This window comes from Saccopteryx bilineata, chromosome 5, assembly GCF_036850765.1.
Source record: "Saccopteryx bilineata isolate mSacBil1 chromosome 5, mSacBil1_pri_phased_curated, whole genome shotgun sequence".
Classification (NCBI taxonomy): Eukaryota; Metazoa; Chordata; class Mammalia; order Chiroptera; family Emballonuridae; genus Saccopteryx; species Saccopteryx bilineata.
The window spans coordinates 127,840,501-127,912,589 of record NC_089494.1 but is presented as its reverse complement, the minus strand read 5'-3'; the positions used below and the strand labels follow the sequence as shown (position 1 = coordinate 127,912,589).

At 40.3% G+C, this 72,089-nt stretch overlaps 1 protein-coding gene and 1 pseudogene across 2 annotated transcripts; both read left to right on the top strand.

Annotated features, from left to right (window-relative positions):
* The first annotated feature begins 3,498 nt into the window (after positions 1 to 3,498).
* On the top strand, positions 3,499 to 9,585 carry LOC136338106 (uncharacterized). Of its 2 annotated transcripts, XR_010731916.1 has the most exons (3): positions 3,499 to 5,075; positions 6,458 to 6,614; positions 7,294 to 9,585. XR_010731916.1 is itself a non-coding variant. In XM_066280124.1 (2 exons), exons 1-2 carry the CDS (start codon positions 4,368 to 4,370, stop codon positions 6,476 to 6,478), a joined length of 729 nt encoding a protein of 242 aa, XP_066136221.1. In that variant the 5' UTR covers positions 3,499 to 4,367; the 3' UTR covers positions 6,479 to 6,623. The 2 variants fall into 2 exon arrangements, 1 of the variants encoding a protein (XP_066136221.1); XM_066280124.1 differs by lacking the exon at positions 7,294 to 9,585 and having other exon boundaries at positions 6,458 to 6,623.
* A 2,804-nt stretch (positions 9,586 to 12,389) lies between these two features.
* LOC136306541 (endoribonuclease LACTB2-like) lies at positions 12,390 to 67,002 on the top strand (annotated as a pseudogene).
* Positions 67,003 to 72,089: the final 5,087 nt, after the last annotated feature.

The window sequence follows — 72,089 nt, the reverse complement described above, 5'->3', positions numbered from 1 at the left end:
ACAGCCCAGGGATTGAATTAATGGCGAGGAGTAGAGTGTCCTATAATTACACAGGAAATCACACACTATGCTATTTAGCTAGCAAAGCTGAGTGGTTTCTGTAGATGGTAAATTAACCCAGTGGGGATTGGGGGAAGAATAGTTCTGTACAGAAAATTTCTTTATTCATGAGAATAATTGGATATTGAAATGCCATCATATATTGTGTCTTGATTCAAAACTGTCAGCTGATATGTGAGCCCCACCCCCCACCACTGCCCCTCTCCTCAGGCCCCTGTGTGTCTTTGCTCAGCCAATTATGGAGTCACCTAGCTGCAGGGAGGCCCAGAGCCCTGGACCCTGGGCTGCTCTCAAATCACATATTGGGGCACAAACCTTCTGGCTTGAGAAGCCTGTCCTGATCTACATTGTCCATTCAGGTCATTAAAATGACCCCAAAATGAAAAAAAGAGAGAAATAATACTATTTAAAAATATACAGATAAAAGAGCCTGACTTGTGGTGGTGCAATGGGTAAAGTGTTGACCTGGAATGTTGAGGTCCCCGGTTCGAATCCCTGGGCTTGCCTGGTCAAGGCACATACAGGAAGCAACTACTACGAGATCATGCTTTCTGTTTCCTCTCTCTCTCTCTCTCTCTCCCTCTCTCTCTCTCTCTCTCTCTCTCTCTCTTCCCTCTCTCTAAAAATGAATAAATAAAAAAATCGATAAAAGAACTATCCATGTTTAAGGTAGAAATGGGAGCTTGAGATCCAATATACCGTCCTCAAGGAATTAAAAGAGCCCATTTTTCCTGTTCCTGTGTTATTTCCAGCCTTTTCCCCTCCACCTCTCTGCTCTGAGGGCATCATTCAGAGAGAAAGCACCAGACAAATGTGCTGGGAGTTCACAAGTTGTGAAGTAATTGCATTAGCACACGGAGAAAAGGGAAGGGACTCACAAAATCCTGATTGGCATTTCTCTGTTTAAAAGACATTCTTTCTCTATACCTGAGCATGCCCAGAGGAGCTGTCTCTGAGCAGCTGTGAAACTGAACCTTTTTACTTCAGGGTTAGTGCAGAGAGCTCATTAGCCCCGGCACTACCCTTAGCTAAACAGCCTTGTTTGCATATGGAAGCAATAGAATGTGAAGGTGTTAAAAAGGAGAAATTGCTGCTGCTACTCCTGACTGACATGTCTATCTGGGCTCTTGTGTTTACAAGAGAATAAAGAAGCTGCCCCAGAGCCCCTACTGGGCCTGATTACTATGCAGAGGCTCCTTAGATTATGTATAATTGATATCCTTTTTCCCTCCAGCGAACCAATGGCAGCTCTCAGGAGTAATGCTAATTCTCCTGCATTTTACCATCTGAGCAAACATTACGAATTGCTATCTCTCCACTTAATAATTTTTAGAAACCAAAAAAAAAAGGTGACATTTATGTTTTTCAGAAGCACAATGACTGAGCAGTGGGTGTGAGTTTACTGCTTAATAACTGAATCAAACAGTTGAGATAGTACTGGACTTGCTGTGTGTGTGTGTGTGTGTGTGTGTGTGTGTGTGTGTGTATACCATGTTTGATAGAAATACACTAAACAACACCCACTTTTTATTTCTGGCAAAATAGTGCCCCTAACAATCCCCATCATTTGGGGAGCCCGTTGTCGCTGGAGTAAGTGAGCCCTGTGCATTTGAGTTCCGGTTTGCATTTGAAATGCATCCAAGGGAGCTGCCACCACTTGCAATTTCTAAATATACCTATGCCTTGGTGTAATCTTCCACTGAGATGGTTCTTTGATGTTTTAAGTTTTGAAAGTTCATTTTTGAGAGAATGAGTCAAGTTATGTGACACAAGTGGGCAAAGGGGATGGAGTTCAGCTGGTTTGCATCTCTGATCTCAATGTGTAGGTTGCTCAGAAGGGGAAAATTAAAACACATGAGATGAGTGGTGTGGAAGTTTCTGTACTCCAGCTTCAGGAAAACCACTCAGTCTTCCAATGCAGCCAAACATCCCAACTTCTTGTTGAGGAGCCCTGAGGGGCCACTGCGCCACCTCACTCGCAGGTGTTGTAAAGTACCAAAAGCTACAGAATCAATATTTATATTTTAAGAGGCTTAAAGAACATTTTATTAATTTGGGTTAAAGTATGCAGAGAAATTTTGAGAATAATCTCTGTACTGTGTGATTGGCATAAAACCAGGATGGCCCTTGGCATTGTATTGTAAATGCGAAGGGAAGGAAAACATGGATTCCCTGACATTCCACCACACCTGTGAGGAAGGGGGTGAATGGCTAGCCAGGTGCAGAAAGAGAGAAGCCAAAATAAACCTTTTCTTATAGTGATGAGCCATTTGCGGGTATTTGTCCCCAAGGAAACTACCTCTCCCATATAAATGCATATAGTTAATGTGTATGACTCTAGACAGGGAAATGGCGGATGGACATTGGAAAATATAGGAATGTCTTTTAATATGTAAAGAGACATCTTTCTATTATTATGTTGACTTATAAATTTTGTTTTCGCCAAAATGATGTATGGCTTGCAAATTGAACATGGTCCTATCATGTTAAAGGGCATATGACTATAACCAATAGTGGTAAAGGGCACCTAATTGCAATTTTTGCTTCTATACTTCCTGCTTGCAAAACTATAAAAACTAAGTAAAACAAAGGGCTGGCACGCTCTCCCTCAGATTTCTGTCGGAGTTTCCGCCGCTTGGCCAAGCTAGACAATAAAGCTTTGGTGTGTAATCAATGAATTTTGTTCGTGTCTTCAATGTTTCGAGTCCCTCCGGATTAGGCTTAACATTGTAAACATAGATGTCGGTGCTTTACTTAAAGATTGGCATGGATAAGCTTAAACACGCCTACCGAAAGCTAATACGACAACTGGTGCAGCTGACACATTGCTTCCAGCATAGTATGGTCCCCAGAGAAGTGTCCTGACAGCAGAACCCCCTCAGCTTGTGCACCAGATCCAGACACAACTCCTGAAGCAGTTTCCAAGGTCATGAAGAAAGTTTAAAGTCAATCTGGGGGGACTCATTTATACTGGTAAGAAAAATTAGGGGATATTTCAAAATAAATATGAAGCAATAAAAAAAAAGCATTTTATTTTATTTTATTTTATTTTATTAAACAAGAATATCAGAAAAACAAACTGTTGGGCAGATAAAGTTGTTTTTTTCTCACTTTGTTAAAGATGGCGCTGCCCACATGGATGCCTTGTAACCATGAGTGGAAAAATTCTGCTTGACCTTTTGACTAAAATTAAAGGAAGCAGGAATTGACTGCTCCCTACCATAAACCACTGAGAAATTTGCTTAGAGCTAGTTCACAGGAGGCAGCTCAACCCCAACCGAAACTGCTTACGCGAATAGGTATGTGTTCCTGATATAGATAGGATAAGGGTTAATGACTAACTGCCAACTCAGCTTCTGTAAATGGTTGCTTGCTTGCCTACCAAAGTATAAAAGCCCTTGCAAAAAGACTGAGAGTGCTCTTGGCCACCTCCTTGCCTTGAGCCCGCTCGCGAGTGTAATAAACTTTTTCTTCTGTTTTACCCACACACTTGGGTCTAGAGTCTTCGTGGTGCGCCCTCGGTCAACATTTGGAGGTTCTACCAAGATCCCGCTTCCTCGCAGACCACGAGACGCACACCTGATGCTTGGTGAGTGAAACTGGCGGTGGCTGTCAGGCAGGGACGTGAGTTCCTCCTGGCTGCGACCGACAGACGTGTCAGGGGGTCGCAGGCCACGACTCCAGGGGATGCCCTGGAGTGTGAGGACGACCAAGGATGCTTGGAAGTCCATCTGCTGTCTCAGACAGAATCTGTAGATTTGTTGCCAGTTTCCAACCGAACTCGTTGGTCCGGACCGCTAGGTTTATTTTTAGTTTCATTTTTGCCGTTCACGGCGCAGCCGGCTTAGTCTATTCGTCTTTGTGATTGTCCTGGTTATTGTCTTATTTGTGTGTGTTATTGTCTTTTTGGGTTTGAAATGGGACAAGGAGCTTCCACCCCACTGTCCCTGACTCTGTCTCATTGGTCTGAGGTTAATGCCCGAGCCCATAATCTGTCTCTTCTTGTTAAGAAGCGCAAGTGGCAAACTTTCTGTACCTCTGAGTGACCCACCTTCGGAGTAGGTTGGCCGACCACTGGAACCTTCCACAAAGACACCATAAAGGCGGTTAAAGCAGTTGTCTTCAGTCCAGGACCCCATGGCCATCCGGATCAACAGCCTTATATTTGGGTTTGGGAAGACCTGGCCGACGACCCTCCTCCTTGGGTCCGACCTTTCCTTCCTCCCCCTGCACCCTCCCTCCCAACAACCCTCTCCACCACTCCAGGCACTCCCAGACCTGCTCCAACTCATCCAGACCTCTGCTCTATGCTTTCACTCAAACCTCCGGAGCCAATGGTGCCTGCTTCATCCCTGTATCCCCCCCTTCCCTCTTCTGTTCTCCCTGAATCTCAAACTGACCTTTTTGATTCGGGACTCCCGCCTCCCTATCCCAGGGATGTCCCTGCCAGCACTGCAGGTTCCCAGCTTGGGGCCCCACATCAGGACGAACGGGGACCATCAGTAGAGGGTCCAGCCCAAGGTACCCGGAGCCGGAGAGCACAAAACCCAGATGACGTGGCCGTCACCCTGCCCCTTCGACCTTTCGGACCCCCTGTCCCTGATGGCCAAGGGGGGAACATGCCGGCGCTTCAGTATTGGCCCTTCTCCTCCTCAGATGTATACAATTGGAAAAACAATAATCCGCCTTTTTCAGAGGACCCTGTCAAACTTACTGACCTTCTCAAGTCTCTTATGTTTTCCCATCAGCCCACTTGGGATGACTGCCAGCAGCTTTTAGGTATCCTCTTCACCTCAGAAGAAAGAGACCGAATTCTCCTCGAGGCCAGAAAATTGGTTCCTGGACCTGATGGTTGTCCTACTCAACTCCCCAACCTTATAGATGAGGCTTTTCCCCTGAAGCGGCCTAACTGGGACCCTAATACGCCTGAAGGTAGGCAGCAACTCTTACTCTATCGCCAGACTCTGATGATGGGTCTCCGAGCGGCGGCGAGACACCCCACTAATTTGGCTAAGGTAAGAGAAGTAATTCAAGGGCCAGAGGAATCCCCATCCAGATTCCTAGAGAGACTAATAGAAGCCTATAGAAGGTATACCCCTTTCGACCCTGAGTCTGAAGAACAGAAAGGGGCACTGGCTATGGCTTTTATAGGACAGTCGGCTACTGATATTCGGAGGAAACTCCAGAGGATGGATGGGTTACAGGACATGGCTCTGAGAGATTTAGTCAAGGAAGCTGATAAGGTATACTATAAAAGAGAGACAGCAGAGGAAAAGGAGCAAAGATTAGAAAAAGAACGTGAGGAGCAGGAAAGTAAGCGAGATAAACGGAGAAATAAAGAGTTAACGAAGATTTTGGCTACCGTAGTAGGGAAACAAGATAGAAGAAGAAAGCATAGTACGTCGGGCCCAAACCAAAAACCAAAATTAGGACCTAACCAGTGTGCCCACTGTAAAGAAGAAGGACACTGGGTCAGGGATTGCCCTAAGAAGAAGAAAAAGAAGACTGAGGAAATCCTTGCCCTAGGAGATTAGAGGCATTGGAGTTCGGACCCCCTCCCCGAACTCAGGGTAACATTCAATGTGGAGGGGACACCAATTGACTTTGAGGTAGATACTGGAGCGGTTTACTCCGCCCTGCAGAGCCCGCTGGGTCCCCTCTCAAACAAAAAATCCTTGGTCCAGGGGGCAAATGGATGCCAGCATAGGTCATGGACAACTGAAAGGACAATGGACCTGGGGAGGGGAAAAGTACAGCACTCCTTTCTGCTCATACCAGAATGCCCTGCCCCACTGCTGGGGAGGGATTTGCTTACCAAGTTGGGGGCGAGTATTGATTTCAAACCTCAGGGACCAGAAGTAAGATTCAGTAACCCTCTTGTCAGTCAGCCTGTTGTGACCATGCTGACCTTGTCTGCTGAAGATGAGTATAAACTGTATGAGACCCCTGCCCCTGGACCCCATTCAACAGAAGACAGGTGGCTTCAGAGCTTCCCAGAGGCCTGGGCAGAAATGGCAGGGCCAGGATTGGCAGTACAAAGGCCTCCGGTGGTAGTATACTTAAAACCCTCTGCCACCCCCATAAGGGTCAAACAATACTACATGAGTAAAGAGGCCCGGGAAAGCATTAGACCTCACATCCAGAGGCTGCTAGGACAAGGGATCCTGAGGCCTTGTCAATCAGGGTAGAACACCCCTCTGCTACCAGTGAAGAAACCAGGGACAGGGGACTATAGACCAGTCCAGGATTTGAGAGAGGTTAACAGTCGGGTAATGGACATACATCCAACGGTCCCGAACCCTTACAACCTCCTCAGTACCCTCAGTCCTGACAGGAAGTGGTATACAGTACTGAACCTGAAAGATGCCTTCTTCTGCTTGCGCCTGCATGAGGACAGCCAACCCCTGTTTGCTTTTGAATGGACTGACCCTGAGAACAGACTCAGAGGACAGCTCACCTGGACGCGGCTACCCCAGGGCTTCAAGAACTCTCCCACCATCTTTGACGAAGCGCTGCACCAGGACTTGAGTGCCTACCGAGCCTCCACCCCTGAGGTAACTCTGTTGCAGTATGTTGATGATCTGTTACTTGCAGCCGCCCTCTATGCAAATGAGATGCAAACTTAATTATCGAATTGAGTAGCAAGTGACATATTGGTGGGGGTGAACAGAAGTATGTCAAATTGGATGAGAAATATCCCCTAATTTTTGTGAGCAGTGTATTTTCAACATGTTGTTGAGCAACTATTAAGAGACTGAAGAAGTCCCATGGCTAATGGTGAGGTAAAAAGGATTTCTGCCCCATCAAACATTCTGTTGACTGAGGGAAAGAAATAATTAAGTAGAGAATTGGAATAAATTGCAATGTGAACCCAAATAAAGGAGGTATAGAGTGTTTGAGAGCTCATGAGGCATTAATTCTGACCCGCAATCAGAATTATAGTAAACCTGCTTATAGTAAACCTGCAAATCCACGTTTACTATAAGCAAGGAAATTTGGAACAGCCCTCATGTGTCCTGATGACTTCATCTCAAGGCCCAGTCTGTGGGAAGTGACCTGATACCCAGAGAAGAATAGGTCATTCCAAACACAGAGTGGGCTCAACCTGCAGCTGGAGGTGTAGTGGAGAATGTGGTGGGCAGGCTTGTCTGTAGTGATGAACAGCTTCTCATTTTACTTTTTTTTGTTTTCATTTATTTTCACTGCCCTTGCTTCCATTTGGGGGAATTACAGTCCCACAATTACACTGTTGTGTGAAGTGGAGCTGCCCATGTGAAGAGAATGAAGTGGGATGTAAAAGGAGTGATTCCAGCTTTCTTTTTCCCCACCACTGATGCTTGGTGCACATTCTCAAAGGGGGATTGAGTGTAATGTCTCAGGTCACAGAACCCTCAAGTCCTCTGGATAGTGTGGTAGAGGAAGAGCTACAGTGTGAGAAAAACAGAAACGATTCCTGTATTTTCATTCCCAATGGATTGGTCATAAAGCACTTCCAAATTCCCAATGCTTCATCGATCGCCATGATTGAAGTGTAAGCTGGTTCATTCATCTTAGTCATCACATTCGCCATGTGCCTTGAGGAAATTCCAGCTCTGTTGCTTTGAGTTGGAATGGTAAGAAGATAGCCATTCTCAAATGCTGCGACAGCTTCACTCCAATGCAGAGATGTATAACAGGTCTAAGATTGGCCACAGGGTGCAGCCAGGCTGGGAGCAGGACTCCCTGAAACTGCGAGGAGAGGCAAATCAGACCTGGCCTAAGCTTCCCCACTCAAACTCCTTTTTGGGATGAAAGAGAAGAGGAGAAGCTTCACCCTTACAAACTGCTTAGTTGCCCATCTTGCCCAATCCATCAATATCTGCAAGATTTCCTTCTGTCCTCCGATGCGGTAGCCAGAGCTACCAAAGCCATGAAATCTCAGCCAGGCTACAAAGTTAAAGCCTTTGAGAAAACGACTCAGGGATGTAGTTCAAGATTTGTTACTCTGTCTTCTATAGATGGTCAGTCAGCAGACATAGCTCTGTATTCCAAGAACACAACATCTATGCTTCTTTCCTGGTTTTCAATATTTCTCTCTTTTGACAAATTTTATTAAGGCTCAGGACAATGGCTATTCTACCATGTAGCTTTTATGTTTAAATTAGTTATTTTTAATTTTTTTTTTTTTTTGGCCTAGATTTTCTTCCAGATCTGTTCTCTCTGGGTATCTTCAAATCAAAACAGACTGTTCTTGCTGAATCACAAAGAGAATTAATCTTCTGCATGTGAGCTTCTGTTAGGTACCTGTCTTTGCTATGTTGCACTGAGCATATCAGAGCCCTAAACTTTCTATGACAATGACTCACAGGATGTGATGGTCTGGTTCCGACAAATCTGTGCAAACAGTGGAATTTCTCCATGGCATTTCCTCTCCAGAAAGAGAGTTCCGAAGAAGAAGAAAAAAGAAAAAGTTGCCTCTATTTTAATCAAACAGAGACAATAAGACCACTGGTCTTTTTGCTTCCTTCGAGAGAGAAAAAAAAAAGAACCTGTATGAGGACACTGCTGTGCCCTGTATGCCAAAGACCAGGCAGAAAGATGAAGATTTTAAGGCAGTGTGTGGATCAAGAAGACATTGCCATACAGAAAGTATGTGTACAGTACTAGATCTACTAAGTTGAAAACACAAAGTTCCCATTGTTTGTTTTCCCAGTGTGTTCGGGAGGGTATTTGGAGAGGAGCTCAAAGGCTGTAAGCGGCGAGGGACAAGGAAATTGATATCTCTTAGAGACATGCAGGATGGTTTCACAGAAAAAGTGAGAAATGAGGCTTTGAAATATGAGTAGGAGTGTAAAACAGGAAGAAGGGAGCCCAAGAAAACAGAGCAATTTATGAAAAGGTAAAGAGACATTAAAGAAAGTCAAGTCTAGAGGTCAAAGAGAGGTAAGACCATGATAGGAGTAAGAAGCATGGGCCATAATGTTGGAAGCCAGCTGTCTTAGAAATGCCTTCAAGAAAATTAGTAAATATTCTAACAGGAGAGGTTAATTGGAGATTTGTCCTTAAAAAGAACATCCTAAAATTTAGCACCAGTCATCCCTAAATGGGAGTTATCTCCACTTATCAAACAAAGTTTATTGTCTTGCAACTTCAACTCTATACAATACAGTATAGTCAAGATCTAAGAGGTCTTTTGAATAATCACAGGGTCATTACAGTGCCCGGAGCTGCTCCCCTTTATGTTCTCCTGCAGGCTCTTCTGGAGAGCGTGCCTCAGACCCTCACACAGATTTGGTCTCTGCTATGTTGAATTCTAATGAGTTAGACTGTCTTCGTAGATTTGAAGTTGTTCATTGACCTTCACAATAAATAACAGGTACATTGAAGAAAGGTAGAAAAAACAGAAGCAGAACAGCCCAGTGATCTGACACAATGAGCCTTACTTTTCTTGACTATGAACATTCAATATTTAAAATTTGAGAGCAATCAAGTGTGAAGTTTCAGTGACAAAATCTGGATAAATACTTAAAGGTACCAATAAACTTTTTTCATGGTGGTGCTGATGATAAGGTTGTACATGTGCCATTTTACCTGCAAATCAGTAACTATGAGTTTTAGGGATTTCACTCAGGTTTATGGACCTAGCATCCTACTGTTCTGTAAGTCAGAAAGCTTTTGTACCACAAACCACTAGAGTTTCAACTTTTGTGAAGACCAAGGCTATAGTCATAATCCTCTGATACTGAGATCATCCTTCACCATCTTTTCTAAAGTGATATAAAATGTAATATTTAACATCCTTATCAATCACTAGAACTAGTTCCCATCCTATTATCAAAATCTCCAATAACATACATATATTTGAGTGATTGGGTAACTTTTTTTGGATTCTTCCAAATCTTCATGCCTAGTTAAGAATTCCCACAAATATTGGGCTTTGATAATAGTATGATAAGTCTTCTTCTGATATAACACAGGTTTATAATAATAATCAGAAGCTAGAATTACCGGCCAGGGCCAAGAAATCCCAATTATATTAATCTCTTGTCTGCATGTGGACATTTTGCTTCACACACTCACATTCATGAACAAAAGGGTCATGTTCCTGTTAAGAATGTCATAAGGCCCTGGCCATTGGCTCAGTGGTAGAGCATAGGCCTGGTGTGTGAATGTACTGGGTTTAATTCCCTGTCAGGACACACAGAAGCTGCTTCTCCACCCTTCCCCCTTCTCTCTCTCTCTCTCTCTCTCTCTCTCTCTCTCTCACACACACACACACACACACACTCTTCTTCTCTTGTAGCCATGGCTCGATTGGCCTTGAGCAAGTTGGCTTCAAGTGCTGAGGATGGCTCCATTGTCTCCACCTCAGGCACTAAAAAAATGGCTCCAGATGCAATGGAGCAAGGGCCCCAGATGGGCAGAGCATCACCCCCTAATGGATTTGCTATGTGGATCCCAGTTGGGGGCATGAAGGAGTGAAGGAGTCTGTCTCTCTGCCTCCTCTTTTCTCACTAAAAAAAAAAAAAAAAAAAAAAAAAAGAATTGTCATGAATTTAAATTTCCCTCAATCCCCTCTCACTCCAAGCCAAAAGTTCTGTCAAGCAGCAGCCACAGTGATGCTGGCTTTAGAAATATATGAGAGGCAAAGACACATGTTCATTGTGTCACTGGGCCCAGGAGTATGTGCACCAACCTCTACGTCTTGTTGTTGTTATTTCTGGTATCTAAATTAAGCAAACTGGGGTGAGTTCTCTGTGCTGTAACTTTCAGAAGTGTAGGGAGCTAGCAGGTTTCTTTGAGGTATTTTAATTTGAAACTTTTATTATTTCTCCCAAAAGGGAGTCTTGAGTTACTTATGGAAGGAGATGTGGCTGACCAGCAGCACACTCACACTCTCATGCCCAGCCCCAGTGCCACGGCAGCTCTAGCACCATGCCCTACCTTCCAGCTCCCGGGTTATTTTATTATTGGCCCAGCCACCTCTTAAAGGAAAACTTTCCCCACAAATCCCAGGTGCCCAATGGTGGCGGAGGACTGAAGACCTGGTCAATGTAGCTGCTAGCTGTGGAAGGCAGGAGAGTATTGCCCCAACTCTGAAAGGCAGTAGGAAGGAGAGCTTGGCTGTTCTGGTGACAGATCGATGCTCCATCTGTGGTACGTGACAGTTGCGATAGGTTTAAATAGCCCTGTGTTGTGAGTTTGATGAAAGCAGTACACCGGGATCGTTGGGCCCAGCATGGCAGCCGCTACACACACTTCCTTCACACCCAGCTGCAGGGACAGCACAATGCACAGCCCAGGCCTCAGCGGGGAAGGGACAGTGGGGAAACCTGCAGCATCATCACAGCTGCTATGACTGCCCGAGCTACTGCCTTGGTGCATTTTTAAATCAATATCTACTTATTGAACCTAAATTACTGAACTTAAATAGCATCTCCATGTCACTGATAGAGACACAGAGAGGTTAAACAGACCATTCAGTGCCCTGAGCTGTCATCATCTTACCTCACCACTGATTTAAACCTGACCATTGGCTCTGGCACCTCAGACTTTTAGTGCCATGTGAAAACAGTTTCACTCTCATCTCCTCCCTGTGTCCCTATGCTCCATCGCTCCTAAGGTGGTAAGAAAGATTCATTGGCCCTGACTAGTTGACTCAGTGGTAGAGCATTGGCCTGGTATGTGGATATCCCAGGTTTGATTCCTGTTCAGGACACACATGAGAAGTGACCATCTGTTTCTCCTCCCCTCCCTCCCCCTTCTCATTTTTTTTCTCTCTCTCTCTTCCCCTCCTGCAGCCATAGCTGACTGGAGGAAGTTGGCCCCAGGTGCTGAGGATGGCTCGATGGCCTCCACCTCAGGTGCTAAAATAGCTTGGTTGCCAAGCAATAGAGCAGCCTCCCCAGATGGGCAAAGCATCACCCCATTGGGGGCTCGCTGGGTGGATCCCAGTCAGGGTGCCTGTAGGAATTTGTCTCTCTGCCTCCCCACTTCTCATTTAAGAAAAAAAAGAAAGGTTTATTAACACAAGAAACTCAGTGACCTGTAAATTCCCAGCCCCAGAAAGCCTGAGCAGAACATTTTTTTAGCCCCTAAGAGGGTGCAGTGGGTCCAGACACAAATGAAACAGTGGGAAAAGCCACTTTAATGACTCACTGCAGCTGCACTTTCTTCCCTGTCTTTCTTTCTTTTGCCCCTGGCATTGGCTGTTTGGATTAAAACATGGAAACTGTAATGAAATCTTATAAAAGAGAGGAGTAAAAAATTATAGCAGAAGCTGAATTCTGAAGAACATTGCGCTATGATGACAAACAAAAGCCATCACGCGGGGACAGGAGTATGGGGGTATGAACAGCGAGGGCTACACTGCATCTGCTGCAGAACAGATCTCAAAAACCACGTGGCACTTCGCATGCCAAACACCACCACACCTCATGGATCTTGCCAAGGTGTTTGCCTGTCTGTCACCAGGGCATCCGGGTCACCTCTGAAGCCACGAAAGAGATGTTTCTGAAAGCCACTGCTTGAGAGAGGAGGCTACAATGGTAAAGCATTCCCACATGTGAAGCAGAGCTTGTACCACACCAGGAAGCAGTTTTAAACAACAGTACATAAGACAGTCAGAACCAAAGATGACTTTGACAAGTATAGATGTTTTTAAAGAGTTCTCAGGAAAAGACCAAATTTTTAGAGTCCGTTACACTTTCAGCTATATTTTTACCTATCTGAAAGTGACAATATCTATCTTTCCATGAGTACCTACATGCATCCAGGCACAAGGTGATCATGGAAAATAGTCATGCTGGTGAGTGGGGCTTACTAGCCACGCTCCCTTCTTGCCAGTGTCTGTGTTTCCCAGTGTCTCTCAGCTGCTGAGAATGAAGTCTGGCTGAAAGCTTCAAGTGTTGCTCTACCCCATCCTCAAGCCAGTCCTGACCGAGTTTTACGGAACATCACCACCTGCCCCACCTCCTAGAGGATTTGGAAAATGCCACGTCAGTTCAGCTATTGGTGTTCAGAAACACCACTCTTATGACTATCAAGCCATGTCTCAATAATCTATTGCTGCATTAACAAACCACCCTATAACTTGGTGGTGCAAGGTAACCAACCATTAATTAATTAATTAATTAATTATGATTCTGGGGGTTTACAGGAAGGGTGGGTTGAAGCTGGAATGGCTGGTCTGCTCATGGAGTGTTGACTGGGCTCCTTCATGTTAGGGGCTGGCTTGTCTTGGATGGCCTCACTCCCATGCCTTGTAGCTGCCTGGGCTGTCAGATAGGGTACCTTGTTTCTCTTCCAGGTGGCCTCTCATCCTCCAGTAGGCTAGATAGGGCTCTTTTTCCATGATGGTAGAAGCATTCCAAGAGGGCCAGAGGAGAAGTTATAAAGGTTCTTGAGGCCTTTCTCAGAAGCCATGCAATACACCATTCACTGCGTCCTATTAGGCAAAGCAAGTCACAAAGTCCGTCCAGATCCACAAAGTGGGGAAACTGACTCAATGTCTGTGAACACTTAATCCATCACAGCATACTTAACAACATGAAGTAATACCCTCTGCTGTGTAGTTCTGTGTCTTTTAACTGTGATACTGAATCTATTTTCTGATGGACATTTGTCACTCTGCTGGGTCTAGAAGCCTATCCTGAGCTACAGCCTGTTGAATTCTGCTGTTCCTGGTCTCTCAAAGAATAGTTGTACTCCTAGACTCTCTCTAGAATTTGTTCCGAACAAATGGATGCTCTGATCATGACAAGAAGCTCTTGTGGCTGCTATCTGTATTCATAAGATCAGACACCATGATGTTAAATTCTGGCCCATGTCATTCACCTAATAAATGCTCCTAGGCTCATGCTCTGTGTCCCTAACACACTAGATACTTGAGAAGTTTCTGGTATTTTTGAGAGCTGCTATGCATATGGGTCAATAGCATTGCAATGTCATGATTGTGTGACAGAAATATATAAATGACAAGCTGATGGGTAGCAAGGGCTAAGGAAAACTTGACCAGAAAGGGGATATTTAAATTGCATTCTGAACGATGAGTAAATGCTTGCCAGTCAGTGGTAGAGAAAGGAAATTCCAGTGGAAGAAGTCATAATGTCATGGTGAGATGCCGAGTCACAGTTTAAATTCTAGTTGAGTCCTTCTCAGGTGGACATGAAGGCAAGCATGGGATGGGGCAAAAGAGGCAAGTGAAGTCAGACAGGGATGCAGTGAAGCTGAGAAGTTTGCTCTTTATCCTGCAAGCTGAGATTCAGCTGTGAGGTATTCCCAGATGTGCTGAGCCTCGGGATAACTGGCAGCTCAGCCCAGACCAATGACTCAGGAGAGTGTGGGAGCCCAGGAGTCTGAGTAGTTACCAACATCTTCAGCTACTCCGATAATCCAGCCTTCCTGTGACACCCTATCCTCATCTGACCAGGAAGATCACACAAGGATTTAAAATAAAGAAAGTGATGATTACGTTTAGATTTTGGAAAAGTGACTCCAGACTTGAATGGCAATTTGGAGAGATGAGAGACGCCAATGGGAAGAACATCACGATGACCTGAGGACTGGAACAAGGAATAAGGTTCTATAGGGAAGGAAAAGGTCAGACCAGAGAGATGTTTCTGTGTCAGGTCCACCTGAAGTGTGTGAGGAGAAAAGTGAGGTAAATGAAGAGGAAAAATGAAGGATGGCTCTAATGCTTCTAACTCTGACATGTGAGTAAGAAGGACACTATTCGCTGTGTTCTAGCACTTGAAGAACTAAATTAGGGAGAATGATAAGGCACTTCACCTCAGACGTGTAGAATTTGAAATATTTATAAGATACCAAGATGAGTCTGTCTCCATGACCATTGCAAAAGTGTATTTGAAGCCATAACCTGAAAAAATAAAATAAAGAGGCAGGAGCGAAAGCCAGGGATTGTGTCGAATAATAGTTCTCCAACTTTAAAGTGAACAATAGTCATCTAAGAAGCCTATTAAGAGATTGTTGGGCTATTCCCTAGAGACTCTGATTCACATGGTCTGGGATGTGACTAAGGGATAGATAGTTGTAACCAGAAGTACAGGTGGTTACTGGGACCACATTGTGAGATACTCAGTGCAGACAGAGCAAAAGGAGGCCAGAGACAATCCCTGAGGGCACCAGCAAATAAGAGGCAATGCTGGAGGAACAAGCAATTTTTACGGGGCCCACTTTGTGTCCCCCAAGTTCCTGACCAAGGACTTTAACCAAGTACCTCCGAATGTGACTAGATTTAAAGATAGGACCTTGGAGAGGTGATTATGTTAAAACTAGGTCATATAGGTGGGCCTTACCCCAATATGCCTGGTGCCCTTACAAGAATGGGGTATTGGAACACAGACATGGCCAGAGCTAAGAGGCCATGTGAAGACACAGGGAGTAGACAGCCATCCACCAGCCAAGGGGAGAGATCTTAGAAGAATCCAATACTGCTGACTTTGGTCCTTAAATTTTAGGCCAACAGATCTATTAGAAAATTAATTTCTATTGGATAAGCCATCCAGTCCATGGTACCTTGTTATGGAAAACCTAACAAATGAATACAGAGACTAATCTGGAGCATCAGAAAGATCAAAACTAAAAACAAAGAAAAAAGTCTACCACAAAAAAATGAGGAAAAGGGGTGATCAACAGTGTCTGATTCTAGAGAGAAAGCAAGATGATAAGACCAGACACAAAGCTAATGGGTGAGTGATTTTAGCAAGACCAGCAGCAACAGAGAAAGACTGAGGAATAAAGCAGATTGCAATAGGTCAAAGGCTGGCGGTGGTAGTCACAAAGTGGAATTTAGATTGATACCCTGAAAGGGGGGCTCATTTGAGAAGTATTTTTAGGATAGAGAAAAATTGAACATGTTGAAGCTTTTAAAAAAAGAACCAGCAAAGAAGACCAAATTAAAAGTTAAAACAAATCAATGCAGGGGACAACCAGAAACAAGTCAGAACATACAATTAAATGCAAGAGGAGAAGGAAGAGGAAAACAAGGAGATGAAGAGGAAGAAGGAGAGGGGAAGAAGGAGAGAGAAGGATCAGAGGAGGAAAAGATTAAACCTTTTTTCTACAACAGAAGAGAAGAAGAAAAAGCTAAATGATAGGATAAATTTGAACTGGAAAATTAGGGAAAAAGGGAGTTGACAATTGGTGTTTCTAAAAATAGGCATCTATTTTCCTAGAAAAGTAAAAGGTGTGGTTATCAGTGGAGAGTCAGGGTTTGGGTGTGAGAGTTTTACTTAGATTAAGTGAACATGTGTAATATGTTGAATGGGAACCTAATGTCTCTGATGATGCTTGATGAAATTAGGAAAATCTAATCTTATCCAATTTACAAAATAAATAGAAGGTACTGAAAGCCAACCCTTTCTGTCATTCTCTCTTCAGTTGACTGAATATATCTAAAATTAGTCAATTTAGGCTTTCCAATTAACTGCTTGGTCAACACAACATTGTCCCTTAAAATTTGGGGGATGACATGGGAGAAAGAAACTGTGATTCATGTAGCCATTTTATAGAGCTAAGCACTGGCTTCATGTGTTTTGTTGATAATACTTTATTTCTTACATAATAACATCTCTGGTGGTAACAAGAGATACAGAAATACATAAGAGATCATCTTAGGTTTTATATAGGTCATAATCTCATAGGCAAAATAAAAATTGCAGTTAGTGCAAGTCTTGTACCGGAAGTAAAAATAAGGTTGAAAGGGAGCAAGAAGGAGAATAACAATGACTCATCCTGTGAAATGATGTCAGAAGAAGGAGCCCCTATGTGGGAGGTCTCCAGGAGATAAGGCCAGACTCTAGGCACTAGGAACACAGGTGCAGAGATGTGGAGGGAGGGAGCAGCCTGATCTGTGCAGAGAACAGTGGGTAGTGTAGCAATGCTGACATTTAGAACATGAGTTGCTGAATGGGGAGAGAGAAAGTTGAAGTCAGACAAAAAGGCATAACATAATGCTGTAAGTTGTCTTGCCTGGGAGAGTGGAGTAGGGAAGGAAAAGAAAAAGTCCAACAGGGCTAAAAATCCTAGGGATTACCAATGTTCGATGTACAGGAGGAAAGCCTGTGGAAAAGCCTGGAAAGAAGGGATCTGTTGGGTGGGTGGGGAGATAATGGTGATGGGAGGGGACTTGATATGGAATGGTAAGAAAAAGAAAGTAAAGAAAAAATATAATAAAGCAATGTGAGCAATAGAAGGACAACTAAGAAAAGGCAGCCTCAGAAAAGGAAATGGAGAAAAGAATCTAAGAACATTGTCAGTAAACAGTGTCAAATGTCACAGAAAGGTCAATGAAAAGAGGACTGACACTCTGCTATTTGACTGGAAAAGAAGAGGCAATAGATACCTTGGCAAGGGCAATTTCAGTCATGTGGTGACACTTAAGGTATTAGTATCTATAGTGTTTCTTGTGACAAAGTGTTAATATCTTAGTCTTTTTCATTTCGTTTTTGTATCTATATTTGTAGTCAGTGTCATAACACAGTCAATATAAAGTGCCACCAGTAAACAACACTTTCTCATGGTCCAAGTAGTTCACATGCCGTAGACACAGTTATCTGAATCAGAGAATATAGAACATAATACTACTGACAGATGAGTCAATAAAGGATAAATGATTAAGAATATATTTAGAAAAAGATTTTTTAAAACGGCCTTGTAGAGTTAGATTGATTTTTTTAAATTGTGGTAAAAACATTTAACATGCAATCTGCCCTCTGAACAAATGCCTATGTATTGTTCAATGTAGGCACCAGGCTGTACAGCAGATTCTAGAACTTACTCATTTCACATAACTGGAAACAACTAGGTAGAGCTCTTACTAATCTAAAAAATGTTGACATTTCTATTTGAGTTCGCACTTGCCTGACTTTCCTCGGTCTCGATTTAACAAAAGGCTGATGAACTGTTCTAGGTCTTGTAGGACTATGCCCAAGGGTGAGACACACTTTTTCTCTTTCAGAGAGCTTCCACTTGCCTTTGATCATAGACAGGGTGGAGGCAAAAGTAGGTTTACAATTGTCAGTATGCAAAACACAGTTTATTCTTGTATTATTATTAATTACTGTATTATTTTCCATAATAACAACTGTAAACCTACTTTTGCCACATCCTGTACATCCAATAAGAGAGACCTAATCACTTCCAGTAAAGTGAGAGGAAGCCTATAGTTTTCTGAACCCTATCATGACTTTTACCTTTTGTCTGAACAGAAAGCAAAAATGAGATAATGATAGAAATCAACTTTTGTGACATTTGGTTATCTCCTTCCAATTAGTTGCTTCTAGTTCCTAAGTTTCCTTCAGTTCTTCTTAACATCAGGGACCCAAAAATCTTACAGTTACTGTTCTAATTATAAAGAAACTTTTCTATAAATTCACTTCTACTATTCTTTAATGTTTAAGGCATCACACATGGTCTAACTTTTTTTTTTTAATATACAGTGTTTTAAACAGAACAAAATAAACTTTTCATCTCAATAGCAAACTTTTACACTCTATTTGTTTTAATGCAGTCATCAAATAAATTAGTGTGGCCCTATATGAGGTGTTGCCAATGACTAGACTTCGAACAAGATTGAGTTTTTCTTCAGTTGCCCTATCAACCAAGACTTAAATGGCTTTCTTCCACTCCCAACAACCCCTCACCATGTGATAACAGCCATACTCTCAGCAAGTCATGACTTATAAAGTCAGCGGTTTTAATAGAGGCTCCTGAAAACTTTACAAAAAACCTCAGGAGCCAAGGATTTAATTCCTATTAATGGAATTTCAGACCCCGTGACAACCAAGTGCAATTTGCTCATTGCCCGATAATCAACCTAGATGTGCACACTGATATATCAGGACATGGGGTTTGACTGATCTGTCACGTGGTCTGACAGCCGCTACCATGATTAAAATTGGGACCACCCAAGCACACTTTGGATATGTTGGTGCCTTTCCCTCTCAGAGTGGCCATATTTTCTTTTCTGTGTAAAAGACACCCAGCCCCTCAGACAGACCTCATGTGTAGTTAGCCAATTTGTTTCTCAGCAATCAGAAAGCAAACTGTTGAGTCTGCCAGCCTCACCCACCTGTCATGTGTCTCAATCTCCAAACAGCTGGTGAAAACCAATACAGTCCTGAGTGCCAGCCCCTGCTGGGGAAGTGGACGTGGCTGGGGAATTAAACACACACATGCCCTCAAGCTCCTTCTGACTTTGCAAACACATTGTGATAAGTCACACACCCATCTAAACAGAACCACAAAGCCTTCAGATTTGATTACATGAAATGCCTCTGGTTTAAAAAAAAAAAAAGCAATTTTTCAGCAGTGTGTGGTATCTGACTCCAGATTTGGGGTGGAACCCCAAGGACCGTCTATAGAGTCTGTCTGTCCCACTTTCACATACTCTGAACTGAATTCTGTTTTTCTTTAGTCCAACCCTCAGAGCAGCAGGGAGCACAGATATTTCCCCTGACATATCCCAGCAGGGCTAAGATTTTCCCAGGCAAAAGAAAAGAGATGACTGCCCCTGCAACATTGGTTCCATTTAGGTAAAATCCAACTATTTAACATGCTGCTGTTCTCTATTATAAATAAACCCAACAATGTGAGCCTGTCAGGTCATCACTTTTCTGTAAAGTCTCAGGTGTCACAATCTGCATCTTGACACAATAAACTTAAGACTTTTGCTCTAGTTGGGACTACCTGTCAAAAATGCTGACCTGTTACAGGTGAACTGCCTGGCAGGACTGGTGCTTCAGCTTTAATGAGGAAAAGATTTTACAATCAATGACAGAGTTTTGAGATTTTAGGTACCTGGCAAGGAAATAAGGAACCTTATAAGGACAGACACATGAAAGACTTTATCATTTACTACCCTTAGGTATTCCATCATTCTCTCATACTTATCTAATGATGTTTTAAATATTCTCAATCTAACCTTTCTGCACCCACCTATCACTCCTCACCACTCCTTAGACTTATTTTGTGGCCTCTTTATCCTAACCCAAGCAAAACCTGCATCTAGGAAAAGACCAGTTATTTACACATAAATGGGCAGTTAAGTCAGTGTGTCCTCTACTTCCACTGGATTTTAAACCTGATTTCTGAATGGGAGCAAAAGAGGAAGACTTTGACCATGCCTCTTTCCACTGGGGTTACTCTCCTTTGCCTATGAAATGAAGTCCAAATTCCTTACATCAACAAATCAATAAGTATCTGAGTTCCTAACATGTTATTATATAGCTGTACTTCTCAGGAGGAAATAAAACAGCATCTATTGACAGAGGATATGGTGTACAACCCATAAATGTTTGCTGAAAGAACAAATAAGAGAATGCCAAGGGATGGGCAAAGTACATATTATCATCCTTGTTTGTATTGGTGGTCTCATGGTAGAGATAAAGTATTTATTTCAGAGTTACCATCGTCAAGTTCTGAAACAATTAGGAAATGGGCAATGAGCAGGAAAATGAAGGTCAAAATACCATATTTTTCACTCCATAAGATGCACTTTTTCCTCCAAAAAATGAAGGTGAAAATGCCCATGCATCTTATGGAGTGAAAAATATGAAATTTTTTTTGAAAAATATGGTATTTTACGAAATATTTTAACACACCATTTGTTTCACAATAATTTTTTTCTTATTTTTCTCCTTAAAACCCTAGGTGTGTCTTATGGAGCAAAAAATATGGTAATTAATACCTTCTTACTGAGAAAGGCTGGGTTGAAAAATGTAACCTTAGTGAATGCCAATAATAGGCTTCCTACTGTGTTTTAAGCAGAGAAGCAAGAAATAATGTGTAGGGCAGGCTGGTCACCAAATATGAGAAGATGCCAAGCTGTGACCACCCAGTTTCTTATCCCAGCACCATCAAGTACGGCAAGAAGCCAGTGTATTCAGGGGAAAATTCTCCCTCTGGAAACAAGAGACATTGAGAATAAATGCCACTCCCCTTTAACAATTCACCATGAAGGCTGTTCAACATAATATGTAATTACATGACAGAGAACTAATTTGAACAAGAACTTTAGGGAAGGTAGATATCATCTAACAGCTTGGAGTAAAGGAATGATCCTGGCCTGAGTTTCATAAGGAGAATGTGAGTGAAAGAAGAGGCATTCTTGGGACTTGGAGGGGTAATTTTAGAATGGTGCTTGGGGAAGAAAAATAGCACAGAACACACAAAAGTAGAAATGGGCACAAAATTATGCAACCTTCATTCCCTCTTCACTTTTATCCTCATGATGCTCTCATCATTCCCTACGTGAGCCCTCACATCTCCCATCTCTGCACCTCTGTTGCACTGGTATGGCCAGCTGGTAGAGCTCCCAACCCACCTCTGTAAGTTTTCTGACATCACATCAAATGCCAGTTCTTCAGAAAGTCTTTCCAGACTTGGTTCCTACCCTCTCTTCAAACACAGTTTGGTTCTCCACCCCTCTATGTCTCATGGCTTCTTCTTCTAGCATTTTCATATTCTACACTACATTTTAGTCACTATTAAACATGACTACCTCCACAACAAGATGATAAAGTCCCAAAATATTGATGCTAGAAACCTGCCTCTTTATCCCTAAGAAGTCTAAGAGAGTCAGTGTTGTATGAATGCATTTTATTTTAGCAAGAGAGAGAGAAAGAGAGGTAGGAAGAGAGAGAGAGAAAGACAAACAGGGACAGACAGGCTGGAAGGGAGAGAGATAGGAAGCAACAATTCTTCATTGTGGCATCTTAGTTATTCATTGATTGTTTTCTCATATGTGCTGGTCACAGGGGTTCCAGAAGAGCAAGTGACCCCTTGCTTAAGCCAATGACTTTGGATTCAAGCCAGCAACCTTGGGCTTCAAGCCTGTGACCATGGGGTGATGTCTATGATCCCACGCTCAAGCTGGCAACCTCAGGGTTTCAGACCTGGGTCCTCAACATCCCAGTCCGACACTCTATCCACTGTGCCACCACCTGGTCAGGTTGAAGTATTTTTAATTGTAGGAATCTCAAGCATTGGTGATGATATTTCTTTGAAAAAAATTTAATCTTGGTTTTCTTAAAATTCTTCATAGCTATTTGCCTTACAAGAGAAAAGCTCTAGTCCTGTTTGTTTTATATTAACAAAGAGCAAAGTAAGCCTTTAAAAAAAAAACACTGCTATTTGGGTTCTCAAACACTTGACTGCTAACTCTATCTCTAGTTCAAATGACAAAATTATTTAGGTAACCTTGAGGGTGGCTTTCAGCCACAGAAAAGACCATAGTTACTCTGGATTTTAATATAAATTTATCAAAATTATGGTAATAATTCAAAATTATATATTTCTTAAGCTTTTAAGTTTAATTTAAAATTTCATAAAGACGTTAAAAGATACATTAACTAATATCTCTTAATTATTTAAAACATACTATTTAAAATCTGATAAACATATTATTTATAAGGGGTCTTCAATAAGGAAAAATTAGTTGCCTTGCACTGCATGTATAAATTTAATATATTTGATTTTCAATTGCTTCTAAGAACTAGAAACATTTTTAAATAAAAGTTCTTATAAATTAAGTAAGTTAAATGCATAAATTTGACAATTCTTAAATCTTCTTGACATCTTAATACTGTTTAAACAGTTAATAAACTCAGAACTTTTTACTTAAAAGCATAGTAATATCAACTATATTTTGGATATTAGTCATGAGGCCTATTTGTTAGATTTGGCCACTGTTTTAAGTTATGCAAACACATACAAATAATTTCTATATGGGATATTGTGGGCCAGACTTACTTTGTCATTCCTATAACTTTCCTCATCATTCCCAGGTTAAAAGGCACTGACCACTAGAGGGGCTGCTATGGCCTGAATATTTGTGTCCACTTCTCAAACTCTCATGTTGAAACCTAATGCTTAATGTGTTGGTATTAGCAAGTGGGGCCTGTGGGAGGTGATGAGGTCATGAGCACAGGGTTCCTCGTGAATGAGATTAGCGTCTTTATTAAAGACACTGAGGAAGCTCTTTTCCCTTCCATCATGTCTGTGCCTCAGGACCCTCATCAGAACCTGACTATGCAGGCACCTCCACCTTGGACTTCCAGACTCAAGAACTGCAAAACAATAAATTTCTGCAATTAATAAGCCATCCAGTCTATGGTATTCTGTTACAGCAGCCTGGATGGACCATGACGGGCATTGTGTTACCCCAAGCAAGTGGAAGTTTCCACCTTGGGGGGGGCAAGATTAAATATTACCCAGAAAAATTTGAAGCTGAAGTTCAAGATTAAAATACTGCCCAAGAACAGATGGAACAGGTTTAATATTTTTCAGTCATTGCAACAATAGTTACATTTGTAAAAGTCATTGTAAAATTCAATGAAAACAGAATAGGACTCAGCTGTAAAAAAAAAAAAGAAGTAAATATAACCATTTGCAACAGCATGGATGGTCCTGGAGATTATTATGCTAAGTGAAAGGCAAGTACCATATGATTTCACTTACATGTGGAACCTAATGGATAAATAAACTAACGAGCAAGATAGAAACAGACTCACAAATAGAGTACAGACTGACATCAGGTTTGGGGGACGTGCAGGACTGGGTGAAAAAGGTAAAGGGATTAAGAAAAAAAAAGCTCAAAGACACAGAAAAAAAGATTCAAAGAAAAAGGAAATCCATAACATACAGAGGGACAGCCTTCCCAGCCTACCACCATAGATTGAAAGTCCATATTGCTTAGTTCTTCCCTCTGATTTGAGCCTACCTTTTTGGGTACAGTGAATTTGCTTCCCTGCTTATTTGGATTTGCAGGTTTGTTCGTTTTGTTTGATTTAGTTACGCTCACCTTTTAATGTCTTTCTATCTGATTCTAATGTCACTTTTCATTTGATCCTTCTAACTCTAATGAATTTCTTTTATATGTTTTATTTCCTGAACTTGGGTAGATCAGATTCAATAATTGTTTTCTCTTTTATTTTTTTCTATTTTTCAAAAGCCACCACTTTTAAAGATAATAATATGATACTTAGTTGGATTCTATATTTCTCTTGTGGTTTTGCAAAACTCTATAATTCTAAAGTCACGCTAATGAAAACAAACACAAGTGAAAACTTGAGCAAAAGTCGAAGGATTCTCAGGTCAACGTCCAGAACAGTGATGAACAAGCTGCTACTTTCCATTGTCTCCTTACTGGAGCTGGTCATTCTGGGAGGCTTACTTTACTACAAAATCTTTTGCAGGGAAGGGCTTATGGACCAGCACGTTGATGCTCTGAATTATTGGTGTTAGAGGTATGAAATCAGTGTGTTGCTGTGAGCTCCCAGTGCAAGGATGTACTGTGTGGCCAGATGATGGGAAGAGGGAAATATGGAAACCCAGTGAAATGTGAAGGAAGGACAATAAGACCAGTGTGATACACCAAGAAAATGCTGTTTATGACTTTAAAATTTTTTTAAAGAATTTTTTTCTCCTACTTAGAGTGTCTTTATTTTTACAGCAGGTCTTTATTTCTCCATTTTTACAGAGTGTCTTTATTTCTCCAAGCAAGTGTGTGGAACAATGCCAGCTACAAAAAATGTATTTCATTCCACATCATGGCAACCTAGCCCACAAAATCTCAACAGAAGTTGCATAAGTAGCTCAACTGCAAAAGAATATATGGGGTTCACTTGCCACGTTAATTCTAAATGAATACATTTTCCGTAAAATCAGAGAACAAGTTTTTATAGAATAGGTATTTGTTAAGGTGACTTGATTAGAAAATGTCTGTAGTTTGGTTGGAAAATACCTCATCAAGTCCAAGAAGAAAAAAAAATTGTCACTGAATTTGTGTTTTGCTTTTAAACTCAGGACAATTTCTTTCTATCAAAATTATATTCTTTCAATTCTTAAAATTATTCAGAAGCATTTCATTGTAGAATTCATAAGGAATTTTAAACCATGCAATATAGGTGGACTGCACTATGGATGAAGCAGGGGCACCGTTCTACATGGAGAACGCGAGAGAGGCTTTGCATCACGAAGGGCAGGGCTGGGTATCACGAAGGGCAGGGCTGGGTGACCCAGGGGTCACCCTTCGATGAGTGGAGACAGAGTCAACATGAAAAATAAAGTCAGGACAGTCAGCGCTGCTGGAGAAACAAACACACAAAGCGTAACTCACAGTTTTGGAAAACCCCCAACATTTTCCATCTCGGTCAGGACGTAAATTAGATTTGCAATGAACCATTTGAATGTTTACTGAGACCAATACGTTTTCAGGCCAAAGCGTGTTCACACGTGGGCTTAGTGTCTTCCTTCCTTCATGGGCTTTAGAGTCTTCTTTCCTTCCATTCCCCAAATAGGTTTCTGTCTAAGGTCTGGTCAGGGAATTGTAGAGCAAGCCAGAAACATGGGCAGGCTCCATAAATGGAAGTTTGTAGAGGGGTGGCTGTGTCACTTAAAAAGCACTGTATTAGAGGTGAGCCCATAGTAGTGGCCAAGATGCAGTTTTTAGAGACCATCTCCATGGTATATAGAAAAGCCAGAGGAATGCTCTTGAGACACAGTCATGAGTCTGCCATGCTCTGTTCCTCTTGCTGATAGAGCTGAGAGCCAACACTGCTGGAACAGAAAGGGAACTTGCATGTATCATGCAGAGGAAAGATAGACTCAGGAAGAACCTGGTCCAGGACTGTACTGGGGGAGAGGCAAGGGAGGCCAACCCAGCTCCACCATCCTGAGCAAGTCACAGTTACCCCCATGCCTCAGTGTTCAGCCACAAAATGGACTGGGATCTCTCTACATGATTGGGGCTTCCTTAATGAACACAGTGCTTTGACTGGAGTTTGCTAGTAAATACAAGGGGTGGAGGTGTTAAATTAAGTTTTGCCTTTGAGACTGAAGTGTTTTTGTGAAATACAATTGAGAAAAACTACTTTCATCATATGAAGAACACTGCCATAAATCATTTGCGAATTCTAAATAAATGGAAAATGTTTTCTACAGTGTCTTTTGGAACAAAATGGAAATAAAGATAACAAAAGTAAAAAGAATTAAATTCACAAATAAAGTTTAGCAAAATTTTTTTGTTTTGTTTTGTTTTTGTTTTTTTTATTAAATGAATTTTAATGGGGTGACATTCATAAATCAGGGTTCATATGTTCAGAGAAAACATCTCTAGGTTATTTTGACATTTGCTTATGCTGCATTCCCATCACCCAAAGTTCAATTGTCTTCCGTCACCTTATAACTGGTTTTCTTTGTGCCCCTCCCCTCCCCCAACCACCTCCCTCTCCTCCCCCCACCCCGTAACCCCCACACTCTTGTCCATGTCTCTGAGTCTCATTTTTATGTCCCACCTATGTATGGAATCATACACTTTTTAGTTTTTTCTGATTTACTTATTTCGCTTAGTATAATGTTATTAAGGTCCATCCATGTTGTTGTAAATGATCCAATGTCATCATTTCTTGTGGCTGAGTAGTATTCCATAGTGTGTGTGTGTGTGTGTGTGTGTGTGTGTGTGTGTGTATATATATATATATATATATATATATATATATATATATATATATATATCAAACCTTTTTAATCCACTAGTCCAATGACAGACCTTTGGGCTGTTTCCAGATCTTCGCTATTGTAAACAATGCTGCCATAAACATGGGGGTGCATTTTTTCTGTTCAAACAGTGCTATGGTGTTCTTGGGGTATATTCCTAAAAGTGGTATAGCTTAGTCAAAAGGCAGTTCGATTTTTAATTTTTTGAGGAATCTCAATACTATTTTCCACAGTGGCTGCACCAGTCTGCATTCCCACCAGCAGTGCAGTAGGGTTCCCTTTTCTCCACATCCTCGCCAGCACTTATTCTGTGTTGTTTTGTTGATGAGCGCCATTCTGACTGGTATGAGATGATATCTCATTGTGGTTTTAATTTGCATTTCTCTAATGATTAGTGATGTTGAGCATTTTTTCATATGCCTATTGGCCATCTGTGTGTCCTCTTTGGAGAAGTGTCTATTCATTTCTTTCGCCCATTATTTGACTGGATTGTTTGTCTTCCTGGTATTGAGTTTTACAAGTTCTTTATAAATTTTGGTTATTAACCCCTTATCAGACGTATTGTCAAATATATTCTCCCATTGTGTAGTTTGTCTTTTTATCCTGTTCTTATTGTCTTTAGCTGTGCAAAAGCTTTCTACTTTGATATAGTGCCATTTGTTGATCCTATCTTTTATTTCATTTGCCCATGGGATAAATCGGCAAATATATTGCTGTGAGAGATGTCAGAGAGCTTCCTGCCTATGTTTTCTTTTAAGATGCTATGGTTTTACGACTTACATTTAAATCTTTTATTCATTTTGAGTTTATTTTTGTGAATGGTGTAAGTTGGTGGTCTAGTTTCATTGTTTTGCATGTAGCTGTCCAATTTTCCCAATACCATTTGTTGAAGAGGCTGTCTTTACTCCACTGTATGCTCTTACCTCCTTTGTCAAATATCAGTTGTCAGTAAAAGTGTGGGTTTATTTCTGGGTTCTCAATTCTGTTCCATTGATCTATATGCCTGTTCTTATGCCAGTACCAGGCTGTTTTGAGTACAATGGCCTTGTAGTATAACTTGATATCCAGAAGTGTGATACCTCCCACTTTATTCTTACTTTTCAAGATTGCTGAGGCTATTTGTGTTCTCTTTTGGTTCCATATAAATTTTTGGAATATGTGTTCTATATCTTTGAAGTAAGTCATTGGTATTTTAATCGGTATTGCATTGAATTTATAAATTGCTTTGGGTAATATAGACATTTTAATGATATTTATTCTTCCTAACCATGAGCACGGTATATGCTTCCACTTGTTTGTATCTTCTCTGATTTCTTTTATCAATGTTTTATACTTTTCCAAGTACAAGTCTTTAATCTCTCTGGTTAAATTTATTCCTAGGTACTTTATTTTTTTGGTTGCAATGGCAAAGGGGATTGTTTCCTTAATTTCTCTTTCTGACAGTTCATTGTTAGTGTATAAAAATGCCTCTAATTTCTGAGTATTAATTTTATATCCTGCCACCTTGCTGAATTCATTTATTACATCCAGTAGTTTTTTGAATGAGACTTTAGGATTTTCTATATACAATATTATATCATCTGCAAATAATGATAGTTTTACTTCTTCTTTTCCAATTTGGATGCCTTTTATTTCTTCTACTTGTCTGATTGCTGTGGCTAAGACCTCCAGAACTATGTTGAATAAGAGTGGTAAAAGGGGGCAGGCACCTCTGCTTTCTTCCTGATATTAAGGGGATTGCTTTTAATTTTTCCCCATTGAGTATGATGTTGGCTGTGGGTTAGTCATAAATGGCCTTTATCATGTTGAGGTATGTCCCCTGTATTCACACTTTGCTGAGAGTTTTGATCATAAATGGGTGCTTGATTTTATCAAATGCTTTTTCTGCATCTATTGAAATTATCATGTGGTTTTTCTCCTTCCTTTTATTTTTGTGATGAATCACATTGATTGCTTTGCAAATATTGTACCAGCCTTGCCTCCACAGAATAAATCCCACTTGATCATGGTGTATGATTTTTTTCATATATTGCTGGATCTGGTTTGCTAATATTTTGTTGAGGATTTTTGCATCTATATTCATCAGGGATATTGGCCTATAATTTTCTTTCTTTGTGTTGTCTTTGCCTGGTTTTGGAATCAGAATTATGCTCACCTCATAAAAGGAGCTTGGAAGTCTTCCTTCCTCTTGAATTTTTTGAAATAGCATGAGAAGGAGAGGAGTTAGTTCTTCTTTCAATATTTGGTAGAATTCACTTGTGAAGCCATCAGGCCCCGGACTTTTCTTTGTTGGAAGTTTTTTGATAACTGTTTTGATCTCATTAGTTGTAATTGGTCTGTTTAGGTTTTCTGATTCTTCCAGATTAATTTTTGGAAGATTATATGTTTCAAGGAATTTGTCCATTTCATCTAGGTTGTCTAGTTTTTTGGCGTACAGTTCTTCATATTTTCTTCCAATATTTTGTATTTCTGTTGTGTCAGTTGTTATTTCTCCACTCTCATTTCTAGTTTTATTTATTTGAGTCTTCTCTCTTTTTTTCTTGGTGAGTTTGGTTAAAGGTTCATTGATCTTGTTTACCTTTTCAAAGAACCAGCTCCTAGTTTTATTGATCCTCTGTATTGTTTCTTTAGCCTTTATGTCATTTATTTCTGCTTTGATCTTTATTATTTCCTTCCTTCTACTACCTCTGAGCTTTACTTGCCGTTCTTTTTCTAGTTCTTTTTGATGCAGGTCAAGTTGTTTATTTGAGCTTTTTCTAGCTTCTTAAGGTATGCCTGTAATGCTATGAACTTCCCTCTCAGGACTGTTTTTGCTGTGTTCCTTAAATTTTGAGTTGATGTATGCTTGTTATTGTTCGTTTCTAAAAATTTTTTGATTTCTTCTTTGATCTCATTGTTAACCATTTTATTATTTAATAACATGCTATTTAGTTTCCAAGTGTTTGAGTATTTTTGAGTTTTTCTGTTGTGGTTGATTGCTAGTTTTATGCCATTGTGATCAGAGAAAGTGCTCAATATGATTTCAGTCTTTTTAAATTTGATGAGACTGCTTTTTTGCCCTAACATGTGGTCTATCCTAGAGAATGTACCATGAGCACTTGAAAAGAATATATATTCTGCTGCTTTAGGGTGAAAGGTTCAGAAGATATCTATTAAATCGCGTTGATCTAGTGTGTCCTTCAAGTCTGCCATTTCTTTGTTAATTTTCTTTCTTGAGGATCTATCTAGTGATGTTCGTGGAGTATTTAAATCCCCTACTATTATAGTATTGCTGTTGATCTTGCCCTTTAAGTCCATCAAAGTCTGCTTTATATATTTAGGTCCTCCTATATTAGGTGCGTAGATATTTATAATAGTTATATCTTCCTTTGGATTGCTCCCTTTATCATTATGTAGTTACCTTCTTTATCTCTTACTATATAGCCTTGGTTTTAAAGTCCATTTTGTTTGATATAAGTATTGCTACCCCAGCTTTTCTTTCATTTCCATTTGCGTGAAATATTTTTTTTCCATCCTTTTATCTTCAGTCTATATGCATCTTTTGATTTAAGGTATGTCTCTTGTAGACAGCATATGCATGGGTCCTGTTTTCTTATCCATGCAGCTATCCTATTTCTTTTGATTGGATCATTTAATACATTTACATTTAAGGTTATTATTGATATGTAGTTGTTCATTGCCATTTTATTCTTTAAAACTGTATTCCTCTTTTGTTATATTCTTTTTCTCCTTTGATCTGTTTACAACAGGTCCCTTAGCATTTCTTGCAGCATTGGTTTGGTTGTAATGAATTCCTTGAGTTATTTTTTGTCTAGAAAGCTTTTTATTTCTCCTTCAATTTTAAACAGAAGCGTTGCTGGATAAAGTAGTCTTGGTTTAGGCTCTTGTTCTGCATTACTTTGAATATTTCTTGCCATCCCTTCTGGCCTCAAGTGTTTCTGTTGAGAAGTTGGAAGTCATCCTTATGGGGGTCCTTTGTAGGTGGTAGCTTTTTTTTCTCTAGTAGCTTTTAATATGTTCTCTTTATCACTTATCTTTGGAATTTTAATTATGATGTGTCTTGCTGTAGATTTCTTTGTTTTTCTTTTTAATGGAGTTCTCTGTGCTTCTTGAACTTTTGAGACATTTTCCTGCCTTAATTAAGGGAAGTTTTCAGCTATGATATGTTTGAACAAAATCTCTATTTCTTGCTCTTTCTCTTTTTCTTCAGGAACCCTTATGATGTGGATGTTATTTCTCTTCATGTTGTCACAGAGCTCTCTTAGAGTTTCCTCAGACTTTTTGAGTCTCTTTTCTTTTTTCTGCTCTGCTTCCATACCTTCATTTATCTTATCCTCTATCTTGCTAATTTGACTCTCAGCTTCATTCATCCTGCTTTTTATTCCTTCCATTGTGTTCTTCACTTCTGATATTGTATTTGTCATTTCTGACTGATTCTTTTTTATTATTTCAATGTCCTTTTTTATATTTGCTATCTCTTTATTTAGGTGTTTGTAGTTACCATATATTATTGTTCTAATATCTTTGAGCATCCTAACAATCGTTATTTTAAACTCTGCATCTGGTAATTTGGTTATATCTGACTCATTCAGGTCCTTTTCTGGGAATTTCTCTTGATTCATTTGTGTTGCATTTCTCTGCCTTCTCATTTTTTCTATGTAAAAGAAGGGTGTGGCCGCTGTGTACCCTAGGTGTGGTCTGTCTGCAGACCCACCACCTCCTCTGCTGTTGCTGCCTAGGGCGTTCGGGTATGGGTGTTGCCAGTGCCTGCCCACTGGGGCTGTTGTTGTGGTTTCTGCCTCTCCTTTATGGGAGTGGCTGTGATCACGTGCTTGGGTGCACAAGCCTTGGTGGCCTTAGCCTTCACCTTGCCCCCACGGTGGCATTATGCTTGGCCCTGAGGGCAGGGGTGAGCACCTTTGCTCAGCTGCAGGTCTCCGCCTGATTCTGGGCTTTCACCCCGCCCCTGCAGGAGGAGCCCACATGTGGGATAGCTGCAAGCCTTGGCTCCACAGGCTGGGTGGGACTGCGTGCCCATGGTTAGTAGTGGGACTCCGCTTGTTCCGGGCTTTTGGCTCCACCCCCCTGGGAAGATCTGGCTCCCAAATCAGGCCATAAGCCTTGCTTCCGTGGATGGGGCAAGGCTGTGATCCTGCGCCCTTGCTCAAGGGTGAGTCTCTGCCCCTTCCAGGGCTCCTGCCCTTCCTCCACAGGCTGGATTGCAGGCGGCCCGCAGCTGGGCTTGACTACTTTTGCATGTCCTCTCTTCCCCAGCCGGGCAAGACTGAGCTCACATCTGGGCCTCAGTGGTGGCCAGCCGGCTTCCACCCTTGCCGACAGAACCGCATTTCTGTGTCCTGCTGCTGCCCACCCTCAGTCTAGACCTCAGCCATGTGAGTAGGGGCACTGTAGCTCAGACCCTAACACTCACTACTGTAGTCCTGAAAGCTCCCTCCTTCTAAGCGACTCTGCTCTGAGTGCCATGGAGAGCTTGTTTGGCTGGTGTCCTGCTTCTCTTTGCTGGTATTGTTGTTTCCAGGGGAAATATTCACTTCAGATTTGGGGAGTGACTCGTCCCAAGGGTTAGGGTCACTGCTTCTCAAAATGTTTCTCCCTGTGCCTCCTAGATTACACTCTCTTTCTGCTACTGCTGTCCTCTCCTCTCTCCCCACCCCTCAGAGCCCTGAGTGAGTGGTTGTGAGAGAGGTTTTCTGCACAATCCCTTTAAGAAGAATCCTGGGTCTGAGAAATCATTCTCTCAGAAACAGTATTCTGTCTTGTTTCCAGCTAAATACTGTCCATAGGCTTCTTCTAGGCTCTGGGGCTGCAAGCTGGGGCTTTGTTCCTGGGACTCAGGACCCTCCTCTCTTTGCTAAACTCACTTCCTGCCACGCGAGTCTCTCCCAGCTGCCGTTTGCTCCAGGGAGCTGGGCAGCCCCCTCCACATTTCCACTTTTCCTACCAGTCTCAGAGTGGCTTCTTCAGTATTTCTTGGTTGAAGAGTCCTCTAAGTTTAGTACAAAGTAGGTTTTTCTAGATGATGGTTCTTATAATTAGTTTGTATTCCACTTTGGTTCTGGGAGGTGGAAGTTGGTACGTCCACCTACTCCATCGCCATCTTGTCTTCCAGTTTAGCAAGATTTTTTACAAATCAAAGACTGAAGTTAATAGGTTGCAGAGAAATTTTTGGCAAGCAGTGGGAATGTGGAAGTGTTGTGTTTCTCTTACCACCCAGCCCTAGGCTGGATGTGAAAACCCAGTAATGATAAATTAGTCTCACTCAACAAGTGAGTATATGTACACCTGATATTAGTATCAATGTCAATCAATACACTAGACACAAATTATCCAGGCTGTATTTCTGAAAAGACTAGCTGGGAGGGAAAAAAAAGATCAAAGTCCATTTGAAGTGAAAGAATTATAGTTTTGAAATCAAGGGAAAGAAAAACAGGTTAAATTGAGCAGTTCCTGATACCCACTATGATAAATGCTTCAAATTCTTCATTACTCTTTCTTTATTTTTTTGTATTTTTCCAAAGTGGGGGGAAAGGGGGAGTCAGATAGACTCCCACATGCGCCTGACTGGGATCCACTCGGCATGCCCACCAAGGGGCGATGTTCTGCCCATCTGGAGTGTTGCTCTGTTGCAACTGGAGCCATTCTAGTACCTGAGGTGGAGGCCATGGAACCATCCTCAGTGCCCGGGCCAACTTTGCTCCAATGGAATCTTGGCTGCAGGAGGGGAAGATAGACATAGAGAGAAAGGAGAGGAGGAAGGGTGGAGAAACAGATGGGCACTTCTCCTGTGTGCCCTGGCTGTGAATTGAACCCAGGGCTTCCACATGCCCAGCTGACACTCTACCTCTGAGCCAACTGGCCAGGCCTACTCTTTCTTCTAAATTCAACCACCAGGACAACAAAACAGAAAGCAGTGGGTGCATGCCCCCAACCCACACCTTGCCTTTTGCAGGGGAAGGGAAGTTTATTGCGAGCTTAGAAGAAAACAGGTTCTGAATTTTCTGGCCCTATGAGAATGCAAATCACTCAACATTTCCCCCATGATTAATTTAGTGACCTTTTCTTAAATAAAGAATTTCCATGTTTACCACAGCTGGCCAACTCACCTAAAAATAATGTCCACTCCACTTGATAAAAAATTTTGATCCAAAAAAATCAGTAACTATCTCAGTTGCCCCACAATTTTTTAAACACTTTTTAGTAGTTTTTCTTCTATTCACTGTAATTCTCCTATGTGAGAGCAGTGCATTCCAATAGGGGAGTCAGAGTCAGTATCTGATGATTAAACAGGAACTCCAAACTCACTGATCAGACAGGATTATAGGAATGTTGAAATCCATACTCTGACTTCTCCTCATTTATCAAGGTTCCCAAACTTCTCCACCCCTTTGAGCCTTCTCCCCTCCCTTCACCACTCCAGAATGTCTGGGCTCTTTTGTTTCCTTGTCAAGCAGAAATGGCCAAGACAATATTGCTTAAAGTCATTCATTTTATTCTATTTTTAAAAACTTGATCAAATAGGTTAAAAATATATAGTTTTTTTAAAATTTGATCCAATAGGTAAAAAAAATGGGATAATCTGAGACTAAATTAGGAATTCAAGTCTTCTCTCTGTTCCTTTCATTCTTTCTTAGTTTCATGTTATTAAAATAATAAAATTTTTTGTGGTGCCATTAAAAAAAAACTATATGGTCTTCCTTCCCATGTTGCCTGCAGTCCTCAAATCGTCCATTCACAGCAAAACATACAGAACCAGGTGCCACTGCAATTTGGGTTCTTTTCTACCTTATTATTTAGTTTATATCACTTCCCTATGGAGCCTCTTCTGCAGTCTTACCCCAGTCAGGACCTTAAAATGCTTTTCCTGTAACCTCCTCTGTTCCTTTGCCTCCTGGATGCTCCACTTGGGTGCCACCTGTGATTTCGTGACTTGCACACACAGTTTTCTGACTTTCTATAGCTTTCAAATAACATAGTCACAACTTGTTGTGACTTCCTCTGGGCATCTAGTAATTGTCAGCTGTGTCTGTGATTGGACATAGAGCTCATGACTTACACTTTTTTCCAATCCAGTATATTTTATTATCAGCAATACTTGTTTATTTGCTCATCTACTGGAACTGTAAATCTGTCTTTGGTTTCCAAAAGGAATATTCTCAGGGTTGTAACCTGTTCTGCTTCATGTTAGTTCTTTCTAGTAGAAATAACATCCAATATCATAACTTTTCAAGTCTCTACATCTCTAAATCTCTATTATAAAACACCTTTTCATTAAAAGGATTGGTTCTACCTCTGGCCAAACTAGTATCATCTCTCTTGAACCAAACTTGTACAACATTCTTGAATCTAGTCCTATGTCAAAAGTGTCTATTTTGTTTGCTTTTTAAAAATTAATTTAGTTGTTTTTATATTCAACATTTAATAAATACCTATGAAGAAGACACTTTCTCTCTCTTTTTTCTTACCCTAAAGTAAGTCAATAAGCTAAAAATTATGCTGTCTGATGTACGCAGAGTTGCCTAAACACACGGGCGCAAATCACAGTGGATCACCAACAAACGATAACATACACAGGTTGGTTGTGTGGTTTGAAGAAACATATCTCCACTCCATACTTCACACGTTCTGAGTTTGTTGCTGTGTTGACTGAGTCCCAACTGGGGCCCATAGCAGGAGGTCTCACGACAATGATTTGGCAAATATGTTCAGTTAGGTTGGTGAGGCGTATTTGGAACTTTGCCCTTACTCTTGTCTGCCTTTTGATGTCTTTAAAAAGTGCCATTTGTTAACCAAGGTACCCCATTTGAAAGAAGCACCACTTGATTTGGAGCCTTGCATGGCCAGACTTGTCTCTTCTCTTTCAACTCTATTGAAGTCAGGTCTGGTCTTTAGCTTTAAGGCTGCACACTTCAAGGGGGCAAACCTGGGATGGTGTCCTCGCTTTTGAATGCTCCTTGAGGTCTCTGGGACATTAGTGTGTTTGTTTTCCATTCTCTTTCTCATGCCAATCAGTTCATGAATTATACAAAGGTAGAGTTGCAGTGTTTAAAAGAGAAATCCCACTTGATACTTGTATGATTGTTTAGAATCCAGTTCTCAAAGAAGGGCATCGGGCAGCCTGGGGTCCAGCCTGGCTTAGTCACAGATTAACAACAAAGCAAGAGCTCAGGCACATACAACTATTATATATCATGTGTTTCATGAACTTGATTTTCTTCACTTAAAACACACACACAAAGAAAACCACAATTGAAAACAAGCAACTGAGATGACTTGCAGAAATACATAAAACAGGTTTAAAAATCACACAGATAAAGAAATTATAAGTAAAAAATAAAGGAAATAAATAATTTCAAAATGTATATACTGTGGCTAGCAGTTGGGTTTTAAATAGGATGTTAAGACTCCTAATGACCAAAGCAAATAATATCGCTTAGATTTTATTACTTCAACTCTCTTATCTGTGAAATTGGAACAAAAGAACACACCTATAGTACTACTAAACAATCATGGATGCAAATGTTTTCTCCAAGTTCTAACCCTGACTGAACACCCAAAAATTAATTAAACTTCAACCTACATATTTCTTGTGCACCTGCTATAACAAATTTACTTTCAAAGCTTAAAAGTCTATGTCATTTTATGATGTCATTTTATTAAACTGTGTGTCAGAGCCCTTGTGTGCTAAAAAGGGTTCATTGCTTCTAGTTATCTCATCTCCAACAGTGGCTAGAAAGCAAATCTCAATAAGACTTTGGTTTCCTTATGAAAAATTTAAAATAAAAAAAATACCTTTACTATTTCTATAAACGTAAAAAAAATTGTATCAATGAAATTGATTGAAACGCAAAAAAAATTGTATCACTGTACAGTAAAAACACCTTCATCATGTGGTCTTCAATGGTCCCACATGTTTCTAGTTCATATTTTATGAATTAGGATATGTCATCTTTTTCTTATTTAATAAAAATTGGTAACTTCTTATTTACTTATTCAACACTTAATTTTTTTAAAACTTTAAAGTTAGATAATATATTTATTTAACCCCATTTTAAGGTATAATTACAGGATTTCAGTTTTGGTAAAAGTTGTTATAGGTCATTTTGGTAAATTTGCAAGGTTTGTAAAATTGTAGTTTAACTCTGGGTTGTTTAGAGCCCTTGAGGGTCATCAGGTACAAACCCAGTGGTCACTGTATAGTTAACACAGTCATTGCTGTACTGAGCACACAGCTTCCTCTCTCCCACCCACAACACAGCTGTTTGGTAAGATGTTTATATGTGGTGAGACTTTTGGTCTCTGTCCCATCCCCTTGTGATGCATTTGTGCCTGGCTGACCCAATGAGGTGGTAGTAGAAATGAGGTTCTACTCAAGTCTTCTGACTCAAGTCCAGCACTACATCCACCCTCTATGTGAAATTTTTAACATCTATGAGAAAAGAACAGGTTCTATAGTTTTCCATGGAATGGTCTTCCTAACATAAGAGGAAGCAAGATCATCTTAGGACATTGCCTTAGAAAGGTCTAGGGAAAGATCTGTTAGGTCATTTGAAGTCAAAAGGAGCCTGAGTAAAGCAAGGCAAGTGAGTATACATACACATACACACAGATAGACATAAATACACACCTACACACACATGCACATACAACACAGAAACACATCTATGACATTCGAAAACATACACAAACCCATGCACACAGAAAAACACATACTACAATATGCATCTTTATACAAGTACACACAAATACCTATATATACAAAAAACACACCCATGTGATACACATACCTATGTACACATACACACACACAGAAGAATGGCTAGAATTGGTAATTAAAATGTTCAAAGATGAAGAATGAAAGGTTTAGATTAATAAATTTATTTACAGTGCATCTGGTCTCTATAAACACAGAGAAGACATTGCTTTATACATCTCCTCCCAGCCTTATTATAACTTTCTACTTTTTGTGGTCTAATCTACATATTACAAATATTGTGTCTTGCTACTTTCCAAATTCTCATGTGTGCTGAAATAAGACAGTTGTGCATTTCCTTCTAAGAACACATGATGCTTTTAAAAGAAATTTTCACAGCCCATAAAACAAAAAGAGTAAATTATATCTCAGTACGTGATATAATATTTTATATTTTGGAAGAGATCACAGCTTTTAGAAAAGTCTGAAAAGTATGATTGTTAGACCTAGAAATTGTGCCTTAACTGCTGGAAAATAGAGGATGCTGAATAATCCTCTTTTCAACATGCTTCTGAAAACGTCTATGATACTCTTTGAGAAATCCCCTTAGCTCTGCATTATTCTCCTCTAAACTGACCCAAAGACTCTGTGATTCTGCTTAATAAGCATGAGATAGTAATAAGCACACCAGACTGTTCATCTGTAATTTGAGATTCCTGGAAGAAAAGTAATGCACAGTAGGTTACGTTGTACTTAAGGAGTTGAACTTCTTCCAGAGTGCTGGTGGCAGGGAAAATATTTCCCATGTTTTGCTTGGATGGCATGCCAGAGTTGCATAAGTGTGAGTTCAAACTCCTAGACTGCCAATTCTCAGTGACAAGAATTTGGACAATTTACCACATAGATCCTAATCTTCCTCATTTTTTAAAATGAGGAGAATCCTACATACCCCACATGATGTATTGAACATAACTGGCTCATGGACTCTAAAAATATTTGTATTATTTTTTCAATTTAGCATATTCACCATATCAAAATAACCAGTATCTCAGGGGAAATCATAAGTCATATAGAAAAACAATTATTTTATTGTCTTTTATTTTTCAACTCTCTGCTTCAGTGAATTTCCAGCTATTAGTTTAGAGTAAATGTCATACAACCTTTAGCCTTGTCCCCTAGCAATATATAACAACATCATAGACAATTTTAGCGAAACATAAAGGCAATATTTATTTTTTATGGGTTTTTATATTGTATTCTATTGTACTGTATTTTTAAGTGAGAGGAGGGGAGATAAAAAGACAGACTCCCACATGAGCCCTGACCAAGATCCATCCAGGAACCCCTGTCTGGGACTGATGCTCGAATCAACCAAGCTATCTTCAGAACCTGAGGTCAACACTCAGACCATCGAGCTATCCTCAGCATCCGGGAGATGCTCAAACCAACCGAGTCACTGGCTGTAAGACGGTAAGAAGGGGAGCGGGATGGGAAGAGAAGCAGATGGTTGCTTCTCATGTGTGCCCTGACCAGGAATTAAACCCTAGACTTCTGCATTATGCTCTACCCACTGAGCAAATCAGCCAGGGCCAAATAAAGGCAATATTTATGAATTGTGTTCCAGTAATAGTTTAGCCTTGGTTTTAGGTTCTGCTATATATAACATCTACCTCTGTGCAAAAGATCTCTTTGGTTCACCTGTGTCTTTGACAGTCCTCTAAAACCTAGCAGGAGCTGAAGAATTGGAAGCTGCAGCAGTTTTCAGATGGACAACGGGGATTTTTACCCATAGTATAACAATGACATCTTCTTGTTTACCTGGAATGTAATTATTCTGACTGCTTCAATTTCCCCCGAAACTTGAGCCAATACTGTAATGAATAGACTTAAATAATTACAGTGCCTCATATTTACGAGAATGTTCAGAAGGCTCTCCTCTTTCTTTGAAATTATATCTACACTCATTTAATAAAGGAGTTTGCGGCTTTGGTTCATACTAAAAATCAACTGCATTATTGCAAACTAGTATATTTCATAGAGAGCTACACAATGTCTACCATCCAGAGAAACTTAAAACTGCAGGCATATAACTAGATGTTTGTTTTACATCCTACTAAATGTTCAAATACTCATTCATAGGTTATTTTTCAAATAATTATTGTAAAAGAATCTCCTATAAAGATGTAGCAGTAGTCAAACCACAGTGCAAGACAAGAACACACATTTACTCAGAATCAGAAAATAGAAGGGGGCCCTGGCCAGTTTGCTCAGTGGTAGAGCATCAGCCTGGCATGTGGATGTGCTGGGTTCAATTCCCAGTTAGGACACACAGGAGGCATGCCCATCTGCTTCTCCACCCCTCCCCCTCTAGCTTTTCTCTTTCTCCACCCTCCCTCTTCCCCTCCTGGAGCCCTGAGTGCTGAGGATGGTTCCATGGCCTCCGCCTCAAGAGCTAAGAAGAGTGTGGTTTACTGAGCAAAGGAGCAATGCCCCAAACGGACAGAGCATTCCCCTTAGTGGGCTTGCCGGGTGGATCTCGGTCAGGGCATATGTGGGATTCTGTTTCTGCCTCTCTTCTTCTCATTGAATTAAGAAAGGGAAGGGGAGGGGAGGGAAGGAAAGGAAGGGAATGGAAGGGAAGGGAATGGAAGGGAAGGAAAAAGAAGGGAAAGAAAAAGAAGGGAAGGGAAGAGATGTAAAAGTCTGTGTTTTATTATCTTTAAGAAGTCAAGAATCCACTGTAAGATGCTGCCCCCAGATACTTCTTCATGGAAAGAAGCAAACAGGGACAAGAAAAACTTGTCTCTGTCCAAGATCATCAATATTAAGCAATGTGTCTGGAAATGTGTGCCATGAACCTGAACAAGTTAAAACCATTATAGACTTTTCTGTGACTATGTGCGTATTTCCTTTACTGGAAATCTTTTTTTTTTTTAACTTGTTTGCTTTCTATTTCTGTTAGATATTGTTTTATCCTTACAAGGAAAAAGAGGACGCAAGAAGATGAAAATTTTATATTAAATATTTATATTTAAATATTTAGAAGTAATCTTATCATGCATTTTAAAAACTCTGTTGTTCACATTTGTTTTGTAGTTTTCCCTGGTCTGCTCTCTAATCACAGCTGCACGTTTTCCAGGGTCACTCTATCTGTCTGGATGAACCTGAGTGAGCATCACTGTTCCTTCTACAAGCCTTTCCTCTAGAAACTGAACTCAGTAAGATGTGTCTCCTTAGGTCCTACACCCTCATAAATTACTAGCAAGCAGGTTTTTTGTTTTGTATTAATCACATCAGGCTCACTGAGGGAGCTCCAATTGGAAGGATGAGCCAGTAAAACCTGCCCCACTGCCTACAGCGCACCTGGGTGGAGAGCATGCCTCCAGACACATCAGGACCTACTACTCCCGAGAGCTGCTGATCAGTTTGCTGATTGCCTGCTTGCTTTCTTTCTTTCTTTTTTTCTCTTTAAATTTAATTTAGGAAATTAAATATAATTGGGGGCATTGATCAATAAGAATACACAGGTTTCAGATAAAACATTTCTATAGCATTTGAACTATTTGATTGTGTTCTGTGCCCATCAAATAAGAAGCAAGACCCAAGATAGTACTGGAAGAAATGTAAGAAGTCGTGTACCCAACCCCCTATTTTGTACAAACAGAAAGTAAAGTCTAATGAGGCTGCAGACCTGACCATCATGAGCGGAGCCCGTACTTGAGGTGCTATCTCTGATGCCTCCTTCTGTCCAGACAAGGCTTCATTTAAAGTCAGACAGAAGCTTTTGACAGTGATGTAAACATCTGAAAAGTCAAACAAAAGTTCTTGACAGTGATGCAAGCATCTGAAAAGCTTGACCAGAGTGTGCAATTCTCAAGACTACCAGGACTGGAAATATGTGGCAGAGAGCTGTTGGTTGCCTACCAAGCAGACATTCTTCCACTTAACTCTTTGCCCCACTGTCGGTCAAATAAGTTTGTAAATATGATATATATGTTTGCTTGCTTATAGTTTGCATTGGGTGTTGGAGACAAGCTGTAAACCAGCAAAGTCATTATAACCTAAGGCTTAGTTTTAAGACTAAGCCTTTCCCTTCCTTTTAATACTAAGATCTTTTCAAAACTAAGCTTTTCCCCACATCCTTGACTGTTGCATGATGTGGGTGGTGCACTCTTATGAGGAATCCCATTTATGCTTCAGATAAGTGACTTTGTATCCAAGACTTTCTTATTTGTATGTTGGCTTAAAAGTTTTGATTTCTACACTCTAAAATGAGACAGACCAGGGGCACGTGCTCTCTCTCTCTCTCTCTCTCTCTCTGTTCCTTAAATTAGCATTGCATAAGAGAAGCAGCTAAGATGGCAGAGTGCTGGAGGAGAAGCCAGTTTGTGCAGAGTTTGTGCAGAGAGAAGGAGATGAGGAACAGAGGTGAGTAAGGTTGGTGAAGCAGAAACCTTTGATTCTAGGAAATTTGGATGAGTCAGTTGCTTTGGGAGCCCTGAATGGAAAGTGTTTTCCCACTGTGTGTATTTCTTGCCCACCGGGTGAGAGCTAGGATTAAAGGTAATGACCCACCAGTTCTTAGCTTCGTTGTTTCATTACTGTCTGTCTGAATCAAATGCGAGCCTACATGGGCCAGGCGGCTGTGATGGTGGCCACGGCTACTGGCTTTACACCCTACAATCCCAGTTAAGCTAGGTATTGAGTGGCTATGTGCTCCAGGAAAGACAGGCTACCTCTGAGCTAGGTTATGTCATTCCCCTTGCTGGTGAGTGGATCGGGAAGGGCCTATGTGGCAATTCTGTCTTATGATATGTAAGGTTTCTCCTAGTTCTCCTGGGGATATTTTTTTTCATAAGATGGAACATGAAAAGGATTGAGCTCTCTTTCTTTCTCTTTTAGACAGCGGTGTATAAGAATGAGACACATTGAACTCCACAGCTATCTTGCTCCATGAGGGTGCAAGTCTGAGAACAAAAGGCAGTCTGTTGATCATGGCAGAGAGAAAACATGGAAGAAAGCTTGTCTCTTGGTTGAGTCTTTGAATTAGCTTCCCATGGGCCTAATCTTCTTCCAAACTTAGATGATAACTTTTCCTTGTTAAGTCATTTGAGTTGAGTTTTTTGTTGCTCACATCTGAGTACATATTTACAAGATATTTTAAATACTGTATTCTCTTAAGAGACCAACTATAGAACCATGCACCCAATTTTGTAAAAAATTACAAAGTTTCAGATACATAAATTGAATGAGTTCTTCAAATTTAATGTATAGAATATCAATTATAATCAACAGTACTATCCTGTCTAGTTGAAATTGCTAAAAATGTAGAATTTAAGTGTTCTCACTTTAAAAAAATAGTAACTGTAAGGTGATGGACACCTTAATTAGTGTGATTGTGGTGATTATTTCACAATAAATATGTATCTCTAAACATCAAGTTGTACACTATACACACACACTTGTCATGCTATATGTAATAAAATGCAACTTCCTTTTTTCTGATAATGGTATGAGGTTCTAATATATATATATATATAATATATTGGATATTATTTTAAAAACTAACTATACAAAGAAACAATGTACAAACAGAAAGTTAAGATGAGTTAAGATGTTTGGGGCCTGGGATCCTGCTAGTGCCCCTCAGTTCACCTAATCAGACAATTGCCCGCTCAAGCTACAGCATAGCTGACCCTGGATGGTGGGTATCTACTGGCTCTAATGCTGACCTGGAGAACGAATCTTCAAGGAACATGCAGAAAACATCCACATATTTCAAATGAAAACTTATCTCTCATACTGGATCTTCTCCTTTTGGCTGAGATAAAGCAGAAACGTAACATCATCAGCAATTGTCTGGATGATTTCTTAAAATTTCATTACATGAACCATCAAATTAATCAATTATCTTTAAAATAATCCCGGCCATGTCCTACCTTGACCTCAGAGGTTTAACACATACTACTAAAGAAAAAAGTATAATCGTAACTTTGAATTTATATTTTTGATAAGCATGAACTATTTCAACTATTGGGGAAGTAAATACATTTTCCACTGAAACACCTAGAAACTGCCTCACATCTCTGCCTCCCCAACTCTGCTATTTTACACACAGCCAGAGAAGATTATAAGTATGTAATTTTGTTAGTATAGTTTTTCCACTATAAACAATGCAAATACCATGTGGTCAAATTTTTTAAGAAACTTGGACCACAGACTGCAATGCTACAGAAATAGAATATTTGTAAATATTTATCCACCATTAACAAATTAATATACAGAGTTCCCAGCCTAGAGGCCACATGCTAACATGATATATTTCTGAAATACGGACCACAAACATGAGATAAAATATTGGTTTCTGGTTAAAGTCTTATGGACCCTAACTAAGCAAGTGGATTGGCATAGAAAAAGATTCTCATCAACTTTCAGATTCTCCAGGGAGACTTCAGTATGTCTGATGAACATGAAGTGAAAAAGTCTTCTATTTCTTTTTATAGGATTTACCCAACCCAAATACTAAATGTTAAAAACAAATTTAATTCAGCAACAAGAATAAGGAAAATAAAAGGCAATTGGAACAGGGAAAAGCACCTGTGCTAAGAGGAAGCAGTTCTACTTCCTGTTCTGTCACTTATTCCCTGGGGCCCCAAGGGAAGTCCAATTATTGCTCTCACAACCTCAGCATCTTGAACTATAAAATGAAAAGGATGCTCACTTGTTCACCTCTGTGTACTCAATGGTTCTGATCTAAAATAAAGAATTTGTGTGTAATTCCAAAATACTTCACTATACCTGAAGATCAAGTCTACAAAATTTTAGAGCAGTCCTACCCGCATTCCTTGATGTGGGAAGTGTCAAGGAATTTGTGGACATGTTTTAAAACCACCCCAGTACTCAATAAATACTTGTTGATTGATTGTATACATAAATATATAAATACATAACCATTATTACTGTTGCCAATTTGAGAGAAAGGCAATACCCCCCTCCTCACTCTGTTCCCCACCCTGGTTTTTGTACCTATCATCTTTTCCTACTTTCTACCTCTAAGAAGACATAGCACCAAAATTCACCCATCAGCTCAAGCTGGAAATAGGGAGGAATATTTGATACTTTTCTTTTCTTCATCTCCCAACTGTAGTCACACCCTCTTGAACATCTCTAACTTCTTTGCCTTCCCTGGAACATCCTATTTCAGTAAACTTGAGGCTCTATTCTACTCTGGTTTTTTCCCCAAACTACTTACCATACCACATAGGAAGAGATTGTCTGTAAAAGCCATTTCTAATCATGTCTTTTATACACATGCATGCACTTACATTTGCTCTCAGAACCCTACAGTAGTGACCTTCATTCTCAGGAAAAACAAACATAACAAAGACAGCTTCTCTCTTCTCACTAGTTAGTACCTCCTCCAGGACAATTCAAGACAGAACCTCCCTGACCAGACAGATCTCTTCATCATGGGTCCTCAGAGACTGTTCTATTCTGTAGTACTTATCACACCTGGAATTGTACCTGTATTTGTGGGGAGTTTGTCATTCAAATTAAGACTATAAACTACGAAAACTTAGTGAGATCACATCCACTTCTCTTCATAGATTAGAATTCTTGGCTATGTAGTGTGGTGAGGTGGGAATAACAGGCATTTTGTAATCAAAAGACATATGGGTTGAGCGCCAGCCCCACCATGAGAAGCTGGATGTCAGGCTTTATGAACACCTGTGTCTCAGTTTCCTCATAAGAAAAATAAAACTAAGAATACTTAATATGTACAGGATGAGATTCTAAAGATTAACTAGATAACATAAGACTTTATTTTATATTGTAAAGTAGACAAAGGGTACATGTTATTATTAATAATAATATTAATTATTGTAAGGTCTCTCAACAATTGACATCCTCTCCTCTTACCAAACCTTCAGGTTCAACTCATGTATTTTTCAAAAAGAAAACTGTTCCTTCCAGTCTTCACCTCTGTGGTTGCACTTTTTTGTCATTATCCTTGGTTCCTGCATCCTTCACAAATCTGCATCTCTCCTGTCCTGCAGCCTTTGTGCCACATCTACATTTCTCCAGAATGTATCCCCTCCATGCTTGTCAACTCACTACCCAGACCTTCAGGCACCTTGCACGTGCAATCAAAGAATGAATTCATGTTAAATCTGAGAAAGACTGTAGAAATCAACTAATCTAAAGCCTTAATTTTACCAGTGAGGAAAACATAAAGTTAGATCATTTACATGACACATTAGTTGGTGGCCAAAGTCCAGACCTCCAGAGAATATCTGTTAATACTAAGATTTACATAAAACAATATTAAGCCATGACAGTGTCAACATCCTTTACTAAAATATACAAGCAGTCTTCTTTCATACAAAATACAGATCGATCCTGATATCTCATTATCTAAGCAGCTCTTAAATCCCTTACAACAAAAAGTAGAGTTGGTTTGTCTAAAACATGTGAGTGATGATGTGGACATTTAGAAACATTAATTGATAACACTTAAAGTTATATTATAGACACAGAAGGTGTCCAATTAAAGTTTGGAAGTGGATGAGTGCATGTATGAATGAATTAGGACTCATGAGAGGCGTTTTACAACAACATCACCATAGATAGTACACTAAAGAATTTGAAAGCTTAATATAGCACAGAAATTTATTTCTTCTATAGAAATTTGGGCCTTTTGCAATTTTTTTTATTGTATTTATTTTTAATGGGGTGACATCAGTAAATCAAGATACATATATTCAAAGATAATATGTCCAGGTTATCTTAAAGTTCAATTATGTTGCATACCCATCACCCAAAGTCAGATTGTACTGTCACCCTCTATCTAGTTCTCTTTGTGCCCCTCCCCCTCCCCCTTCCCTCTCCCTCTCCCCCCTCCCCCCATAACACCACACTCTTATCAATGTCTCTTGGTCTCACTTTTATGAACCATCTACGTATGGAAAAATGCAGTTCCTGCTTTTTCTGATTTACTTATTTCACTCGGTATAATGTTGTCAAGATCCCACCATTTTGCTATAAATGATCCGATGTCATCATTTCTTATGGCTGAGTAGTATTCCATAGTGTATATGTGCCACATCTTCTTTATCCAGTCATCTATTGACGGGCTTTTTGGTTGTTTCCATGGCCTGGCCACTGTGAACAATGCTGCAATGAACATGGGGCTGCATGTGTCTTTACAAGTCAATGTTTCTGAGTTTTGGGGGTATATACCCAGCAGAGGGATTGCTGGGTCATAAGGTAGTTCTATTTTCAGTTTTTTGAGGAACCAACATACTTTCTTCCATAATGGTTGTACTACTTTACATTTCCACCAACAGTGGATGAGGGTTCCTTTTTCTCCACAACCTCTCCAACATTTGCTATTACCTGTCTTGTTAATAATAGCTAATCTAACAGGTGTGAGGTGGTATCTCATTGCCATTTTGATTTGCATTTCTCTAATAACTAAAGAAGATGAGCATCTTTTCATATATCTGTTGGCCATTTGTATTTCTTCCTGGGAGAAGTGTCTGTTCATATCCTCTTCCCATTTTTTTATTGGATTGTTTGTTTGTTTGTCATTGAGTTTTATGAGTTCTTTGTATATTTTGGATATTAGGCCCTTATCCGAGCAGGGGTTTAAAAATATCATTTCCCAATTAGTTGGCTGTCTGTTTATCTTGTTATCAATTTCTCTTGCTGAACAAAAACTTCTTAGTCTGATGTAGTCCCATTCATTAATTTTTGCTTTCACTTCTCTTGCCTGTGGAGTCAAATTCATAAAATGCTCTTTAAAGCCCAGGTCCATGAGTTTGGTACCTATGTCTTCTTCTATGTACTTTATTGTTTCAGGTCTTATGTTTAGATCTTTGATCCATTTTGAGTTAATTTTAGTACAGGGGGACAAACTGTAGTCCAGCTTCATTCTTTTGCATGTGGCTTTCCAGTTTTCCCAGCACCATTTGTTGAAGAGGCTTTCTTTTCTCCATTGAGTGTTGTTGGCCCCTTTATCAAAAATTATTTGACTATATATATGTGGTTTTATTTCTGGCCTTTCTATTCTGTTCCATTGGTCTGAGTGTCTATTTTTCTGCCAATACCATGTTGTTTTGATTGTCGTGGCCCTATAATAGAGTTTGAAGTCAGGTATTGTAATGCCCCCAGCTTCATTCCTTTTCTTTAGGATTGCTTTGGCTATTCGGGACTTTTTATAGTTCCATATAAATCTGATGATTTTTTGCTCCATTTCTTTAAAAAATGTCATTGGAATTTTGATGGGAATTGCATTAAATTTGTATATAGCTTTGGGTAATATGGCCATCTTGATTATATTTATTCTACCTAACCAAGAACAAGGTATATTCTTCCATCTCATAATGTCTTTTCCGATTTCCCTTAACAATGGTTTATAGTTTTCATTGTATAAGTCCTTTACATTCTTTGTTATGTTTATTCCTAGGTATTTTATTTTTTTTGTTGCAATCGTGAAGGGGATTATTCTTTTGAGTTCATTCTCAAATGTTTCATGGTTGGCATATAGAAAGGCTATTGACTTCTGTATGTTAATTTTGTATCCTGCGACCTTACTGTATTGGCTTATTTTTTCTAGAAGTCTTTTTCTGGATTCTTTGGGGTTTTCGATGTATAGGATCATATCATCTGCAAAAAGTGATACCTTTACTTCTTCTTTTCCGATATGGATGCCTTTTATTTCTTTGTCTTGTCTGATTACTGTGGCAAGAACCTCTAGTACCACATTAAATAAGAGTGGAGAGAGTGGACAACCCTGTCTTGTTCCTGATTTAAGGGGGAAAGCCTTCAGTTTTGTGCCATTTAGTACGATGTTAGCTGATGGTTTATCATATATGGCCTTTATCATGTTGAGATATTTTCCTTCTATACCCATTTTGTTGAGAGTCTTAAACATAAAATTGTGTTGTATTTTATCAAAAGCCTTTTCTGCATCTATTGATAAGATCATGTGGTTCTTGTTCTTTGTTTTGTTGATATGGTGTATTACGTTAACCGTTTTACGTATGTTGAACCATCCTTGAGATTCTGGGATGAATCCCACTTGATCATGATGTATTATTTTTTTAATATGTTGTTGTATTCGATTTGCTAGTATTTTGTTTAGTATTTTAGCATCTGTATTCATTAGAGATATTGGTCTGTAGTTTTCTTTTTTTGTGCCATCCTTGCCTGGTTTTGGTATGAGGGTTATGTTGGCCTCATAAAATGTGTTTGGAAGTATTGCTTCTTCTTCAATTTTTTGGAAGACTTTGAGTAGAATAGGAACCAATTCTTCTTTGAAGGTTTGATAAAATTCGCTGGTATAGCCGTCAGGGCCTGGACTTTTATTTTTGGGGAGGTTTTTAATGTTTTTTTCTATTTCTTCTGTACTAATAGGTCTGTTTAGGCTTTCTGCTTCTTCTTGACTCAGTCTAGGAAGGTTGTATTGTTCTAGGAATTTATCCATTTCTTCTAGGTTGTTGAATTTAGTGGCATAAAGTTTTTCATAGTATTCTACAATAATTCTTTGTATACCTACGATGTCCGTGGTGATTTCTCCTCTTTCATTTTGGATTTTGTTTATATGAGTCCTTTCTCTTTTTTTCTTCGTAAGTCTTGCCAGCAGTTTGTCAATTTTGTTGATCTTTTTGAAGAACCAGCTCCTTGTTCTATTAATTTTTTCTATAGTTTTTCTGTTCTCTATTTCATTTATTTCTGCTCTGATTTTTATTATCTCCTTTCTTCGGCTGGTTTTGGGTTGTCTTTGTTCTTCATTTTCTAGTTCCTTAAGGTGTGAAGTTAAGAGGTTCACTTGGGCTCTCTCTTGTTTGTTCATATATGCCTGAAGTGATATGAACTTCCCTCTTATCACTGCTTTTGCTGCATCCCATAGATTCTGATATGTCGTATTATCATTTTCATTTGTCTGTATATATCTTTTGATCTCTGCACTTATTTCTTTTTTGATCCATTCATTCTTTAAAAGTATGTTGTTTAGTTTCCACATTTTTGTGGGATTTTTCCCTCTTTTTTGCTGTTGAATTCTAGTTTCAAGGCTTTATGATCAGAAAATATGCTTGGTACAACTTCAATTTTTCTGAATTTGCTGATGTTGTTTTTGTGGCCCAACATATGGTCAATTCTTGAGAATGATCCATGTACACTGGAGAAAGATGTATACTCAGTCACTTTGGGATGAAATGTCCTGTAGATGTTTATCATATCCAGGTGCTTTAGTGTTTTGTTTAAGGCCACTATGTCTTTGTTGATTCTCTGTTTGGATGACCGATCTAGAGCCATCAGCGGTGTATTGAGGTCTCCAAGTATGACTGTATTTTTGTCAGTTTTTGTTTTAAGGTCAATAAGTAGCTGTCTTATATATTTTGGTGCTCCTTGGTTTGGTGCATATATATTAAGAATTGTTATGTCTTTTTGATTCAGTGTCCCCTTAGCCATTATGAAATGGCCATTTTTGTCTCTGAGTACTTTTCCTGTCTTGTACTCAGCATTATCCGATATGAGTATTGCTACACCTGCTTTTTTTTGGATGTTATTTGCTTGGAGTATTGTTTTCCAGCCTTTCACTTTGAATTTGTTTCTATCCTTGTTACTTAGATGAGTTTCTTGTAGGCAGCATACAGTTGGATTTTCTTTTTTGATCCATTCGGCTACTCTGTGCCTTTTTATTGGTGAGTTTAATCCGTTTACATTTAGTGTAATTATTGACACTTGTGAGTTCCTCATTGCCATTTTATAGATTGCTTTCTGTTAGTTTTGTGCCTTGTTTGATTCTTCTCTTTCGTTTTTCTATCTTTTGTTTTTATTTGGCTGTGTTCCATACATCTTTCCTCTGTTGCTGTCTTTTTTAAATCATGTGCTTCTGTGGTGGTTTTTTCAATGGTGGTTACCATTAAGTAATGAAAAGGGTTCCTACCCTGTTCATTGTAGTGCACTATTTTGTGAGTACTTTTGCACTCCATCGCCCTTTGCTACTGTTAATCTTCATCCTCTCCCCCCCCTTTCTTATTGTTGTCACAGTTTAAAGTTGGTTTTGTTATGTTCTTCTTGGAGCTTTTACTTGTGGCTTTGTTGTTGTTGTTTTTTTGTTCTTTGTATCTGATTGGAGAACCCCCTTTAGTATTTCCTGGAGTGGAGGTTTTCTGGTGATAAATTCTCTCATCTTTTCTGTATCTGTGAATGTTTTTATTTCTCCTTCACATTTGAAGGTTAGCTTTGATGGGTATAGTATTCTTGGCTGAAAGTTCCTCTCTTTCAAGACTTTAAATATTGGGGTCCACTCTCTTCTAGCTTGTAGAGTTTCTGTTGAGAAATCTGATGATAATCTAATGGGCCTTCCTTTATATGTTGTATTCTTCTTTTCCCTGGCTGCCTTGAGAATTTTTTCTTTGCAGTTGGTTTGTGCCAATTTTATTATGATGTGCCTTGAAGTAGGTTTGTTGGGGTTAAGAAAACTTGGAGTTCTGTTTGCTTCTAGAATTTGAGGTTTTAGTTCTTTCCACAGGCTTGGGAAGTTCTCATCTATTATTTGTTTGAGTATGTTCTCCATTCCATTTTCTCTCTCTTCTCCCTCTGATATACCTATTATTCTTATGTTATTCTTTTTGATGGAGTCAGATAATTCCTGTAGGGCTATTTCATTTTTTTAAATTTTTGAATCTCTTTCTTCTTCTCTTTGTTGAGCCTCAAGTTGCTTGTCTTCTATTTCGCTGATCCTCTCTTCTATTTGGCCTGTTCTATTAGCTAAGCTTGTTACCTCATTTTTCAGCTCATGAATTGAGTTTTTCATCTCTGTTTGATTTGTTTTTATACTTTCAATTTCCTTGGAGATATACTCTTTGTGTTCATCGAGTTGTTTTCTGAGCTCCCTAAATTGCCTTTCTGTGTTTTCTTGTATATCTCTGAGTGTTTTTAGAATTTCTATATTAAATTCTCTGTCGTTTAACTCCAAGGTTTCCAATATCTTAAATTTTTTCTCCATAGATTTTTCGTCATCTCTCTGTGTTACCTCTCTTTCTTTTGTATCCATGATATTCGATTTTCTCTTCTTTAATGGCATCTGAGGGTGGTTTTCTTGATAGTATTAATGAGATTTTATAAGGATAAAATTTTATCCTTTAAAAGATTTTAAAGGATAAAAAAATAAAAATAAAAAATTGCGCATTTTTAAAAAAAATTAATCATTAAATAAAGAAAAATAAAATAAGATAAAAATTTGAGGAAAAAAGGAAATAATTCCTTCCCCTCCTTTTTTCCTCTCCTCTCCTCTCCCCTCTTTTTTGAGAAAATCTTGTGATGAACTGTGGATTATATTGTACTAAATAGAACAAACAATACCTGTAGTGGAGGGCCTGAATTGGGGAGAAGTAATATAGGGGTAAAGGAAAAAGAAAAAAAAGAGAAAAAAATAAAAGAAAAAAATATTTATATATAAAAAAGGGAGGAGCAGTATAGACCCACAAAAAGCAAATTAGGAAAAAATTTGGGTCAAGAATAAAATGTTTTGCTTTTAGGTGTTGGCTGACTCAGAGTTATGATGAGAGGAATAAGAGGGAAACAGGAAAAAGGGGTGGAAAATTAAAAAATTACTATTGTATTTAGTGGAACAAGAACTAGATAAAATGGAGAGCCAGGGATGGGAGCACTGCTAATGTGTTAAAAAGGTGAAGTAAAAACCTTCCAAAATGCCACAAACTTAAGTTTGAGTCCCAGATAAGATAATTTGTTCGTTATTGAAGTTTGAATGAGAGAAGACGTAAAGGATAGAGGAAGAGACTAATATAGAGGGAGAAAGGAGAGAGAGAGAGAGAGAAAAGATGGAACCACTTAAAAAAGAAAAAAGAAAAAAGAGGAGAGAGAAAGAGAGAGTTAGGGGTTTTGGATTGCAACCCTCAAAGAGAGAAAGGAGGAGGAAAGAAAAGATAATGGGAGATGTAACACTTATGGGTAGTGTAGTTCAAAGAGAGGCGAGAGTAAGACTGAGAGAGAATTAAATGATCAAATTGGAGTAGAAAAAAAAATCAAGAATGAAGAAAAGAGACACAGATGAACAAATATAATAAAATGGGATAGGTTATAAAATCTGCAGATTATTCTTGATTTTGAGAGGTTGTCGTCTTGCTTTTTCTTTTCTGTCTTTCTGGTCGGTGACTTTGTACCCCGGGTTCTGCCCCTGTGGCACGCTCTGGAAGAGGTTTGCAGTTGATAATTCTCTATGGCAATGTCATGTATTGGGCTTCAGTCTCGTTGGCAGTCGAGGTTCATTAGTGTTTATAGGCTCCAACAGTGAGAGGATCTCTCACTGTGAGAGTGTTCCTGGAGCCTCTCTCCTAGTCTTTCCTTCCACAATTAGAAGCCTGATAATCCAGCTATGGGGTTGCTGCTGCCTCTGCCTGGATAGTAAGAGTCTCAAAGAGCTGGCAACTCCCCACTCTATTCCCACTCAGCACAGGGCTCTGAGTAAGGCTCAGTCAGACAGACCTGCCAGCATAATCAGGCATGGCTTCCTCTCACTCAAAGACCTCTGGCTCTGCCCCTCTGTGGGATAACTCGAGTGCCCACTCCTGAGGCGTTTGGAGGAATCTCTAGCCCACTCTCCGTGCGCACCCACCAGGATGTCAGACCAGACAGGTCACACTTCGAGTGAAATCCTTACCCACACGGAAAAGATCGAGCTTTGGAATTGGCTTTCGCTCTATCCTCGTGCGGCTTTCCCAAGGGGCTAGGGCTGCCTGAGATTCCGCTCCTGGCCCGCTCACAGACCTGCTCCTCTGTGGGAAAAACACGGGCGCCCACCTCTGAGGAGTTCGGAGGAATCTCCTGTCCACTCTTCCTGCGTGCGCACTGACCAGATTATGAGGCTCAGGCGGGACGCCTCTCACTCCGAGAAAGCCCTCTGCCCACACGGAAAAGTTACTGGGTTGGAATTGGTTTTCACTCTGTCCTCGTGCGGCTTTCCCAGGGCGCTGGGGCTTCTGCTCCTGGCCTGCTCACAGGCCTCTGACTCTGCTCCTCTGAGGGAAAACACGGGCGCCCACCCCTGAGGAGTTCGGAGGAATCTCCTGCCCACTCTGCGTGCGTGCGCAAAGACCAGATTATGAGGCTCAGGCAGGACGCCTCTCGCTCCGCGAAAGCCCTCCTCCCACACAGAAAAGTTCCGCCGTTGGAGTTGGCTCCAGCTCCCTCCCCGTGCCCGGTCCCCTCAGGGCGCTGGGGCTCCTAGGAGATGCTGCTTTTTGCCCACACAGAGGCCTCTGACTTTGCTTCTCTGTGGGTTAGCACGGGCGGTGCCCACCCCTGAAGTGTTCGTAGGAATCTCTTGCCCACTAACCAAGCCAACCAGGAGATGCGGAAAATGGCTGCCCCACTTGTCTTTCTTTGTCTGGGTTTGGCGCGCGCGTGTTAGCTTGAATTGCCCAGGTTTTTCTACGGCTTGGATCGCCGTGCCACAGCCTGGTTTGGCTGTTTGTACCGCAGCCTGGAACTATTCACTCCCTATGCCCGCCTTAGTTTCTATATTCTCAGTTCTCAGTGAAAGCCATCCTGTTTGGATTAGAGAGGAAGGTGGAGCATTTCTTACTCCTTATTTCCCCTGGAGTTTGACCATATATTTAGCCAATCTTTCGCTCGATCCTACCTTCGGGTGTGTTGTGAAGCATCTGAAGACTCCAAGGATAGGTTTTTCTGTTTCTGGTTGAAGAACTTGTTGAGTTTATGGGGAGATTTTCGGTATCGCTTCCTACCGTGCCATCACTGTGACGTCATCTTTTGCAATTAATTTGCATAGTTCATGTGCTATTTGGAGACAGTACTCAACATGTGAGGAGGTAGAAGTCATATATAGTTCTACTGAGGATTATATTAAACCAATACGGTTTCAATAAACATTCCAGCTGGATTCTGAAAAATGAGAGCCAAGTCATTAAAAATATTCTACCAGACTTTAAGACATAATTCATGTCAAAACAATTTTAAAAATTATAGTTTTAGTTTAGTTATAAAAAAGAAATTTGAGCAATGGAACAAAATAGGGAGTTTAAAAACAGACCCATACTCATATCAAAACTGAGCTATAATTGAAGTGGCATTACACATAAGCAGAGAAAATGGGTAATTTTGTCAGTGGTATAGGGAAAATTAGTTCATTGTAATGAAAATATTCAATTATATATTCTTACCTCACTCTATAACCAAAAATAAATTTAGATGGGTTTAAAATCTTAATGTAAAATAAGCGTTGGAGAGGGGAGTGTAGGAAAATCACTTTACAACCCTGGGACCAGGAATGATTTTTTTTAACCATGTCAGAAAAAGCACTACCTATAAAGGAAAAATGGAGAGATCTGGTTACATCAAAATTCAAGATTTCTTCTCCTCAAAATGAATTGTAGACAAAGTTAAGAGACAGATGATAGAGGGAGAAAAAATATTTTCAGTAAATATCAATATAACCAAGAAATATCCAGAATATTTAAGTAACTCCTATAAATCATTAAAAGTAAGAGAGGCAATCTAATAGTAAAATGGACAAAAGATATAAATGCTCAAGTTGCTGAAGTAGAAATGGGATGACTAGTGTGAACAGATGCTTGTCCTTATTAGTAAGTAATAAGAAATTTTCAAAATATAGGCATCAGAGCTACACTCACATAAAAAATAAATTTTCAGGTAAAAGCCAATGTCAGCAAGTATGAGGGGAAATAGATACTTTCACATGTCCAAATATCTGTTACAATCATTCTGGTAAGCAATCTAAGAATGTGTAGTAAAATTCTGTTAGCACATGCCTATAACACAAAAATTACTAGATAACTTAATAAATAAACAGAGACATGTATTAAGATTGTTATAGCCCTGACCAGAAGTTCAGCTAGTTAAAGCATCATACTGCACAGCAAGGTTACGGGTTTTCTTCCCTGCTCAAGGCAGGAATCAACCAATGAATGCATAAATAAGTGGAACAAAAAAATCATTATGTGCATGTGAGAGAGAAATACTGTCCCTCTCTTTCTCTCTCTCTAAAAATCAATAAATAAATTTTTAAATGATTGTTATAACAAAATAAGGTAAAATTTTTTTAAGTATCATTTATGCATATGTGTTTTTCAGGGGTCAAAGATGATTAATTATGGATGGTAGAGTGGAACAACAATGTTGACTATATATATATATATATATATATATATATATATATATATATATATATATATCAACCTGAGGAATCCAAGATGGTGGTGAAGTAAGTGGAAGTTACATTCACCACTTCCCAGAATTAAATAAAAATTACAACTAAATTGTAAACAATTAACCTGAATAACCAACTGAAGACTAGCTAAACAGAAGTCTTATAACCAAGAGTATAAAAAAGAAGTCACCTTGAGACTGGTAGGAAAGGTAGAGTTGCAAAAAGGACTTACCTCAAACACAAGTGCAGTGGTTGAGAATCTGGAAGAATACCTCAGCTGCAAACGTATCCTCTGAAGAGTGAGGGGTTTTAATTTCACACAGAGCTCCCCAGCACAGAGCACAGGAAGAGGTATCCACACAACATTTGTTTGGGAAATTCAGAGAAAACCTATCCTTTAGAAAGAGATGGGAAACCAAGTACTTCTCTCACACTGCCAACTGCATCAAGCCTTCCTGGGTTGAGCATTCACCTCCATATGGCATTATCCTGGAGAGACACACTACTCTCACCCTCCTGCTCCTTGTGATCCTGCCCTGATAAGTTTGTGCCTTATGTAGGAATCAGTTTGTTGAGGCCAGCTTAGACCCATGGTGCAGTCTTCTTTGGAAGGTTCTTGAAGATCCAGGCAGACTCAGAAAGGAAGAGAAGAACAGGGAGAAACTGACTTTTGTGGCTTTTGGTGAGAGCCACTTTCTTCAAGCGCCATAACTTGCACCACTATTCCCGTGTAGAGCCCTCCCAACACATGGCCAAATCTTAATCTGTTTTAACCTGATGAATTCTAATGGACTCCCTGAAACCACTGCCACACTGCAAAGGTCCACAACAGCCAGAAAAATGGAAATTGACCCTGGTATACCCAGAGACTTTTGCTGAGTGACCTCAGGTCCAGCACTGGCACCAAGTTTGAATTTGAATCTGTATCAACCTGGTACACTATTCACTCCTACTTGGTGACTCACTGAGAACCAACCTCATACAACTTACATACAACTAGAGGTTGGGTGTTTTTTGTTTTGTTTTGTTTTGTTTTGTTTTTGTGAATGAGCCTAACAGACAGCTGACAGGTAGAGACAGATATCAGGGTTCCTCGGGCATTTTGCTGACCTGACCTATGCTTGATACTGGTGGAAGCTGGCCTGGGTACACACCTCAACCCCTCCCATGTGCACCCAGGCCCAGAAGAGGCAGCTACCAATCATGGATCCCATTGTAGTTCTTTAAGGTAACCCAGGGCCATTCACAGGCAATGTCTGACATTGATCTACACCAAAGTCTCTCCCAAGAACTTCCAGAAAAAACACATCTAATGGAGGCATCAGACCACATCAGACAAATTAGCTCCAAAAGTGGCATACCCAAAGGGAAATCTCAGCAGGTACCAAAGTCTATTGAAACAAATTTTATTTCTTAGAGTTTGCCCCCACACAGGAGCAAATACACTGTAGTTGGGGTCAACACTCATAGTCAGTCAGCCTGAGAGTCAACCTCACCTATGAATGTGCCAACACTAATCTAGACTCAACTACAACAGGAAGGCTCACATAATCCACACACAGGATACTCCTGGAAAACCTAACTCAGGTGACCAAGGAGAATGTACCACAGAGTCCCACAGGACACCTAATAGAAAAGGCAACCCTATCAAAACTGGAAAACATAGTAGATCTACCTAATATGCAGTAACATATACAGAAAATAAGCCAAAATGGAGAGATGAAGAAATATGTCCCAAATTAAAGATGAAAAGAAATCTCAACAAAAAAAGAACTAAATGAAATAAAGGCAAACAACCTACCAGATACAGAGTTTAAAACAAAAATTACAAGAATGCTCAAGGAACTTAAAGAAAGAATATATGAATTCAGTGAGGACTTAAACAAAAAGATCAGAATCATACAAAAGGACAAAAAGTCTATAAAAGAGAACCAGTCAAAAATGAAGGCTACAATATCTGAAATAAAGATTACACTAGAAAAAATCAACAACAGATTAGATGAAGTGAAAGATCAAATAAGCAATTTGAAAGATGAGATAGCAGAAAACACCCAATCAGAGCAGCAAAAAGAAAAAGTCTAAATGAGATTAGTTTATAAATCCTCTAGGACAATATCAAGTGCAATGCCATCATCATAGGGAAACTAGAAGGAGAAGAGAGCAGAGAATTGAGATCTTATTTGAAGAAATACTTATTGAAAACTTCCCCAGCAGGTAAAGAAAAAAGACAGACAAGTCCAGAGGCACAGAGAGTCCCAAACAAGATGAATCTAAAGAGAGCCACAAAAGGACACATCATAATTAAAATGCCAAAGGTTAAAGACAAAGACAGAATCTTTCAAAAGCGGCAAGAGAAAGACAGTTAGTTACTTGTAAGGAAGCCCCCATAAGACTGTCAGTTCATTTCTTAACTGAAACACTTTAGCAGGAAGGGATTGGCACAAAATATTCAAAATGGTGAAAAGCAAGGACTTACAACCAAGACTACTCTACCCAACAAGGTTATCATTTATAATTGAAGGGAAGGCCCTGGCCAGTTGGCTTAGTGGCAGAGTGTCAGCCCAGCATGTGGATGTCCTGGGCTTGATTCCCAGCCAGGGCACACAGGAGAAGCGCCCATCTGCTTCTCCACCCCTCCTCCTCCCCTTTCTCTCTATCTTTCTCTTCCCCTCCTGCAGGCAGGGCTCCATTGGAGCAAAGTTTGCCAGGACGCTGAAGATGGTTCCATGTCCTCCACCTGAGGTGCTAGAATGGCTCCGGTTGCACAGAGCACTGTCCCAGATGGGCAGAGCATCACCCCTTAGTGGGCTTGCCAGATGGGTCTCTGTTGGGTGCATGCAAGAGTCTGTTTCTCTGCCTCTGGTTTCTCACTTCAGAAAAATACAAAATAATAATAATAATAAAAATAATAATAAAATTGAAGGAGAAATAAAGAGCTTCTTAGACAAAAAAAGCTAAAAGAGTTCACCAACACCAAATCAGTATTACAAAAAAGTTAAAGGGACTACTTTAAGAAGAAGAAATAAAAACAAGAATAACATAAATATGAATAATAAAATGGCAATAAACACGTACTTATCAATAATCACTTTAAATGTAAATACATTAAATGCTCCAATCAAGACAACAAAGGAAAGCATCAACAAAACAAAAACACAACCTTCTGAATGACAGAAGACAATTCACCAGTAATACATCTGTTAAGAGGTTAATATCTAAAATTTATAAAGCACTCATGCGACTCAACACCAGAAAACAAATAATCCAATTAAAAATGTGCCAAGAACTTGAATAGACACATCCCCAAAGAGGACACACAGAGAATCTATAGACATATGAAAAGATACTTAATGGCACTAATCATCAGAGAAATGCAAACTAAAGCCACAATGAGATATCACCTCACACCTGTCAGAATGACTATCAGCAAAGTCTACAAACAATAAATCTTAATGAGGATGTGGAGAAAAGGTAACCTTATACAATGTTGGTGGAAATGCAAATTGGTGCAATCATTGTAGAAAATAGTATAAAGATTCATCAGAAAATTTAAAATGAAACTGCATTATAATTTAGTGATTTCACTTTGGTATATATCCGAAGCAACTCAAAACACTAATTCAAAACAATATATGCACCCTTATGTTTATTGCAGTATGATTTACAGTAGCCAAATTATGGAAGCATCTCTAGTGCCCATCAATAGACTAGTGGATAATAAGGCTGTGGTACATGTATATCATGGAATATTACTTAGCCACAAAAAAGAATGATATGTCACCATTTATCACAACATAGATGGATCTTGAGGGTGTTATGCTAATGAAATAAGTCAGAGAGAGAAAGAAAAATACCATTTATTTCATCACTGATATAGGGAATCTAAAGAACAAAATAAATAAATAAAATTGTAACAGGTTCACAGAGAATAGACTGACAGCCATCAAAATAGAAACTATATATACATCCAGATGCAGAAACCATTTTGTTGACGATTAGGACAATGTCGGAAACTAAGAGATTATTAGATATAGATGATCTACAATGATAAAAAGTTGTTTTCTTTCATTTTAATTTTATTTAGAAAATTAAATTTAACAGGGTGACACTGATCAATAAGAATACATAGGTTTCAGGTAAACCTGTAGCATTTAAACTGTTGATTATATAGTATACTCATCATCCAAAGTCAAATCACTCTCCATTACCATGTATTTGTCTTTCTTTACTTCCTTCCTTCCACCCCATTCTGTGCACATTCCCTTCCCCCTGGTAACCACTTCACTTTTATCTATGTCTGTGAGTGTCTGTTTTATATCCTACCAATGTGTAAAATCATATAGTTCTATCTTTTTCTGACTTATTTATTTCACTCAGTAGAATGTTCTCATCGTCCATCCATGTAAATGGCACTATGTCATCATTTCTTTTTTTTTTTAATTTTTTTTTAATTAATTTTGAGAGGAGAGAGAGGGAGAGAGAAGGGGGAGGGAGGAGCAGGAAGCATCAACTCCCATATGTGCCTTGACCAGGCAAGCCCAGGGTTTTGAACCAGCGACCTCAGCGTTTCCAGGTCGATGCTTTATCCACTGCGCCACCACAGGTCAAGCCTATGTCATCATTTCTTATGGCTGAGTAGTATTCCATTGTTATATACATCTTCTTTATCCAATCCTCTATTGAAGAACACTTTGGTTGTTTCCATGACTTGGCCCCTGTGAACAATACTGTGATGAACATGGGGTGCAGGTCTCTTTATATACCAGTGTTTTCGAGTTTTTTAGTTAGATACCCAGGTTGTTATTCTTTCATTGACTGTTTTTACTCTTACGAGAATCTCAGAGCAATTTGGAGGCTTGGGCAAAATTTCTATAAACTTGCCTAACTTGCTCCAACAAAGTAGTACATTAGCATGAGATGAACAAGAAATAAGAGGCAGCAATGATGTTGGACAATCATACTTGTTTTGTTGTAGTTTGTTTTTCAGATTCCAGCAAGCATTCATTAAAGCTGGTGTTTTTAGTTATTTCTGGGGCAACCCCAGAAGTAAATTAAATATGTAAAGAAATGAAGTTCACAAGCCATTAATTCAAGTCCATTAATATAACATAATGTGGTCTTACGAGAAGGACAAAAAGAATGCATACTTCCCCATGAATTGTTAACATGTTAAAAAAATGAACAAATATCTTTAATATGTCAAAAGTAAGACAATTTCAGTTTGCTACTGTATTGCCTTTCTCTCAAATTGGAAACAGTAATAATGGTTATGTATTTATTTATTTATTTATTTATCCAATCAATCAACAAATATTTATTGAGTACTGGGGTGGTTTTAAAACATGTTCACAAATTCCTTGACACTTCCCACATTGAGGAATGCAAGTTGGAGCGAGAAGTGTTTTTCCAGCAGATTGCTGTGGAGCGATGCAGTCTGAGTACCAGGATAGGGTAAAAAATGGTTCTGCAGTCCTGCAGGGTTCTCTTGGGACACATGCTGTGAAGTTTGAGTCACCTGGAAAAGAACCAGCTACCCTGAACCTGACATGTTAGCGAGACCACACGGAGAAACCACATAGAGAGAGAAAACACCCCTCATAGCATTGGTGGTGTCAGCTGTTGGTGACTTCCAAGTCCAGGCCAAGGACACCTGAGTAGGGCCTTTGAGATGAGTCCAGCCCAAGCACCATCTGATTGCAATCACATGAGACACCCCTAGCAGAGCCATGTCAACCCAAGGACCAAAAGAGATAAAATAACTGTTATTATTTTACACCACTGAGTGTGGGTGACCTGCTTCTTACACTTAGCAAGAGATAGTTGGAACAAGTACTGAATGTATGCCAGGGACGGTATTAGGTCTTGGAGATGCTCCTCCCCTCATGGAGTTTAAAACTTCCTGACTCAGTGTTCTAATTAAATGTCCAAAATACTCCCCCCACCCCAGTCTTCCTGATTTTGCAATCCAAACAGCAAATAGGAAACATTTGAATAAACAGATTTGTGTCAATATAAGAAAATACATATATAAGCGCCAAATAAACAGCAAACAGAATTGGCTGAAAGGAGGGAACTCCTGGAAGCTCCACCAGCAGTGAAGGAGTCAGCAGGGAAGTAGGACCTGGGCTAGATGTCCAGAAGTCCTGTGGGTGAATGTGCTGGGGCAAGGGGGGCCTTTTAGCCTTTGTGTAGCTGGGCAGTGTGAGCTGGTTTGGGAGAGTGCCTATACAGAGAAATGTGTGAAGAAAAAGAATAAAAGAAATCAACAGGCGACTGATGACAGAGGGTCTGGAAGGCCACAGCAAGGGTTTAAAAGCGCTGGACTTCATTTTCCAAACCAGAGGGTGATCCTGAAGGGTTACAAGCCACAGACATGCCATGGTGATAAGTGTAGTCTGTTTGACAATGAAAAGAACATGGATGGCCAACCAGCAGACTCTAGAAATAATGTTCAGATATGGTCAACAGCATCTTTTCCCACTGTCACTCCTCTCCCAGGACATGCCCCGCTCCAAATGACACTTATTGCTCTTCCAACATATTTCTTTCTTCCCCCGTCGGTTTCAGTACTCTCTGGCCAGTGGAACCATGGCAGTTTCACTGACCCATGTCCCCTCCACTGGGCTGGATCCATTTATGGGAGTTCTGCCAGGAGCTAGCCACTGAATGGGTAGGCTCACCCAATCACCAAAGTCCCTGACAGCTGCTTCCCGGTGTTCCAAGGAGTTCTTTGTGCCTGTTGTTATTGTTTTGCTTTTTCTTCTTTGTGACCATTTGATTTTTCATGCTCTGCACAATATCATTAGTGCAGTGATGCCTGACAAGTTTTATCCTAAAGTGAGTGTGACATTTAAGGACATGTTCAAGTGTTCCCTGAAGGAGAAATGCTCCCAGTTTCTGGAAAAGATGCTAAGTAACAACAATTAGATGGTGCTTTCATCTTCAAAGCCCTGTGCAAACATTATCTAATTAAACCTCCTATAAACCTGGAAGGCAGGGAGTGTCCCTACACCTGGATTTTGGAGGAGGAGATTAGAAACTGTACGCTACATGGCAAACCTGCTACCAAATAGGCTCAGCTTTGGTGCCAAAACCAGCCAGGAAGGGCCCCTGACCCTCATTCCCACACTGAAGCCAAGTGGGAAACTTAACACTCATGGTTTTAATTAATTGCCAGAGTCGTACACCATATAGCTCCATGTCAGAGTTTTCAGACCAAAGGAAAACAGATTGTACTAGTCCCGGAGGCAGGATCCGGGGTGCCCAGGCTAGATTTTTGCTGTCTCATTACAAGAGCTCTCAACAGTTTGAATTCCCCTTCTGTCAACAAAGCCCTGTCCGTCTGTGATGCCAGACCCAGAACAGCCCTCACACAATCCGTGAAGAGAGAGAGGGCTTGGAAAATGATCTTCCAATGAGGTTCTACAATGTGAACTGTTTCAGCAGCTGGGGAAAGCGGAAGACAAGTCCTTGGCCTCCTTGTGACAAATTTTTCTCCTCATCCTGCCACCTCCACCCAGGAGCAATGTCTCTCATTAGCCTGTGGATGGTGACCTCAGACTCTCTCTTCCTCTCTCGATGCTCCACCCCTCGGTCTCTGGACTCACTGATACTGGGCAAGACATAATTAAAGCTGTCCTAGGACTCTTTGCATTTTAGCAGGAGACAGAAATACTATTTTGCAAAATCAAAGTCCTGATGGAGGTATTCCGGACACAGGAACTGATTTGGAGAGGAAGTATTTGGGGTGGTGGGACCCTGATAGCATACCCCTGCACACCAACAACAGCAGCAGCCAGCGTGTTTTGAGTACTTACCAGGAGCCAAGGTCTGTTTGAAAAGAAGTCTGGTGTTGTGGTTAAGGACATAGTCGCTGATCTTTCCCCCACTAAGAAACTGTCTGACTCTCTGTGCCCCAGTTTCTCCACCTCTACAACGGGAATGATAAGTGCGCTTATCTCCTAGGGTCCTTGTGAGGGGATGAATTACACAGTGTGTACACAGCAGGGGGCCAGGCACATTAGCACAAAGACGCCATTTCTGTCATTGTGTGCACTTTACTTGTATTAATATGGCCTTCTGATGGGCACTATCTCTCATCCCATTTTGCAGATAGAGAGGCTGAAGCACAGAGGTAAGCACACATGTCTCAGTCACACAGCTGGTCACTCGTGGATGCTTGACTCTCCCTGGGGAAGCCTGATGACAGAACCAAAACCTAATCACCATGTTGTGCTGCCCTGCCTCACAGGCCACCGTGCAATATGGGGTGGGCTTTAGGGGCCAGGGCTGCAGGCAGCAACACTCTGCTGGCTGTTACAGCCATGGGGCAAGCTGTGACTTATCCACATCAATCACAGTAGGGGAGGCTCTCTGTTCTTCCTATCTATCCTCACCTTCACAACAGACATTATATAGTACAAGGTGGCCACAAAGATTCAGATAACTTGTGCAAGGGAATTTTGAAAGGTTTAAAGAGTTCTCTCTTTAAATGTAAGAAATTATTATTCTCTACTGCAAACCAAGCTAAAATGGGGCAGCTATAAGCAAGGGAACTGCAGGGAGCCAGGCCCCTGAAGGCCTCAGAAGTGCACTTGTACTGCAGAGGGTCATCCTCAGTTCATGGAGGTGATCAGCAGACAGAGAAATCTGGGCAGAGCTGAGCTGGGGGTCCAGGAGCCCAGGCACTAGGCTGGGTGGGGAACCAGGGGAAGATCCCTCTTTACAAACCCTACTGCAAGTCCCACTGCACAGCCCACCCATCTACCCCACAACCAAGGAAACCTTGACATGTTCCAGGTGCTTCACCAAGCTGCTCTTCAAACCCTCCTGAAAGTACCTCCAAGGTCAAGCTCTCACAGGAAGAGGCCTTCGGTACTGTGGAACTGGGCAAGAAGTCTCTGAGGAAGGCAGGATTAAAGGGCAGTCAATCTTTGTGGGGTCTGTAGGGCCCTCATGTCCTTGACCCCCACAGGGACTTGCTAAGCTCTCCAATTTCTTCCATTTTATGACAGAGTCACGCTGAAGTCCTCAGCCTGCTTGGGCCATCTCGAGTCAGTACCTTGCTGAGGGGTCAGGTGCAAACAAGCTGGTGCTACCCAGGCCTTTGGAGAAATTTACCCCCATTCCTGGGGCCCAGCTGTTCTCAGCATGTTGCTTTGTACATTCCCAAAGTCAAAAGACCCAAACTGCGTGCTGGGGTTGTAGAGAGTATGTATTCTCAAGTTACTGACTTGGTTCTTATGACAGCAAATCTGCTTTCCCAGCCAATCGAAATGATTTCTTAAAAATCATCACTTACCCTGTCCAGAAAGCTCAGTTGGTTAGAGTGTCGTCTCAAAGAGCAGAGGTTGCCGGTTCAATTCCTAGTCAGGGCACATACAGGAGCAGAACGATGTTCCTATCTCTCTCCACACCCCTCTCTAAAATCAATACAATAAACATTTTTAAAAATCATCACTTTCCGGGTTCCAAGCTCTGGCCATACCATAAGCTGCATGCCCATGGGAGGCTGATTATATTCCATCCAGAGCTGTTTGTCATGTGGCTTGCCCTAGGCTGTAACCCAGGTCTCACAATCCAGCAGGACACCTGGTAGGGACCCACCCCAGGAGGACATTCATTAAGATGGTAGAGAACCAGCAATTGCAGAATATATCAGCTGTTTAAAGCCAGCTCTGAATGAATTTAACACAGGAACCCATGAAATCATTGGGATTCACTGGCATTGTGATCATACCAGAGTTATACAAGATATTTGTAAAAACATGAAAAATGACACTAGATATCACATTTAAAATTTTCCATGGAATCTGAAGAGACAAGAAATTATAACAGATGGAGAATGTAGAACCTGAGAAAGAAGTTAACTACTAAGAAAGGCTTCTGGTGGCTACAGATGGGCCCCTCATGCAAACTGCACTTCACTGAGAAGCCTGTACTGAGGTTCCTGTCCATGCACTGAACTGCCTCCCTGCACTGTGTCCCTGCCATCTAATTAGCCCTTATAGAGGAGCTCCTGGAGTCCTATTTCAGCCAATAAGACTGAGTCATTCTCTGTCCAATCAGAGATGTGCAGCTATAGCCCCAATATTTTCATTGACCTATCAGAGCAACTCCATTTTGACCAATCAGGAAAGTGCCCTTTGGACCAATTAAACTCTGAAAATTTGGAGTCTTCATTTTCATGAAGACAGACTAATCAAAGACCAGGGCTGGGGACTTCTGTCTATATAAGCCAGCTCCCATCTAGCTCTGGGAGTGTACTTTTTCTTACCATTGAGAACTGTGTCTCCCTATTTGAGCTGAAACACCAAAGGAGACAGCACAGAGCTGGCCAGCCAGGAGCAGAGAAGAGCAGAGCAGAGTTGTCTAGCAAGAGAGAGGCCTGACTCCAGGGCCACATCACAGCTGTGCTATATCACAACTGAGCTGATTTGCACTGAATACCATTTCCTTTTCACTGCACCTCCAATTGAGAATTTTTGCTGGTGTTAAATTGTCACCAATGACCATTGGTTGACAGGAGCAACAATATATTTATTTGAAAGCTAGAGATGTGACTGAGATTGAGGGTGCTACTCTAAGAATGATATACACACTTAGCCACACTGATGATCACATGACTTTACTTTGAAAAGAGGAAAATGCTCTTTTCTGGAAATTGTATCCCAGGGGAAGGAATTGTATTTGAAGACCTCTACAACTATAATGAACTCCCTAAAAGAATGTGACAACCAATGGCATCAATTCAAGGAATCCCAATTTGGTGTGTGGTGAAATGGGAAACAATTCAGTGCACACAGCTCAATGATGACACAGCACAGCTATGAGGCTATCCTGGGACCAGGCTCCTCTTCATCTAGGCAGCTCTGCTCTGCTTTGCCTCTCTGTTCCTGTGCCAGTCTGCTGTGCTCTGGAGATGTTTCAGTATTTCAGCTCTAGCTGGGGAAATGCAATCTTCAGTCACTGGTAGTAAGGGAAATTATGCTCCCAGAGCCAGAGGGAAGCTGGTTTATACAGGCAGAAGTCCACTCCCTGGTCCCTGATTGGTTTATCCTCATGCAAATGAGGACTTCAAATCTTTGCAGTTTGATTTGCCCAATAGGTCAAAATAAAGCCATTCTGGTTGGCTGGAATGCACAACTCTGATTATACAGGAAAAGCCTTAGTCCTATTGGTTGAAATAGGATTCCTAATAGCTGCTCAGATGGCAGAAACAGTACAAGCACATAGCTCGGTGGAGGCTTCTCCCTGAATACAGTTCCCATGAGAGACCCTGTGCAGAAATGGCTGTGAAGCTTTTTTATTTTTAAATTTGAGCCCAGCTAGCCACCAGGAGCCCTTCTTAGTAGGTATCTTCTTTCTAAGGGTCCACAGGTTATTGAAAATTGAAGCTGATATTCTATATCCAGGATATGGCCCAGTAATCTGTAATGTTAAAGCTAAAATTCTACAATGCATTTCTCACAGAAACCTTCAAAAAGAGCAAATTTATGATAATTTTTAATAACCATTTACAGTAATGGAGTGTAGGCCCAGTAGTCATAGCCGCTGTCACTGCCAGGCTGGTGCAGGTTCCCAGTAGATTCAGGCAGATGATAAAGAAACTGAGGAACCAAAAAATGGTGGGCCATTGCTTTATTCAAGCCTATCACCCGGCGAGCAAGAAACATACAGTGGGAAAACACTTCCCTTTCCATTCAGGGCTCCCAAAGCCACTGATACATCTGGGTTTTCCTAGAATCAAAGGCCCCCACCAGTCTTAGTCACCTCTGGTTCCCCATCTGCCAATATGGCTTCTTACTCTGCAAAATTAGCTTCTCTCTTCTTCTCTTCATCTTGGCTTCTTCCTCCAACTTTCTTTTCTAAACTTTTTGGTGCAAAAAACCCTCCTCCAGAACACATTAGCATAACAAAGCCTCTTCCCATGCAGGAAAGTAATTAACAATTTTAGATCAGCGCCATTTTTAACAAAGTGAGCAAACATTAAAATCACATTTTACAAACTTATTAGCGCAACATTGAGCTTTTAAAAATTATTTACAAGAATACTCATAAGCACTTACATAAAATGGATGAATACAATTTCCAATCTCTTACTTCATTTGAAAAAATTCGAACAAAAAGAAAAAATATTTAGCAACATGGATCCTGACAAGAAATAGAAAAGTTATCTTTACTTTTAGGTTAATAAAATTTTGTTTATAGATAATGGTATATTTGCTTAACTATTAATTATTTAGAGTATTTAGAGTATTTAATTGAAAATAACCCTAGATATCGTTTAAAATAATGTCATATTTACTGTAAAATATATAAATTGCATTTTACATCTATAATATAGAGCATTTATTTAACCTAGATCTTACAACCTTTTACCAAAAATTCAGGATCCAAAATTTAGCCACTTTCAATTGAATTGAAATAATTAAGTTTATGTAATTTATACCAGATATTATTCTTGGAAATTGGTTATCTATAATCAGTGGCCAATAATACTATTTTCTCAAGCTCCTTCAGTTAACAGCACAAATTTCTATGTAATTCTTCCTTTGCTGCAACCCTTGTCTATATCTACAAATAATGGCTTTATTTTCATGTTTTTGTCTACTATATCATGATCATGTATCAGTTCTGTAGCTCTGTATCACGTTTATTTCATTATAATGGTATTTCACAAATGATTTATGCATATGAACATGTGGTAATTAAAAAATACTAAATTCTCAGTTTAAAAATAAATAATTACTTTCTCATCTTGTGTTTTGGTTAACAAAACCCACCATCCCTCACCTCTAAATAGGAACAAACAAAGGCCAAAAGGCATCCCTGAAAGGAGTGTTCCCATCCAGCAGTCCCTGTTTCATCCTCCACTGCAGTCCCAAACTGGAGCCAAGCTGGCTCAGGTGAGCAGGTCAGGCAGAATCACTCCGCAGTTTCTGAGCAGCTCTGATGGGTCACAAGGTTAGGTTCCTCCTTGGCTGCCATACCCTGGGCTCCTCTGGATGCTATTTCCTAGGTTTACAGCTTGAATTTACTACAATTTGCACATACTTTACCACTGATGAATAAGGCCTCTATTCAAATTTGTTACAGGGTGCAGTATATTTTGAAAGCTACCAAATGGCAAAGGTGAGTGCTTTGCCCAAGCTTGTATTTATTTTTGAGCTATTTCCCTCTGGTTTTTTAAATGCCAACCTGGTTCACAGTCTTCATTTTATTGTCACAGTATTACTTGTTAGCATGTATCAAGTATCCTCTGCTGCTGGGCACTGTAGCAAATAAATAGAAACATAGTGTTCCTGCTACTATTGATTTATCATTTAACCAAAGTGAGCAAAAAGAAGAAACAAACAGTAGAAGAGGTACCCCTCACACTGAGGTCAGAAGGTGGTAAAACTGGGCCATACTTCTTTGTTGTGCAACCTCTGTGATGCCTCCCCACAAACAGCTGCTTCTCCAGGAGGCAGAGCTTTAAGCAACTTTTTTTTCTTGAAATGAAACATTCCCCTAAACAACAACAACAAAAACTGCTTCTGGCCCTGCTCTAGGCAGCCTCACTTATCCACCAGAATCCTAACCCACAATCTCTGGCCACCCATAATCTATCAATCATTTAACCAGGAAAGAAGGCAGATCAGAGAGCCTTTTATATTGCCAACAGGAATATTTATCAACCTCCTCTCTTTTTTTTAGAGAGGGGGAAGACTTTCTATATGTCTAGGTTTCTCCCCTTGAAACTGGAAAAATATCCTTGTACATGCTGCCATTCACCACTCAGCCAAATAACTAGAGACAAGGATTGAATATTTATGGGCACTTTACTCAGATGGCTGGCGATCTGAGAAGACAGGGGTTCGGTTTCCCCAAAAAACTATCCTAACACCTCAACCAATCATTTTTATAAGGAGAAGAAAGAAGTAGTTAAGGGGTTTGGAATTTAGGGAGAAGTTAATTAGATAAAAGTTTCAGTCCAAGTATTCTTCCAGAGTTTTTTCATCTGCTGACCAGTACAGTCATCCCTCACCATATCGCGGTTCACTTTTAATGGTCTCACTGTACTGTGAATTTTAAAATTGTATATGTCTAATTTTGTATCACAGACATTTGCTATATAGCGAGATTTTGTGGAATATAGATATTTTTATATATTTATTGTTTTAATTATTTTTGTTGTAAAACAAGCATTTTCTAGCCTAAAAAATAAAAGCAATATAAAATATTAATTAAAACATATTGAAAGAATATTAAATATATTTACTGGTGATTACCCATATATTATTTTATATATTGTTAAAATTACAAAGGTTTAAGAGTGTAGAAAGTGTTTAAGAGCATAGGAAGTGTTTATAAGAGTGTAGGAAAGATTAACAACAGTGTGGGAAAGGTTTATAAGAGTGTGGGGAGGGTTTATAAAGCCTTTATATATATGGTCGCTACTTTGCAGATTTTCACCTATTGCAGGGGTTTCTGGAACCTAACCCCCACAATAGACAAGGGACTACTGCACTTCTTTATATGCATCCTTGTCAGTGGGTGTTCTATCCTTGGGAGTATCAGAGCTGAGATATCATCATTTGTGTGTGTGTGTGTGTGTGACAGAGACAGACAGAGGTACAGATAGGGACTGACAGACAGGAAGAGAGAGAGATGAGAAGCATCATTTTTTGTTGCAGCTTTCTCATATGTGCCTTGACTTAGGGGCTATAGCAGAGCAAGTGACCCCTTGCTCAAGCCAGTGACCTTGATACCAGGCTGAGATACCATCTTCTCTGTGGATCTTCTGGGCCAAGAGCCCAAAGGTGGACTGCTCGCAGCCTCATGAAATCATGTAGACTCATCCATGTATCCAGCACCTGAAACAAAGATTTTTACTTGCATCGATTATTCATCTTAATGATTATAACTAAAAGCTACTGTTAGCTAATTGTCTAACTCTTGAATTCCCCTATCGCCTTCAGTTGGCACTGAGAGTGGCATTAGCACCTTCAGCTGCATTGTCTTATTTTCAAGTTAGTATTGACAACAATTATGAAGTAAATATAAGAATTAGGTGGGGAAGGAAGGTACAAAGAGGTTATATCAGGCAAGATTTCACAAGAAGAAGGTCTAATACAGTGGTTCTCAACCTCTGGGTCATGACCTCGGCGGGGGTTGAACAACCAAAACACAGGGGTCGCCTAAAGCCATCGGAAAATACATATTTATTATACATTTTTTTTTGTATTTTTCCGAAGCTGGAAATGAGGAGGCAATCAGACAGACTCCCACATGCGCCCGACTGGGATCTACCCGGCATGCCCACCAGGGGGCAATGCTCCGCCCATCTTGGGCGTCGCTCTGCCGCAATCAGAGCCATTCTAGCGCCTGAGGCAGAGGCCACAGAGCCATCCTCAGCGCCCGGGAAAACTTTGCTCCAGTGGAGCCTCGGCTGCGGTAGGGGAAGAGAGAGACAGAGAGGAAGGAGAGGGGGAGGGGTGGAGAAGCAGATGGGCGCTTCTCCTGTATGCCCTGGCCAGGAATCAAACCCGGGACTCCTGCATGCCAGGCCGATGCTCTGCCACTGAGCCAACCAGCCAGGGCCTATACAATACATTTTTAAATAAAATATGTATTTTCCGATGGCTTTAGGTGACCCCTGTGTTTTGGTCGTTCAACCCCTGCCGGGGTCGCAACCCACATGTTGAGAACCGCTGGTCTAATATAAGCAGATTCAAAATCAACTTAGGAAGGTACTGGCAGGCACCCATGCTCCAAAGCCACAAGGAAGAGGAGTGTTGTCTAAAGCATTTCCCCACAAGGCTGGAGCTAGACACCCATGTCTGAGAATAAGCCTGAGAAACAATATTCCATGAGTTTAGTTAGAATTTTGGCCTAAGTCCCAGGGTTCATCCCTCTCTGGTTGTCAGATCAAGGATCTCAAGTTGCTCCATATCAACACTCCATGGTGTTCCTTACTCTCACGGTTGCAGCAGAACATGAGGAGTTATTGATGAGACCAGAGGCAAACTGAGCCCAGGGTGTCTGCAAAGAAATAAGCAGACTGTCTTTGGTTTCCCACCTTGCGTTATCTCAAATGAGCAGTTTTTGTCCACCTCTCCTACTAGAAGGGGCTCCCAACCCTGACTGAATCCTTTCCCTTGGCAATCTCTCTCTCTTCTGTGCTTTTGCAGATTGAGGCTGAAAATGCTCTGTGCAGAGTCCCTTAAAAGAGGAACAGTTATTCTCTTAGAGATGAGCTCACCAGCTGACCTGGTAACCCCTACTTCTTGGACCTGGAGCTGATATCAGTTGCTAGACAGCTAAGCCTACTTCTCCTTGGAAGATCTAGTTGGCTCATGTGCAGAACTGGCATTCGCAAGCTAATCTTGAAGAAAGGACAGGTATGTGTCCTTATATTTTGTAAGTGCTTACAATAACCTATGAGAGAATATTACTTTTTAAAAATAATTTTATTTAGACAATTAATTTTAAAAGGGAGACATTGATCAACTAGAGTACATAGATTATTGGAAAACATCTCCAGATCATTTGACATTTGATTATGTTGTACACTCATCACCCAAAGTCAAATTGTCCTCCTTCACCTTTTAT

What these genes read in the sequence shown, in the direction of transcription:
- LOC136338106 (XM_066280124.1), top strand. Translation starts at nt 4,368, where the DNA reads ATGCTTTCACTCAAACCTCCGGAGCCAATGGTGCCTGCTTCATCCCTG. An exon ending in ACCCCACTAATTTGGCTAAG is followed by an intron (nt 5,076 to 6,457) that starts GTAAGAGAAGTA and finishes GCATGAGGACAG; the next exon opens with CCAACCCCTGTTTGCTTTTG.